Genomic DNA, 72,089 nt, shown 5'->3' on the forward strand with positions numbered 1-72,089 from the left:
GTACACCATAGCTCGCGCTCTTTCGTGGAATAATTTTTCTCTGCTTTAGACAGCTTCCTACTTGCGAACGCTATTGGGTGATCTAGTTCTCCATCTTCGGCTTGTGTCAGCATGGCCCCCAACACATACATGATGTGTCCATGTGCACATGAAATTCCTTCTTCCAGTTCGGGAAGAGTAGGATTTGTGTAGTGATCATTTTCTCTTTTAGCACACCCAAGCTCTTCTGACATTCATCATTCCAACATAACATAGCATCCTTTTTCAACAATTTCTCCATAGGTGCGGTGATCTAGGCATAGCTTTTGATGAACTTCCTATAGTATGTGGTATTCCCTAGAGTTGTGCATAACTGTTTCACATTCCTTGATGCCTCCAAGTTGATTATCACGTGAACTTCGTAGGGTCTACCATCAATCCTTATCTTCATACCACATGACCCAGCAGGATCCCAAAAGGGAGATAAAATAGACACTTCTTCAGATTGAGCATGATCTGTTATCTCCAACATGTATCTAGCATCAAGCGGAGACTTGCTACATGGTGCTTGACCAATCCAAACACCATCCAATCGTCAAAGTATACCTCCAAAAATTTATGAATGAAGTCTTTGAATGCCACAATGACTACATGCGAAAAGATTGTTGGCGCATTCTTTAGCCCAAAAGGCATTACGGTGTATTGAAAACATCCCCATTCAATCATGAAGGTCGTCTTGCTTCTATCCTTAGGCACGATTTTGATCTAATGGTACCCAGAGATCCCATTAGTGAAAGAGTATGCTTCTTGACCGCCTACATTATCCAAGACCTCGTCAATGAACAAGGTCGGGAAAGGATCATGCACATAAGCATCATTCAATTTCTGAAGCTCCACACATATCCTTATTTCTTCTTTCTATTTCTTTTCATGAACCACTATTAGGCTTACCCAATCAGATTCTTCCACTAGTTCAATAATTCCTGCGCGATCATATTATCTAACTCAGCGCAGACCCTTTCCTTATACTTTGGATTAAGGCGGTGAGGTATTTATTTTACAGGTTTCGCATCTGGTTTCAAGGTGATCTTCATGACACCCAAGTCTCCTATGATTCCCTTCAGATCAGAAAACATTGTGGGGAACAAATCCTGATAATCGTGGAGGAGCTCAACGACCTTATCTACTGTCGCATCATCCCAATAGTCCCCAATCTTTAAAAAATTTGGCTCCACCTCTATGCCAATGTTGACCTGCCTAGTTTTAAGTGGTGTGGTTATGTTTGGATCCCCTATTTGCAGACCTTCAACCTCACAGTGACCCTCGATTTCCATAATATTAATCTTTCTGGGATCCTCGTCTTCTTCTTGAGTGGTGACATTATATCATTTCAGTGCGTGGTTCAGCTGCGTAGTCCAATCAGGTTGAATTAGGTCCAAATGATATTGCGGTATCCTAAATATCACTGCTTTAAACTCCTGTAGTGCTGCGTCAATACGGTCAAACCCATCCTCAAAGCTGAACGTCATTATAAACCCTTGGCGCAAGATGTCCCATTCTTCAGTGCCATGGCAAAGCTCTATTTCCAAGTACCAATTCATTGGTATGACATCCAGGGTATGACAAAACAGATGCACCCATTCAAGCTGGGGCTCTGCTCCATAAGCCTTAGTCCATTTGGCCAGGTGATCACGTGGATCATCCCTTCCATCATACTTGTCTGTCATCCACACTTTCAACTGTCCAAAACATATTCTCATCATCCTCCTATAGTCGCGCCAATCACTAAAATTATCCTTGTGCGTACCCCACCATCTTGTAGGCGTAGCATGCAGTACCCATTCCAAGGCTTGGAAGCAATGCTGCTCTGACACTTCTCTTTCAAATGCATCCAAAAAGTAATCAACATCAATTATCCCATCATAGTGAGGTAGATTCTGTACTTTTGATGACACGCAATGAAATGACTTGGTCATCATATTATAATGCAGCGTAGATACTTCATGCAGTCAGTTCTCCTAGTGATCGAATTCTTCATTCGAATCTGGTGTATAGGAGCTGTTGGGCATGGAATCCCCCCCAAGGCATGTTTTGGGGCTTAAAGCCCAAGTTTTGACCAAGTCCTTTGTAAAGACTCTGCGATTTGTGGGTGTAGAGCGCAAAGTCATAATAGAGTGACAAGGTTGTCTACCTTTGTTTTTGTAATGTAATGTGGGTTTGAAAGATCTACCCATGGTCTGTGGACCATGGGATTGTATAAATAGAGCGAGGCTCTAAGTGTAGAAGGGAAGAAAAAGGAGAGTAAAAACATGATGAGTCTAAGAAAGCAATTGAGTCGAAGTGTAAAGTGCGTCTTTGGGTCATAGTGTAGAAGAAGGCTCTATAGTTGTATGTGCAAAGGCCTAGGAGTCCGCAGTTGATTGCGCAGACCCCTGCAACCTCTAATCCCAAAGGGAGGTGGTTATATAGAAATTGCCGAATCTAGAAAACTAGGAAAAAGCTAGTAAAAAACTGGAAAAGGCTAAGAAAAGCTAAAGGGAGGCCTCAAATAGAAACAATGACTCAAGACAACCTATGACAACTATCAGCCACGAGGAAAGCATGAGGAGGGGTGCATTTCCTAAGGAAGGCAACTTTAAAACATGCTAAAATGGTCTGAGGGACCAAATCCCTTTATTTAAGGGGAAATCTTCATGTGGGGCACCAATCCTCAAATAACTTAAATGGATGAGGTGTAGTTAGGTATGAACATGCACTTAGATTTCTGGTTTAGGAAAGTGGTTGGACCAATATTTCCATAATATTAAGCCTTTAAAGGAAAAAAACAAGGGAAATTTGGTCCACCGAGCTAGTTTACCAAAAACCAAGTGTGAACATGATTTTTATTGCATGTGGCTAAGTCAAGGATACTTAGGCTAAAAAATAAATGTAGTTGTTAGGATTATATTCCAACACTCCCCCTTCATCCTAACTCACTTATCTAAATTGAGTCCTGACCAAGATGCCATGTTAGGTACTCAAGTACAATAAATAAAAGATCCTCATAAAATGAAGAAAGATGGAAAACCTCGTGTGAACACACCCCCCGCCCCCCCCCCCCCCCCCCCCCCCCCCACAAAAAAAAGAGGAAAAAAGGGCTAAGTGGCCAGAAGGGCCTACTCAGTTGTCCCCACCAATCCAAGCATAGCTCTCAATTCTGAAAATTTCTTTTCAGTGAAAGACTAGGTGAAGATGTCTTCAACCTGCTGCTCAGTGGGGCAGTACTGTAGTGATATGACTCGATCATGGATCAGCTCGCAGATGTAATGCATGTGAATCTAGATGTGCTTGGTCCTCTTCCTCCAAACTCAATCAATCGATATCTGAATGGACCCCTTATTGTCACAAAATATGACAGTCGGAAGTGGATAGTGAATACCAAACTCAGTGAAAGTGGGCAATTTGCAACATAAAAGATACCAAAACTGGAAGTACCTTTCACATATCTAAGGATTCTCTTTGTAGCTTTATAGTGAAGCTCATGGGGCTCCTGCATATATGTGGAACAAACTCCTACTGCAAAAGATATATCAGGTTGGGTGTGAGTAAGATACAACAAACTCCTAACCAACTGTCGATACAGTGTACTGTCCACCAAAGTTGTAGTACCCATATCCTCAAATCTGATCCCCGAAAGAAAGGGAGATGTTGTTGGCTTTCATTTTGTCATCTAAAAGTGGAAAAGTAGATCTGATGCATACTTAGACTATGCCATCTTAATCTTTGAAGTATACTGAGAAACTTCAATACCAAGAAAGTAGTGCAACAGTCCCAAATCTGTCATGGAAAATCGATCGTGCAATGCTGATTTTTCTGAATCAATAGCTGAGGTAAGGTTCCCTGTAATTAGTAAATCATGTACGTAAAGTACTATTAGAAAAAGGGAATCATCATGTTGCAGCAAATAAACGTTCAAATCAGATTTGCATCGAATGAATCCAATGGAAAGAAGGAAAGAATCCACCTTTGCATACGAGGCTCTGGGAGCTTGTTTTAGGCCATACAAAGATATCTTTAATCTGCAAACAAGGGAAGAGTTCTAAATGTATCCCTATGGCTGCTCCATATATATCTCCTCCTTTAGATCTCCATGAAGAAAGGGACTCTTCACATCCATTTGATGAACTTCCCATCTGCGAGAAGCAGTAATGGCTAAAACTAGTCGAATGGAGTCCATTTTTGCAATAGGTGCAAATGTCTCTATGTAGTCTATGCCATGTACCTGTGAGTATCCTTTTGCAACAAGTCAAGCTTTGTACTTGCTAATATCACCATCTGTAGAAATATTTGTTCAATAGATCCATCGGCATCGAACAAGCTTTCTTTCTTTCAGAAGTGGAACCAAGTCCCATGTCTTATTTTCCATGAGAGCAGAGTACTCTTCATCCATGGAAGCCTCCCAAAGCGGGTTTCTAGCACCCTCAGAGTGTGACTGTGGATCTGGACCAAGTTTCATATAGCAATTTATGGGAAGAAATGGTTTGGTGGCAGCCAAGGCTTGAGGAGACCGAAAAAAATAGTGATCTAGTCCTTCTCGCATCCACAGGATCACCGACTAGTTCACCCACATCTAGCAGGGTTTTCTCTGCCCAAGTTGGCAACTGAGTTGGAGAAGCCATGACTTGCTCCTCATCCTATAAATCAAACCTAATAAGCTTCTCTAAGAGCTACTCTGAAGTGCCCGAAGAAGTTTCAGACTCCTCCTCATCAATGGCAACAAGCTGTTCTGATCCAGGTGGATGTTGGTGGCCACCCACCTATCCCATTTGGACCCCCACAACTGTCTCTTTCAGCTTTTTCAGTTTCCTAAATTGTAGCACAGTTTACTATTTTTAGCATTTTTTCGGGTCCTGAACTTCCAGAGCCGTTTTGAGGCCCTAAACAAAGTCTTTTGGGAAAGCTGGGGCAACATGGGTCCATGGACCCATGTTGCCTCCCAAAGTGGTAGTGCTCGGATAGATATTTCTAACGAGCTATTGTATGTGTCAAACGAAGATCGTATGCCAAAGTTACGACCCCAGGAAATTGATGTACCAATTTACCCAAACGGGGCCCACAATTTGGCGTTTCATCTTCTAGGGTTGGGTTTCGGGATGTGAAAGGTTTTCCATTGTTTCTCAACAATAAATAGGCCTTCGAGCATCATTGTGACACAGTTTAGAGGCATGTACCCACCACATCTCTTCTCAGAGATAAGCTACCATCGCCTTAGCTGGTTTATTTCCATTTCTGGTTGTAAGAATATTTCAATATTTTCCATTAATGAAATGAAGTATTATTTCTGCTGCATCTTTGTGTATATGGTTATCTCTATAATTTGTTGCGTTCCTATTTAAATCCAGATCAGTGGTATCAAAGCGGTCTGCTTTTTCTCTGTTTTTCTTTTCATGTCCCCAACGAGGTCGAGATATAAGGAGTTAGGGCTTGAACTGGTCAAACCTTTGCAAGACCAGCCTCACAAATCTCGACGGCCTCCCATGGCAGATGAGAAGAAAGACGAGGGAGTAGGAGATCCTATCAAAATCTTGCTCGAAGAAGCCCTCGAGTGACAACGGAACGCGATGATGGACAACTTTGCCCAGATCCTTCAGTGGCTACCCAAAAGTGATGCATCGGCTTCCAACAGCTACTCTAGAAATGCCACGCCCTTTAAGCTACAAGTTAATTTTGAAATCCCCATATTTGAATGTCGTAGATATATGGTTAAATCTGCTAGAGGGTTATTTTTCTGTTCATGAATTTTCGAGTCAGGAAAAGATTGTTTTCACTCTTCTCAAAGCAGCCCCCCACGTCAAGGACTGGTGGGAAACATACTGCTAGCAGAAGGATGAAAGTACAGGCTCACTGTTTTCAGCCGCACCCACAATGACTTCCGGGATGCCATCAAGGAGCAGTACTACCCTGTCAAAAGCTATGAGGACAAATACATCAAATGGACCACACTGCGGCAGGGACAAGACCAAGATGTGCCGGAGTTCACAAACATTTTTCATACCCTTCGCACACAGTTGGGTATCAAATATTCTGAGTTGCATCTGGTACTCAAATACCATGGCTGCCTACATAGATACATCCAGGAAGAGATGGAGTTCCTGAACATCTCCTCACTCGGCACGGCGTATCGATACGCTGTCAAAATCGAGCAAAAGTTCAAATAGAAGAAGCGAGACTTTGGATCTGCAAATCCGAAGCCCAAAGGACAAAGCCAAGGCAGGGTGACCCAAGACAACCCGTCGAAGCTGCAAGAAAAGAACAACACCATGAAGCCGAAGAAGGACACAGGAAAATGGTGTGAGTTCCACAAGAGTCCCACTCATAACACAAGTGAGTGTCAGACCAAGCAGTCGTTGGTGGCCGAGTTGAAGGCTTCAGAATCAGATGCATGTTCCGACCCTGAGTCAGAACCCGACAAGGGGAATGGAAAAGGGAAGTAGATTATTGATGCGGATCCCAGCGCCACTGTTGCCACTGCTAAGATCCAGAAAAATGAGCCCAAAAATCCAGAGGAAGGGGAGCGTCTTTTCCACTCACAGATGTGGGTGAAGGGTTCGCTGTTGCAATTCATTGTCGACAGTGGTAGCCAAAAGAACCTTATTTCAGTAGAGGTCGTGAAGCGGTTGGGCCTACCGACTACACCACACCCCCAGCTGTACAGTATCGGATGGCTTCATGAAGGACGAGATCTCAAAGTTCGCCAGCAGTGCCGCCTTCCCTACAGCATCAAGCCCTTCACAGACGAGGTATTATGTGATGTTACACCTCTAGATGTTTGTGATGTATTACTAGGCCAACCATACTTGTGGAGGCGACATGCTGTGTATGAGTCAAGGTCTCATGCTATCATTATTTCTTTGAATAATTCATTATACAGGATACCAGAGGTAGCCCCACCTACTGCCACATCTTTGATCACTGCTAAGAAAGGCAGCAAGCTCATCTCCCAGACCAGGAAATTCATCTGTCTGGTTCACTCCCAAAGTAAGGGGAAGATTGTCATCACATCCATGACCCCCGCGAAGGGTTCCTCCATGCAGCAGCAACAACAAAGGGATACAGTCATGACAAGACACAGGAACAACTTCTCCTCACCCACAGGGGTACCACACAAGTTTCAGGTGGGCGACAAAGTTTGGTTACATCTGCAGAGAGAACGCCTTACCAGAACCCATCAGAAACTCAGGCGACTCCGACATGGTCCTTACACCAGTACCAAGGCTACGGGCAACAATGCTTGGAAGCACAACATTCCTCCATTCCTTCGCTTGCACCGAGTGTTCAATGTGGACCATCGTCGACCATGCTTCCCACCATTTCTGGACACATCAGAGATTGCAAACAGCTCACTAGAGACCCAGCTCAGCAGAAGCTTCCTCATCTCAGGGAGGAACTCAATGCAATGGGGACCATTGCTTCCTAAGGGGGCAGGAATGATCCAGGTGGATGTTGGTGGCCACCCACCTATCCCATTTGGACCCCCACAACTGTCTCTTTTAGCTTTTTCAGTTTCCTAAATTGTAGCACAGTTTACTATTTTTTGCAGTTTTTCGGGTCCTGAACTTCCGGAGATGTTTTGAGGCCCTAAACAACGTTTTTTGGGAAATCTGGGGCAAACAAAGTGGTAGTGCTCGAATAGATCTTTCTAACGAGCTATTGTATGCGTCAAACGGAGATCGTATGCCAAAGTTACGACCCCGGGAAATTGATGTACCAATTTACCCAAACGAGGCCCACAATTTGGTGTTTCATCTTCTAGGGTTGGATTTCGGGATGTGAAAGGTTTTCCATTATTTCTCAACAATAAATAGGCCTTCGAGCCTCATTGTAACACAGTTCAGAGGCATGTAGCCACCACATCTCTTCTCAGAGATAAGCTACCATCGCCCTAGCTGGTTTATTTCCATTTCTGGTTGGAAGCATATTTCAGTATTTTCCATTAATGAAATGAAGTATTATTTCCACTGCATTTTTTTGTATATGGTTATCTCTGTAATTTGTTGCATTCCTATTTAAATCCGGATCAGGTTCCTCGACAAGGTCTGCTGAAAAATCATGCAGTAATTCTTCTTCAAACTTCACACTTCGAGCTACAAGGAACTTTTCAGTGTGAGAGTCCAGCAATATATATCCTTTGACACTGTCAAGATATCCAACAAAGATGCATTCAACACTTTGAGGCTCCAAAGCCTTCCTCTTATCTGTCGGAATGTGAGCCCATGCTCATGAACCAAAAATGCAAAAGTTCGATGCTCTCAGTTTCTTACCGGTCGAATATTCAAATGGAGTGGTGCCTTTGAGTGCTTTGTGAGGAATGTGGTTCTAAATGTATGTTTCACAATTAATAGATTCATCCCATAGCTTAGGAGCTAATGATTTGGACTGTAACATACAATTGGCCATCTCTTTTAACGACCGGTTTTTCCTCTCCGCGACACCATTCTCCTGTGGTGTATATGGCATTGCGTGTGTTAGCTATATACCTACATCAATACAAAGTTGCTGCACATTTTTTTTACATACTCCCCCCCATTATCAGTACAGAGTATCTTAATATTACACCCAGACTCATTCTAAGCAAGTGCTTTAAATTTTATAATGCATTCAAATACTTCCGATTTTAATTTCAGAAAAAATACCCAAGTAAAGCGAGAGAAATCATCTATGAAGGTGAATACATATCGAGCCTTACTAATTGAAGGCTGTGGGAATGGGCCCGTGAAGTCACTGTGAATCAGCCCAAGAGGTGAAGAAGCTCTCTGTGCCTTCCCTTTGTCAAACTTTTGCTCTAGATGCTTGCCAAGAATGCATCCTTGACATACACTGCTTGTGAATTTAATAGCGAGCAATCCTTATACCATGTTTTCCTTGCTGAGTTGATGCAACTACTTATAGCTTAGATGGAAAAATATTTCATGCCATAAGTTGTTGATATCATTAGATTGTGACATAAATATAGTGCTAATAGATTTAGGAACAAAGTGGGAGAAGAAATACAAACGAGATCCGTGATCAGCAATTCCATGTGCAAGTTGTGAGCCCGTGGAAATGTCGGTAATCACTGCGGAGTTCGGAGTGCACTCCACCTTCCTTCCAGAGCTGGAATGAGTGATCTGATATGTCAAGAGAATATTTGGAGACAGCGAGGTAACATGAAGCACATTTTTGAAGCATCCCCCTTCAAGGTCTACAATTCCTTCTTCGCACAACTTTGCGGGTGTGGCATCTCCCAAGTCAATTGGGGATCTGGTGCTTTCTTCGATGGAGGAAAATTCATCTTTTGATGTAGCCATATGGTTCTATGCACCTAAATCAAGGATCCAAGCTGATGGAGTGGATGTGATAGCCATTAAATCATGACCATCTCGTGCTCTCCCTCTCCCATCTCTCGTTCTGTTCTCATGCTTCTTCTTTGCATTCTTGGGCATGGTGAGATTATGCTGCTGCAATTGCTTAGCCATCTCATCGATTGTTTTCCTCATGCAATTTTCTTTGGGATGAAAACCTTTGGAATAGTAGCTGCAAAGTGTTCTTTCCTTCTTCTTCTTACCCTTAGGTAAAGAAGAGCTCTCTGAATATTGTATGGGTCTCTCCTTCTTTGACTCATTAAATTTACCCTTCCCTTTTTGCTTGTCTCTTCCACTGCTCTTTGGAGCATCAGTAGCCGCAAGTGCTTGGTTCTTTGAATGGTTGATGGAACCCATTTGGACTAACTTAGATTCCTCCTGAGGAAATGCTGCAATGAAGTCATTCAATGGAGGCATTTTCCATTTTTCCTAAGTCAATTTAGATGCTTGAAAAGACGATACAAATACGGAATATTTAGGGCCTAATTTCGAGAGAATTGAAAGGATGAGTTGATCTTCCTCTTTCTTGACTCCACATGCATCAAGTTCAATGAGGAGGGATTTGAACTTGGTGAAGTATTCTTGCAGGTTGCTGAAATGAGTTGGACTGAGGGATATGAGTTCATTCTCCAGTTGATGCACTCTCATTTCATCTTGCTTGCCAAATAGTCCTTCCAATGTGGTCCAGACCGCATCGGGAGTAGTGGCTCTGCTGACATGAAAGAGGAGTTCTATGGAAATTTATAGGCATATCATCCCAATTGCTTCATCTAATTTATTGAAATACTTGATCTTCGCAGTTGCAGAAGTCGGTTCAGTCTCTGTTTCCATTGTTACCCTGTAAAGCCCTTTGCTTCGGAGGAGCAGAGTAATCTCTATCTTCCATTCGAAGTAATTGAAAGGATTTAGAACGAGTTTTGTGGGTTGAGAGAGATGATCCATTGCAGCTTGATATTCCTCCTGATGATATATACCTACAAATAAAACCGTGTACAATCCACTAGATTCAAACTAGCTCTGATACCATGTAGAATTCCTGCAGAAACTTCAATAGATCTAGAATTCTAGTTAAATTAAACACAAGTAATTTGCTGATATTCAAGAGAGGAGAGAAATATTTTTCTCCATAAAATCAATGTATTAAATCAATGAACAATAGTAATACATGAGCAACCAAACCTATAATCCCAAAGGCAGGTGGTTATATAGAAATTGTCGAATCTAGAAAACTAGGAAAAAACTAGTAAAAAACTAGTAAAAAACTAGAAAAGGCTAAGAAAAGCTAAATGGAGACCTAAAATAGAAACAATGACTCAATACAACCTATGCCAACTATTAGCCATGAGGAAAGCATGAGAAGGGGCGCATTTCCCAAGGAAGGCAACTTTCAAAACATGCTAAAATGGTCCAAGGGACTAAATCCCTTGATTTAAGGGGGAATCTTCATGTGGGGCGTCAATCCTCAAATAAGTCAAGTGGATGAGGTGTGGTTAGGTATGAACATGCACTTAGATGTCTAAATGGTTTAGGAAAGTGGTTGGATCAATATTTCCATAATATTAAGCCTTTAAAGGCAAAAAACAAGGGAAAGTTGGTCCACCGAGCTAGTTTACCAAAACCCAAGTGTGAACATGATTTTCAGTGCATGTGGCTAAGTCAAGGATACCTAGGCTAAAAAATAAATGTAGATGTTAGGATTATATTCCAACACAGAGCAGGTCGAGTCTGTAATCATTGGAAGCATCAATAAAGAGAAGCTTTATCATATTTTTGTGTATCTTTTCCTGTTTTATGTATTATTCGATAGGAATTGCAAGTTTACTATTTATTTGCTGCACAAACTCATAGGAATGTGTTGTATAAATAAATATAACATAAGGAATCCATTTACACAAAGTTAATTAACCGGTGTAAGAAGATAAGTAAGATCTCGAGTGGGACTTCAGGAAATAGTGCAGAGCGTTACTCCAACAGTGCGAAAGCCCCACAACCCCTGGTTAGGGATGCGTGGAGGCGACAATATCAGGGCGTGAGGAGCAGGGAAGTGTGTGAAGTAACCTACACGAAGGGACTAATAGTTGGACCAAATTAACCCCTCAGACATCTCAAGGGTGCAGAAACCTAGTTCCAGTATCCCCCCCCATACTACTTTGGGTGAGACCTCAATTTGCGCTCCATGGACTATCACCGAAAGGGACAATAGTACATGGATTTGTTTGGCTAATTAACTTTGAACTTGGGTCATGCCCCAACAACTCAACAAATGGTTCTGTTGTCGGGACTAGGATCTGCATAGAGATTTCTGATTTCATATCACTGGAATCCAACTAGGAAAGGAATTGAAGATTGGTTGGATAGGAAGATTCACGAGTTCACGATGCAGGAAAACATGAATCTGTGACTATGAAAAGAAGAGTGGTTAGACTGCTACTTGTACACAGAGATCCACGAAATTTTCTTCGCATCAAAGGATAAGATCGCAAATTGGTGCACAAATTGGAAGCATCGAAGGATAATATCGCGCGATAAAATTATAGGAGGATTCATCACTGAGCTCGCGGTAGATACTTCAGTCAGCTATAGCGAGGCAGAGCGATGCTTCCTCAAAGGACCCTAAGGTAAGTACGTTAATTCTCTGAACAGTTCGATTAAAATGCTACTGTGTGAAAAGTGGATTATGTGAATAAATTGATGTTTGGGGCCATGCGAAGTGGGAGAATCTATAGAAACAAAGGTAGTGTAGAACTAGAAAATAGCCCCTTGATTTCACCTCTTCGAGGGGACAGGGAAGAGCTCATGAAGGTCTCACCAAGAAGTGTGATCAATTTGATAAAGCAGAGGATTCCGCACATACCACCCCCAACCACGTCACTGCCAGTTTCACCATCTTCACCCCCATCTTTGCCCCTACCACCTCTGCCACCACTGTGAGTCAATATGGCAAGTGCGATAAAGTTTCTAGTGTTCAAGGGAGTAGGAAATGAAGATCTGAAACAGTTTTGGTTTGTGATAAAATCTGTATGGGAAGCGCAGGGAGTTACGGATGATAATATAAAGAAAGCAATGTTGGTTAGTGCTCTACAGGATCGAGCGCTAACCTGATACATTAAGCATTCTAATGATAATCCGAATGTAGGGATCATGAATATCCAAACTGTGCTAAACAAAGAATTTAGCAGGCCAAACTCAGAGGCACAGTCGATCATTGGGTTCAAGGAAATCATAATGCTACCAGGCGAGATCCATTGGGAGTTTGATCAGAGACTGAAGTGCACAATTCGCAAAGCTAACATGACGTTGATAGATGGACAACACCGCAAATGGTTTGTAGCATCATTAACAATGCATCTGAGGAACATGTTGTCCCAACAGAGGCTGACGACTCAGGCCAAGGCCTTTGAGATTGTGATGAGACTGCATGAAACCCTGATACAAGATCCTAACCTGGGAGTCCAACAGATCCATGCGTAATTGAAAAAATTGTGCCTTGAGATGTAGAGTCTGAAACAAGACAATTATGAAACTAGCTGAAGAAAAGATAGAAAAGATAGATCAACGCCTTATAATTCAGCCTCTTCGAGGGGGAAACCTCCTTTACATTACATAAATGAACAATTCTTGGATGATACAAATGACAAAACCGCCTTTCTATATATAGGAGTCTAAGGAGTCACAATATAATCCAGCCGACCTAACAATAATAATATAAAGCCACAAAAATAATAATAGACGGATTCTATGGGCACATTAATAACAATATGGGGGTAATAGGGGCACAACAATATAAATAAGGGGTATAACTACAATAGTAATGGGGTAATCACTAGTATTATAGGGACCCAACATGCCCCTCTCCTTCAAAAAAGTGTTGTCCTCAACGCTTGAGTAGTTCTGGATACTTCTGCATAAAATTCTCATCCTCCCATGTGGAATCTTCAGCGGATAAGTTCTTCCACTTGATAAGATACTCTGAAATTGATCGATTTCGTAGCTGTCGAGTTCTTGTTTCTGTGACTGCTTCCGGTTCCAATATAATTTTTCCTTCCTCGTCAAGTTCTGGCAATATTGTTTGAACTGGGAGCTTGTCGCCTATAACCTTCTTTAAACATGAAACATGGAAAACTGGGTGCAATCGAGAAGCTGCAGGAAGCTCCAATTTGTATGCCATAGTACCAATCTTTTGCAACACCTTGTACGGACCATAATACTTTGGTGATAATTTATTATCCTTCTTAGCTTGCTTGAGGGACATTTGCTTATATGGTTGTAGCCGTAGGAATACCCAATCACCTACATCAAAACTTCTTTCACTGCGATGTTGATCTGCCTGTTGTTTCATTCTATTTTGTGCCAACACGAGGTTATCCTTTAAGAGTTGGAGGACTTGTTGTTGATGTTCGATGTGATGTTCCACTGCCTGAACCTTAGAATTTTCTCTTAAATATGATGTGATGGATGGTGGTTGATACCCATAAAGTGCCATAAATGGGGTCATTTTTGTTGCTGTATGGAAGGAAGTGTTATACCACCATTCAGCCAGAGGCAACCATTTGACCCATTGTGTCTGTTTATCAGATACAAAGCAACGAAGATATCCTTCCAAACATTTGTTTACTATCTCAGTTTGCCCATCAGATTGAGGATGATAAGATGAGCTATGAGCTAACTGAGTACCAAGACAAGAAAATAATTCTGTCCAAAAATTTCCAGTGAAAATGGGATCTCTGTCACTTACAATAATCTTTGGGTTTCCATGTAGCTTTTGAATTGTTTCCATAAATGCAGTAGAAACTGTACTGGCTTTAAATGGATGTGATAATGCACAAAAGTGTGCATACTTGGTAAGTCTGTCAACTACCACCATGATGACACTCTTTCCCTCAGACTTGGGTAAACCTGTGATAAAATCCATTGAAACCTCCTCCCAACGTTGGCTTGGAATGGATAAAGGTTGTAATAGACCCGGTGTCTTAATTGTTTCAACTTTATTTTGTTGGCAAACCAAACATTCCGCCACAAACTTTTGAATATCTGATTTAAGGCCATCCCAAAAAAATTCCTTCTTAACCCTGTGGTAAGTTTTTAAAAATCCTGAGTGCCCTCCTAAGGGAGAAGTGTGCAATTCCATAAGAATCTTTTGTTTTAGCTGGGAATTCTTACAGAGGTATAAGCGATCTTTGTACCATAACGAATCATTTTTCCAGCTAAATGTATCAGACGTACTGGAATCTTGTTGTAGCTTTCGAATAAGTGCCCACACTTCTTCGTCATTCTTCCATTCCTCCCTTGCTTCGTTTATCCAATCTGGTTGGATAATAGAAATGGCGCACAACAATGCTTCCACATCCTCATCCTTTCTTGAGAGTGCATCTGCCACCACATTTTGCTTCCCTTTTTTGTAGATGATTTCAAAGTCATAACCCAACATCTTTGTGACCCACTTTTGTTGCTCTTCAGAGGATAATCTTTGTTCTAAAAAGTATTTAAGGCTATCATGATCCGTTTTTACCTTGAAGTGTCTTCCCATTAGGTAGGGTCGCCATTTCTTAAGTGCATGGAGTATTGCCAACATTTCCTTCTCATAAATAGCTTTGCTTAAAAACTTTCCCTTGATTGGACGACTTTCAAAAGCAATGGGTCTTTCATCTTGCATTAGAACAGCACCAATTCCATTTCCTGAAGCATCACATTCCACAATAAAGGTTTTTGTGAAGTCCGGTGTAGCTAAGACCGGTGCTTGGCACATTGCCTCTTTAAGATGTTCAAAGGCCTTTGTTGCTTCCGGAGTCCATGAAAATGCATCTTTCTTCAATAATGTTGTTAGAGGTGCTGCTATTCTCCCATAATTCTTAACAAACTTGCGATAATACCCTGTCAACCCAAGAAATCCTCGCAGATGCTTTATGGATGTGGGGATTTTCCATTCCTTAATGGCTTTAATTTTGCTAGGGTCTACCTTAACTCCTTCATGAGATACAATATGACCCAAATATTCCACCTCCTGGACTCCAAAGAAACATTTGGATCTTTTTGCATATAATTGTTTCTCCTCCAATAGTTGTAGCACCCTGTCAACATGTTCAACATGATCCTTCCAAGACTTGCTGTAGATTAGTATATCATCAAAAAATACTAACACAAATTTTCTAAGGAATGGTTTGAAAATTGAATTCATCAAACCTTGAAATGTTGAAGGTGCATTGGTAAGGCCAAAAGGCATGACCAAAAATTCATAATGACCCTCATGAGTTCTAAATGCCGTTTTCGGAATGTCTTCAATCTTCATTCTGATTTGATGATATCCTGAACGAAGATCCAACTTGGTGAAGTAAATTGATCCATGCAATTCATCCAGTAATTCATCAATGACAGGAATGGGGAACTTATCTTTAATAGTGAGCTTGTTGAGCTCCCTATAATCCGGACACATGCGCCATGATCCATCCTTCTTGTGCACCAATACTACTGGAGCAGAGAAAGAACTTTGACTCGGTTGAATTATACCAGCCTCTAGCATTTCTGCAACCATACGTTCAATTTCACTTTTTTGGACATAGGGATATCTGTACGGCCTGATGTTTGGAGGAACACTTCCTGGAATCAGATGAATAGCATGATCATGATCACGCATAGGTGGGAGACCTTTGGGAGTCTCAAATACCTTGGAATGATTGTCCAGGACTTTTTGGAGATCTGGAGAAATAGATGATTCCAATGTGGAAACATCTAGCGAACATAATTGTGCAATTACACCTCTTTGCTCCTTTTTTAGAAGCTTTGTCATACCATTAGAGCTGATTATCTTTCCTGGTTTCCCTGCAATACCCCTTAATTCAACTTCCTTTCCTTCCGTAGAAAATTTGATGAAAAGTTCTTGAAAATTAAAAGCTATTGTACCCAAGGATTGTAGCCATTGGACTCCTAGTACAACATCAGCACCTCCCATTGGAATGGAAAGCATTGGGCTAGTCAATACATATTCTCCCATGGATAGCTTGATATTATGGCACTTTCCAGAGCAATTTATTGTTCCTCCATTTGCAATCATCACTTGACACTCTGGTGCTGGATATAGGAAGCAATTCAATTCTTTTGCTACCCTACAATGAATAAAATTGTGGGTGCTTCCTGAATCAATCAACACTATTACCTTTTTCTTCTTGATTTGTCCTTCTATCTTGATGGTTTGAGGAGTGGTAATTCCCGCCAATGCATTACAAGATATGGTCGGATTTATTTGTTCTTCATCTAGGCTTTGTTCCTGGAGTATATCCTCTTCTTTTGACCTTTCTTGCTCCTTTTCTTCTTCCTCTTCACAATCTATGTAGAATAATTTCTTCTCAGCACACTTATGACCTTTAGTGTATTTGCTATCACAATTGTAACAAAGCCCTTTTGCTCTTTTTTCTTCCAATTGTTGTGGTGTCAACCTTATAGGTTGTGGAAGACTAGGGGCAACAACACTTCCGTCTTTATAGTTGTGAGTGGTATGCTTCCTGGTTGCCATAATTTTGCTTTCCATTTTTCTTGCTAACCTGAATGCCTTCTCTAATGAATCAGGTTCCCAAAGGCGAACATCATGTTGGATATTATCCTTTAAAGACCCTATGAACACATCAATCCTATGCTCCTCTGGAATATCTTTTACCCTTATGTTCAATTTTTGGAACTCCTCAATGTGCTCCATTATTGAACCCTTTTGTTTGAGACTTATCAATTGGCTAAAAAAAGTGTTGCTTTTTGTATCCTCATAATGTGCTATCAATTCTTCCGTAAAAATTGCCCAAGTGATAAATTGTTTACGAGAGCAAAGCCATTGATACCATACAAACTGATTTGGTTCCAAATATAAAGTTGCCATACGTACCTTTTGTGTGTTTTGCACATTATTGAGATCGAAGAATTGCTCCATCTGTAATATCCATGTGGCGGGATCCTTGCCATCAAACTTCCTCATATCGATTTTTGGAATATGGTGGGTCTTCGATCCAACATTAGAGTCTATGGAATCATGATTAACATTTCTTTTGTTCTCATCATGAGTTTCCTTTACTACCTTTTCACCATTAGTAAGTATTTCTTGTAGAAAATTTGTCAAATCTGTCTTCAAATCTGCCATGTCTGTCTTCAAATCTGTCCTCAAATCTGTCTTCAGATCATCCATCTTAGCTTCCATGCCCTTTATCTTAGATTCCACGCCATTTATCTTAGCATCTGTTAGCTTTTGTGAGCGTGACATTTGTTGCACTTGTTCTTGTAATTTTGATATATCATGTAGCATTTCTTCCTCTTCTTCATGAGTCATGCTAGAGCTTTCAGGTTCCTTACTAGGTGTTTGCATTTTCTTTCCTCGGGGCATCAGTTACCGATAATAATGCTTTACTATGCCCTTTGAATTCCTTCAAACCAAGCTTATGCAAAAATTAAAAAAAAAAAAACTACACACCTTTTTTCACTTTGTAGAAGCCTGATATTGAATCTGATGTATCTCTGTAATTTCGAATCATCCAGTTCTGAAATTGTGACCTGTAGTAGCCTTCTATGTCCTCTTTCCAATGCCACTAGTCTGATCCAAATTGGATTCTCCAAGAAAGAGTTATGCACAATCTCCCACAGTGACTTGATTATAGACTAGTTCAGTAGAGCGAACTTGTATGAAGTGCCACGTGTCACTGTTTTGACCTTTGGCTCTGAAAAAGATATAACAGAAACTACAGTCCGTCCTCTTTCTGTACCTTCTTACGAAATTTCAATCCGATCCTCAGAGAGAAAGTTATGACGATTTTCCCCAGGTCACCTGTTTTGAATGTAATTCAGGAGTCTGCAAAAAGACCAACTTCCTCAGATCATATCTCCGAAAATATCGCGCGAAAAGCTCTGAAATTCGGACCCAAGGTTCAGCGCGATTTCTTCTCAAATGGGTTTTTTTTGCGACTTCTGAAACGTCACAAAAAAAAGTTATAGCGAAAATTCCACGATGACCTGTTTGGAGCAGCGAAACCCTAGAATCCAAAGCTCTGATACCAAATGTTATGAAACCAGCTCAAGAAAAGATAGAAAAGATAGATCAACGCCTTAGAATTCAGCCTCTTCGAGGGGGAAACCTCCTTTACATTACATAAATGAACAATTCTTGGATGATACAAATGACAAAACCTCCTTTCTATATATAGGAGTCTAAGGAGTCACAATATAATCCAGCCGACCTAACAATAATAATATAAAGCCACAAAAATAACAATAGAGGGATTCTATGGGCACATTAATAACAATATGGGGGCAATGGGGGCACAACAATATAAATAAGGGGTATAACTACAATAGTAATGGGGTAATCACTAGTATTATAGGGACCCAACAAAATAGCCCCTTGATTTCACCTCTTCGAGGGGACAGGGAAGAGCTCGTGAAGGTCTCACCAAGAAGTGTGATCAATTTGATAAAGCAGAGGATTCCGCACATACCACCCCCAACCACGTCACTGCCAGTTTCACCATATTCACCCCCATCTTTGCCCCTACCACCTCTGCCACCACTGTGAGTCAATATGGCAAGTGCGATAAAGTTTCCAGTGTTCAAGGGAGTAGGAAATGAAGATCTGAAACAGTTTTGGTTTGTGATAAAATCTGTATGGGAAGCGCAGGGAGTTACAGATGATAATATAAAGAAAGAAATGTTGGTTAGTGCTCTACAGGATCGAGCGCTAACCTGATACATTAAGCATTCTAATGATAATCCGAATGTAGGGATCGTGAATATCCAAACTGTGCTAAACAAAGAATTTAGCAGGCCAAACTCAGAGGCACAGTTGATCATTGGGTTCAAGGAAATCATAATGCTACCAGGCGAGACCCATTGGGAGTTTGATCAGAGACTGAAGTGCACAATTCGAAAAGCTAACATGACGTTGACAGATGGACAACACCGCAAATGGTTTGTAGCATCATTAACAACGCATCTGAGGAACATGTTGTCCCAACAGAGGCTAACGACTTAGGCCAAGGCCTTGGAGATTGTGATGAGACTGCATGAAACCCCGATACAAGATCCTAACCTGGGAGTCCAATAGATCCACGCGTAATTGAAAAAATTGTGCCTTGAGATGTAGAGTCTGAAACAAGACAAGATAGCTCGCCAAGAGGTGCGCGACGAGGTATGGTGTGTAAAGTGCAAGGGTCAAGGAGATGAAAAGGACCACTGCCTGACATTCACAAATTACCTTGTAGGAGGAGGACCATTGATGTTGAGACCAGAGGCACAAGCAGGACCTAGCACGACGCTTGCATTATGGTGGGCGATTTGTCAAATAGGGGGAAAACATGCTACAGACAACTGCCATCTGTTGCATAAGTACACGTAGAATTCACAACAGATGTTCTATAATTTTTGTAGATCAGTGGGACATGATGAGCGCACCTGTAGGAGTTATGAACTAATGATGGATAGGACTCCCACCTACACAGTTCAAGACGAAACGTGGCCCCTTGACCAGAATGAAGGGATGCCACGTACCAGATTTCAAGGGCACGGACGAGGCCGAGATGGAGGAGGACCTAGAAGAGGTCACAGACAACTGATATGTTACAATTATGGAGGACCAGTACATTATGCCCACGATTGTATGTATCCGACATGTCCATCATGCTTGTATTGTACATTGTTTGATCATGAGACGGAGGGTTGTCCCACACTAATAGCGTGGTTGCACGATAAAGGAGCACTCCCACCTCCATTGACTTAGAACCTGCAAATGATGAGGTCTGAGCCACGCGAGGAAGACCCTAATGTGAATATTGTGCTCCAAATTGGAATTACGATAGAGGATGACAAAGGAAAGCAGCCTAAAGATATTACTTGGGTTCGCAAGGCTCTAACGAAAGAACAAGAGTTTGATTTGGAGCGTGTTAAGGAAACCTTCATGGAAGCCAGGAAGAGCTTCATTGATGCCTCCACTTCGGGAAGCAAAGAAAGACCGGAGCTAGAAATGGACCCATCGATGCCCATGACATTCTTGGAAATATGCATGAAGCTGTTGTGTGACATCAAGGCGGTGAAGGGACTGCAGGAACTTATAAATAGATGCGATAGGGCCGCACTAGGAGATCCACGCATACTCCAGAAGATCAGAAAGCACACGATGAGGACACGAAGGGAGATAATATTGGCCGCACATATTGGAGAATATGAGATGGACCAAGTGATTCTGGACCTAGGATCAGACGCGAACATTCTGCCGAAGTAGACATGGGAGCACATGGGGAGGCCTACGCTGCAATGGTCTCCTATCCAACTACGAATGGCGAACCAGCAAAAGATCCTACCTATGGGAAGATTATAGGGATCATAGTGGATATTGAAGGAGCAAGCACACTAGCAGATTTCGAAGTGATAGAGATTGTTGATGACAACAATCCCTACCTTGCATTATTAGGAATAGATTGGGCCACTGACATGAATGGGGTGATAAATCTAAAGAAGCGCAAGATGATTTTTGAGAAAAAGTCTCTGTGCATAGTTGTACCTTTCGACGCAGAGCCAGTGCGCAACTATGAAAGCAATGACAACTTGGACTGCATCTACAAGACAACCATGCGAGAGCAAGACTAGGTAAATCCAACCGCGGATGGATGAATCTCATGGGAGCACGAAAGCTTCTACACCTCGGATTCTGACAAGGAGATAGAACAATGGCAAAACTGGTTACATGAGGTAACCATGTTGAACTGTAACATGATGACTAAATTGTTGTGCTGCATAACAAAGGAGGTAAGGGATCTATCTATGTATGATGGGTTAATTGAGGTAGATGACTTCTTGAACAGATTCGAAAGGGAGGTCCCGAAAGAACAACATTTTGTACCTTTGAAATGGGTACTGCACACTACGCCCACGAGGTGGTGGGGTACGTACCAAGGAATCTCTTAGGATTGGTGCGGATGCATGAGAATGATGTGTGTACAATTTGGGAAGCCTTATATGCAATTAACAGACAAGATTGTCGGACAAAACAGTCTGCGTACCCACCTGTCCATATTGATACAGGCATATGGTATGAAACCTGCGCAGATGCACATAACCTTCATGTTATGGGACATGGTCAGTAAGTAGGTGTGGTCAAGGAAATGGTGCGAACAACTCCTCTGGTTGGAACCACAGAGTATGGAAAGACCAAGTGCACAAAAGGTTATCTACGCAGAAGCCTTTAAGGAAGTATGTGAATTACTGAATAAAGTACACAATGTGTAGTAGACTAATTTGGACCTACGTGTACTAGTGGTTCTATGGTCTTATAGGACCACATGCAAGAAACTAATGGCGTAGGCGCCTCTGAGGCTGGAGTATGGAGCGAATGCTATAATCCCCATAGAGTATAAAATGCCTAGTCTACGCATATCAGCACCGATCGATACAATAGTTTGCAGAGCCCTGGAAGAGAGGCTCGCATAGTTGGAAGAACTAGAAGAGGAACAATTCCTAGCTAGCTTCTATCAACAGGTACAAAAATAAAATGAAAAGTCCTGGCACAATCGCCATATTAAGTTGTGCACCTTCAAGGTAAATGATTTAGTGTTACTGTATGATAGTAAGTTTGATAAACTCTCGGGAATGTTCAAAATGCATTGGCTGGGACCATACGTTGTTAAGGAGGTCACAGACAGAGGCGTGGTGCAACTGGTAAAGCTAAATGGTGAACCTTTCCCAGGCAAGGTGAATGGCAGTCAGTTGAAGCCCTACACGGGTGGCTCGGCTATCTGACTAATCGACAAAATCACAGTCTTCATGATCCAAGTAGTCGGGAGAAGGCGTGGGACTATAAACAAATGTAAAAGATGCAAGAACAGATCCAAGGAAGCAGTTCTGACACCATAGTCTTAGAACAATGTGTACACGAGATTCAGCAAGCAGTCGCTCAGTGCGTTGTCGACCTTGCAGCTATTCAAGCAACATTGGAGGGACTCTGCACGAAGATCTCTGCACCGATAGAGTGACTCGAGGGTGAGTCACGATGGTTGTATTACGAGCCTGTTGGGCGTGGAATCCCCCCAAGGCATGTTTTGGGGCTTCAAGCCCAATTTTTGACCAAGTCCATTGTAAAGACTCAATTTTTGGGCGTAGAGTGCAAAGTCATAATAGAGTCACAGAGTTGGCTACCCTTGTTTTTTTAATGTAATTTCGATTTGAAATATCTACCCATGGTTCGTGGACCATGGCATTGTATAAATAGAGCGAGGCTCTAAGTGTAGAAGGGAAGAAAAAGGAGAGTAAAAGCATCATGAGTCTAAGAAAGTAATTCAGTCAAAGTGTAAAGTGTGTCTTTGGGTCGTAGAGTAGGAGAAGGCTCTACATCTATCTGCGCAGAGGCCTAGTAGTCCGCAGCTGAGTGCACAGAGCCTTGTAGATAAGTGCACAGGGAAAGTAAGGTCTGTAACCATTGGAAGCATCAATAAAGAGAATTTTTATCATATTTATGTGTATCTTTTCTAGTTTTATGTATTATTGGGTAGGAATTGCATGTTTACTCTTTATTTGCTACACAAACTCATAGGAATGTGTTGTATAAATAAATATAACATAAGGCATCCATTCACGCAAAGGTAATTAACCGGTGTAAGAATATAAGTAAGATCTCAAGTGGGACTTAGGGAAATAGTGCATAGTGCTGCTCCAATAGCACAGAAGCCCCACAACCCCTGGTTATGGTTGTGCAAAGGTGAGTATATCATGACGCGAGGAATAGGGAAGTGCGTGAAGTAACCTATGCAAAGGGACTAACAGTTAGACCAAATCAACCCCTCAGACATCTCAAGCGTGTGAAAACCTGGTTCAAGAACCTCGCCATACTACTTCGGGTGAGACCCCAATCCACGCTTTGCGGACTATTGCCAAAACGGCCAGTAGTACTGGGATTTTTTTGGCTAATTAACTCCAAACAAGGGTCAGGCCCCAACAAGCCAACAGGAGCTCTTGCGGTCTCATGCGATACACACATCCACTGTCGGATTTACCCAATCCCGGTCTCGCATCATTATCTTGTAAATCTGGTCCAAATCGTCATCACTTTCATAATCACAGACTGGTTATGTATTGCGCAGTCCTTCTACAGAATCTAGCAGCACCACTACACAAAGAAAATTCTTTTCAAATATTGTCTTCTACTTCTTCAGGTTGATTACCCCATTCATGTTAGTGGCCCAACCGATTCCAAGGAGCGTAGGGTAGGAACTATTGTCATCCACAATCTCTATTACCGCAAAATCGACCAGTGCACTCGCACCTTTTATGTCAACTGTCACCCCTTGAAACCTCCCCATAGGGATAACTTTATGTTGATTCGCTATCCTTAACTGGATCGGAGACCACTGGAGTGCAGGTCTCCCCATTCTTTTCCATCTTTTTTTTGGTAAAACATTCGCATCAGACCCCAGATCTAAGATAACTTGGTCCATTTCGTATTCCCCTATCTACAAGATGAGTCTCATCTCACGCCCAGTCCTTGCCTTATGCTTTCCAAGCTTTACGACTACACGTGGTTCACCAGTAGTGCTATCCTTTCCAGTGCATCGATTGATCAGTTCATGCAGGCCCTTCATAGCCTTACTATCTCATAGCAGTTTCATGCAGGTCTCCAAGAACATGGTAATCATGGATGGGTCCATTTCTTCAACTGATTTCTCTTGACTTCTTGAGGTAGAGGCCTAAGTGAAGCTTTTCTTTGCTTCCATAAATGTTTCTTTTGCATGCTCCAAATCAAACCCAGTCTCTTTTTATGGTTCTTTGCGGACCCATTCACCTTCTGTAGGCTACTTCCATTTATCCTCCCTAGTTGTTGTTCCATTTCGCAGCATAAAGTTTACTGTAAGGTCTTCCTCGTGAGGCTTAGCCCTCATCATCCGGAGGTTCTGCATTGGCTACGGAGGTTTTGCCCCCTTTTCGTGAATCTTAGCCAACAACATAGGGCAATCATCAGTCACATGGTCAAACTAAGTATAGCAGCAGAATGATAGTCATGTCAGATTCAGGCAGTCCCTCGCGTAGTGTCCTGGTCCTCCACAATTATAAAAGATAAGCTACCCTCAGCCTCTACTAGGCCCCCCTCCACCTCGGCTTCGACCATGCCCCTGATACTCACCTTGCATTCCCCCAACGCCTTAGTCTGGAGGCTGCATTTCTGCCCGCACCCTATATGTAGGTGTCTTGTCCATCATTAATTCATAACTACAACAATTGCGCTCATTATGACCTACTGATTGATAGAAATTGTAGAAGAGTTATTGTGATGTCTGTATGAATTTCTGCTGCAAATGGAAATTGTCGGTCGCATGTTTCCCGGTCAGCTGGCATATAGTGCACCATAGCGCAGGCCCTGCACTTGGCCCTACCACAGCCTCCAGCCGTAGAGGCATTGGTCCCCCTGCTGCAGCATAGTTCGCAAATACTAGACAATGATCCTTATCATGCCCCTGACCTTTGCAATTTAGACACCAAATTTCTTTGCGTGCCTCTAACCAAGCTGCTCTGTCCTTCTTCATACTTTGCATTTCGAGGAAAAGTTTCTGCAACTGTGCATCAATCTGTTGAACCCCTAGATTAGCATCCTACATTGGTATCTCATGCAGTCTCATTGCGATTTCTAGAGCTTTTGCCTAGGTCCCAATATTTTGTTAAAGTAGCACAACCCTTAGGTGGGGCAAGAGTGAGGCCACAAACCATTTGCAGTGTTGCCCATTAGTTAGGTTGATGTTGGCTTCATGGGTCATACACTTCAATATTTGATCCAAATCCAAGGACGTCTCCCCAGGTTTCATCATGATCTCCTTGAATCCCACAATTGATTGTGCTTGAGACTTAGGTCTACTGAATTCTCTATTCAACACAGCATGGATATCTGCCAATACAGACGTTGGGTTATCAATACTGTACTTAATGTACCACATTAGTGCGTGGTCCTGCAAAGCACTAACCAGTGTGTATTTCTTCATTTGGTCATCCATGATACCCTAAGATTCCCATACATTCTTTGTGACGAACCAAAACTGGTATGGATCTTCATTTCATACACCCTTGAATACAGGTATCTTTACGGAGTTCACCATGTTGAATAGTGGTGGAGGTGGGGTTGGTGTGGGTGATGGGGTGAGTGGTGGGGGTGAGGATGGAGGCAGTGTGGATGGATGGGACGAGGATGGAGGTGGTGTAGGTATTCGTGGGAACCCTTGTCTTATCAGCTGAACAACACTCAGTGGAGGAGACTGCACGTCTCTTTCGTTGTCCCTGAAAGGAGGCTCGATCAGCGGGCTATACTCAAGACCTTTTCTTCCTCTGTTCCTGAAGGATTTTCCACTTCGCATAGCTCCAAACATCAAGTTAACCGCATAACCCGCTTTTCACACAACAACATCTTAATCCAAGTATTTAGTGACTTCAAATGCTTACTTTGTGGTACTTTAAAGTAGTGGCACTCTGCTTCGTTGTAACTGACAGAAGTATTGACTCTGAACTCTATCACAAATCCTCCTATGATGTGGTCGAGCCAATGATTCACAGTGCATTTGATCTTATCTTCAGAGGCTTCCAATCTCCATACTAACTCTAGTGTCCAAACAATCAAATTGTCAAACCTCCACCTTCCTTGCCCATCCGTGAATTTTGCATTCCACTCGTATAACTAATCCAGGAAGGAACAAAAGAATATTTCATGTATTTCTATGTATAGATGTTTGTCCAACCATTGTTCTTTCGTCAATCATGGATTCTTTTTCTCTTGCGCTACAAATTCATGGATCTTTCTATATAAGCAGTTTTCAATCTCTTTCTTAGTTGGATTCCAATGATATGACATCACACATCTTGTTATCGAGATCCCAGTCCTGGAAACAAAACCATTTTTTAGCTTGATGGGCGCTGACCTAGGTTTGGTGTTAAGCAGCCAAGCAAATCCCTACACTATTGGCCCTTTCGGCATTAATTTGTGGAGCATGGACTAAAGTCTCACCTGAAGCAGAATGGGGGGATGCAAGAACCAAGTTTCCATACCCTCAGATGGTCATGATGTTGATCTTATACCCTAACCCCTGTCTTCACATAGATTGATAAGCCCTTAGGGCTTATCAATGTTCCTTCTTCTCTAACCTTCAGAACCTTCACAAAGGTATACAACTGACCTTCGCGCAGCCCTAACCAGCGATGCAGGAACTTAGGCACCTCTGTAAGTACATATGGTTATAAGTTCACAAATTACCTTAAGGGTTCGCCAATTTTACCATGCAATTAAGGTTATCTTTCGCCTAAACATATATTCTTACTAGTGTTCAAATAATAGATAGAAACAGATACATTCGCACATCAAATTAGCATTATAATGTAAATCCAAAACTTAACATAACATAATCAGATGCAATACTCAGAGACAAAATACATAGAAATTTCAGAATACTTCTCTTTATTGATGATTCAAGTTCCCAATACAGACTTTATTTTCCTTGTGCACACAGCTGCAGGGGTCCGCGCACTCAACTACAGACTTCTACCCTAGGCCTCTACACACTCAGCGGTAGAGCCTCTACCTATGCTAAGACTCTCGTTCTTAGCTCTCTTATGGCCCAAAGCACTTAGAAATCTCCTTCCTTTTCTGCTACGTTCTTTAGAACTTACTTACTTAGCTTCCTTTTATAGCCAACATGACTCTTTACCAAAAAAGGGTGGAAAACCCTTAATGACTTTTGACATCTTCGTGCTCTGTGACCACAAAATGTGGAAACTTTACATTTCTTTATACAAACTTTGGGCCTTCTGCCCCAAAACATAGGTTTTTAACCCCAAAATTAACCCCAGGGGACCCATTTCCAATAAGCCCCCAACACAAACATGGTGACTCACCCTTGAGTCACTCGACTAGCACAAAAGTATTATCGTGAAGACCTCCTAGCCCAACTTGGACAATTGCTACCTCAGTGTCGCGCTGCACGACCACCTGTTTCATCTCCTCGACCAACTACTTGGTCCCTAGCCCTGCAGTATCAGCCTGGAGCTTCTGCTGAGTCTACTGTAGACTAGCCAGCTTGCCTTCAATGGAGGCCATGATCAAGTAGGTCTCCTCCAAACAAGTCTTCAATTGGGCCTTCAGCGCTACCTCCTTATGCTGAATTGTATCAACCAGTTCTTTTAATGCCTTGGCCTCTTACAGCTTTGTGAGTCTCTGCATGATGGCAACAATGCATGTTTTCACTTTAGCCTCATCATAGCACTGCTATAGTTCCCGTTCTTCTGTCTCCAGCCTCTGCACATTAGGGTCTTCTTGTAGGTTGGTGAGTACCTTGAGTGACTGCTCAAAAAGCATCGTGCAGTTCATCACTGCACTCGCTACTGCTACTATTGGATCTGCACACTGCTCCCTAACTTCCGGCGGAGTCGAAGGCTAGGCCTTTAATTGTAATTCTATAATTTTTGAGCTTAAGCTCTAGCTGAATTTTTTCCAACTCTGTGCATGCATCACTCACTCCCACAGTGAGTTTCTGAACCTGCACATCTACTGGCTCAGCCTTGGGAATGGCCAGCTCTAGGACAGTTCTGCATGCCTCATCCACAACCTTAATTATGCACTAATTTTTGTTGGTCAAGCTTGTCACAAGGTTAACAACGGAGTCTCTCTGCACAATCATCTAAGAATTGTTGACCTTTTGTTCGCTGATCACCTATAAAGTGCAGTGTTCACAGGCCCGAAGTTCCGCAATCACACCATCTTGTAGAAGGTGAAGCGCCTCGCTAGTAAGCATTGCCAAGTTAAGTCCCATTCCATTGAGGGCGTTGACAGCGGGCCTTTCAGCTTCTGTCTCTATTTTCAATGCTCTATTGGGCAGCACTATGGCTTCGGGGTCCCTTACGTGTAGCCTCCCTGTGGCTTCTGAGGTGCCAAGGGCCAAACTAGTGGATGTCGCGTTGGTCTAAATTTGTGATGCATGGATCTAAAGCTCACATAGAACCATCTAAATAGCATTCAACACATGTTGCTGGTGCTTTTCAAATTGTTGGAGCAGTTCCGCGATGACATCCTACACTGCATCCCCTATATCATTCAGATCCCCACCTATTAGGGTGGTCGGATCTAGAGACATCTTGCTAGCCTTGGACTTCTTCTGCAACCCTACCTTTTATAGTCCTTTGGTTCTATTGATATGGAATGGAGTCATCTCTAGGTCTGCTCTTCCCTACTCCATCTACTTGTCCTCTTCTTCCTTTGTTTCTGGTGAAGGTGACTTCTGAACTCTGTCAGAGCCGCGCTCCTCATCTCCTGCCTGCCCACCCGACTACTATGCGACAGCGCACTATGCCTTAGCCTTGTTGTCAGCCTCATTTGTCCTTTTCGCGGTGATCTCTTCCATCTTCAGCTTGGCCTCTTCCTTCTTGTGTTGTGCGATGAACTTGCTCGATCCCATAGCCAAGTTTGAGGCAGTGTGCCACTCTGCTGGCTAGCAGTCAAGGACTGCATTGATCATGTCATCTGTTGCCAAGTATGGAAATTTGTGCCACTTCTGCTCATGGTCCTTCCATGCTTGTATTGAGACATGGTGAAAGTCAACATTGAATTCCACGTATTCCTACAATCTGTCAAAATTGGTATGTGACAACCGCAGCTTACGGTTGATGGCCATATGCACATTCATCTCCATCAAGATCCAAAAGATCTTGTTGTCCTTTATCCACTGAGTATCCTTAGTCACCCACAACGATGCGTACTTCACTGCCTCTGGTAGGTTTGGCATGGCTAGAGGAAACTGATTGTCTTCAGGCAGCTCCCATGCTACCAACACTATGGACAGCAAGATCCATGCATAGTGGATGGCTTATTGAGATCCTGTGCCTCGCGGCAGTTTGCAAGGAACTCACCGCAGAGCTAGTGCACATAATTAAATTGAACTCCCTCTGCGCATTGGGCAACCAAAGCTATGACTGGTGTCGGCACTTCATCTACGTGACACTTCCGCATGACCTTCCCTACTAAGATTTGGGTTGCCACTTTAACTGTGGGGTCATAGATACTCATAATGGCATAGCCTCATAGTTTCTTTACTAACTTGAACTTTTCCTTCATGGCCTTCGCGAGAGCATGCTCACCAACCTTTTTGCCAAATGTCATGGCCGCATTTTCCCCTGTGTATAGTAGTCATGTGATCCTATGGATCATCATATCAGTGATCGGTATCTGCTCCTCCAGCCACATACATGCATCGTGTACCAAGCACAACAGCTGCTTGATTACCACCATTATGATGGGTGCACGGTTGTCATGCGGCACCTATAGAAGGTTGAGCAATCTTGCCTTATCCATGCCTTTTAGCCACTTCCTTGACTCCAATGCGATTACTCCAGTACTTTTGTGGAACACCAAGTGCATGAGTTGGTCCATTGCTAAATGAGGGAACTGCTCAGTGTCCACTAAATCCCAGTCTTCTAATTTCAAAAGGGGGACATGCCCCAAGAGCTATCCTTTGAACACAATTTGGTCTGGAAAGAGGGATGTGTTATGAAACCAACTCAAGAAAAGATAGAAAAGATAGTTCAACGCCTTAGAATTTAGCCTCTTCGACAGGGCAACCTCCTTTACATTACATAAATGAACAATTCTTGGATGATTCAAATGACAAAACCTCCTTTCTATATATAGGAGTCTAAGGAGTCACAATATAATCCAGCCGACCTAACAATAATAATATAAAGCCACAAAAATAACAATAGAGGGATTCTATGGGGCACAGTAATAACAATATGGGGGCAATAGGGGCACAACAATATTAATAAGGGGTATAACTACAATAGTAATGGGGTAATCACTAGTATTATAGGGACCCAACATGCCCCTCTCCTTCAAAAAAGTGTTGTCCTCAACGCTTGAGTAGTTCTGGATACTTCTACATAAAATTCTCATCCTCCCATGTGGAATCTTCAGCGGATAAGTTCTTCCACTTGATAAGATACTCTGAAATTGATCGATTTCGTAGCTGTCGAGTTCTTGTTTCTGTGACTGCTTCCGGTTCCAATATAATTTTTCCTTCCTCGTCAAGTTCTGGCAATATTGTTTGAACTGGGAGCTTGTCGCCTATAACCTTCTTTAAACATGAAACATGGAAAACTGGGTGCAATCGAGAAGCTGCAGGAAGCTCCAATTTGTATGCCATAGTACCAATCTTTTGCAACACCTTGTACGGACCATAATACTTTGGTGATAATTTATTATCCTTCTTAGCTTGCTTGAGGGACATTTTCTTATATGGTTGTAGCCGTAGGAATACCCAATCACCTACATCAAAACTTCTTTCACTGCGATGTTGATCTGCCTGTTGTTTCATTCTATTATGTGCCAACACGAGGTTATCCTTTAAGAGTTGGAGGACTTGTTGTTGATGTTCGATGTGATGTTCCACTGCCTGAACCTTAGAATTTTCTCTTAAATATGATGTGATGGATGGTGGTTGATACCCATAAAGTGCCATAAATGGGGTCATTTTTGTTGCTGTATGGAAGGAAGTGTTATACCACCATTCAGCCAGAGGCAACCATTTGACCCATTGTGTCTGTTTATCAGATACAAAGCAACGAAGATATCCTTCCAAACATTTGTTTACTATCTCAGTTTGCCCATCAGATTGAGGATGATAAGATGAGCTATGAGCTAACTGAGTACCAAGACAAGAAAATAATTCTGTCCAAAAATTTCCAGTGAAAATGGGATCTCTGTCACTTACAATAATCTTTGGGTTTCCATGTAGCTTTTGAATTGTTTCCATAAATGCAGTAGAAACTGTACTGGCTTTAAATGGATGTGATAATGCACAAAAGTGTGCATACTTGGTAAGTCTGTCAACTACCACCATGATGACACTCTTTCCCTCAGACTTGGGTAAACCTGTGATAAAATCCATTGAAACCTCCTCCCAACGTTGGCTTGGAATGGATAAAGGTTGTAATAGACCCGGTGTCTTAATTGTTTCAACTTTATTTTGTTGGCAAACCAAACATTTAGCCACAAACTTTTGAATATCTGATTTAAGGCCATCCCAAAAAAATTCCTTCTTAACCCTGTGGTAAGTTTTTAAAAATCCTGAGTGCCCTCCTAAGGGAGAAGTGTGCAATTCCATAAGAATCTTTTGTTTTAGCTGGGAATTCTTACAGAGGTATAAGCGATCTTTGTACCATAACGAATCATTTTTCCAGCTAAATGTATCAGACATACTGGAATCTTGTTGTAACTTTCGAATAAGTGCCCACACTTCTTCGTCATTCTTCCATTCCTCCCTTGCTTCGTTTATCCAATCTGGTTGGATAATAGAAATGGTGCACAACAATGCTTCCACATCCTCATCCTTTCTTGAGAGTGCATCTGCCACCACATTTTGCTTCCCTTTTTTGTAGATGATTTCAAAGTCATAACCCAACATCTTTGTGACCCACTTTTGTTGCTCTTCAGAGGATAATCTTTGTTCTAAAAAGTATTTAAGGCTATCATGATCCGTTTTTACCTTGAAGTGTCTTCCCATTAGGTAGGGTCGCCATTTCTTAAGTGCATGGAGTATTGCCAACATTTCCTTCTCATAAATAGCTTTGCTTAAAAACTTTCCCTTGATTGGACGACTTTCAAAAGCAATGGGTCTTTCATCTTGCATTAGAACAGCACCAATTCCATTTCCTGAAGCATCACATTCCACAATAAAGGTTTTTGTGAAGTCCGGTGTAGCTAAGACCGGTGCTTGGCACATTGCCTCTTTAAGATGTTCAAAGGCCTTTGTTGCTTCCAGAGTCCATGAAAATGCATCTTTCTTCAATAATGTTGTTAGAGGTGCTGCTATTCTCCCATAATTCTTAACAAACTTGCGATAATACCCTGTCAACCCGAGAAATCCTCGCAGATGCTTTATGGATGTGGGGATTTTCCATTCCTTAATGGCTTTAATTTTGCTAGGGTCTACCTTAACTCCTTCATGAGATACAATATGACCCAAATATTCCACCTCCTGGACTCCAAAGAAACATTTGGATCTTTTTGCATATAATTGTTTCTCCTCCAATAGTTGTAGCACCCTGTCAACATGTTCAACATGATCCTTCCAAGACTTGCTGTAGATTAGTATATCATCAAAAAATACTAACACAAATTTTCTAAGGAATGGTTTGAAAATTGAATTCATCAAACCTTGAAATGTTGAAGGTGCATTGGTAAGGCCAAAAGGCATGACCAAAAATTCATAATGACCCTCATGAGTTCTAAATGCTGTTTTCGGAATGTCTTCAATCTTCATTCTGATTTGATGATATCCTGAACGAAGATCCAACTTGGTGAAGTAAATTGATCCATGCAATTCATCCAGTAATTCATCAATGACAGGAATGGGGAACTTATCTTTAATAGTGAGCTTGTTGAGCTCCCTATAATCCGGACACATGCGCCATGATCCATCCTTCTTGTGCACCAATACTACTGGAGAGGAGAAAGAACTTTGACTCGGTTGAATTATACCAGCCTCTAGCATTTCTGCAACCATACGTTCAATTTCACTCTTTTGGACATAGGGATATCTGTACGGCCTGATGTTTGGAGGAACACTTCCTGGAATCAGATGAATAGCATGATCATGATCACGCATAGGTGGGAGACCTTTGGGAGTCTCAAATACCTTGGAATGATTGTCCAGGACTTTTTGGAGATCTGGAGAAATAGATGATTCCGATGTGGAAACATCTAGCGAACATAATTGTGCAATTACACCTCTTTGCTCCTTTTTTAGAAGCTTTGTCATACCATTAGAGCTGATTATCTTTCCTGGTTTCCCTGCAATACCCCTTAATTCAACTTCCTTTCCTTCCGTAGAAAATTTGATGAAAAGTTCTTGAAAATTAAAAGCTATTGTACCCAAGGATTGTAGCCATTGGACTCCTAGTACAACATCAGCACCTCCCATTGGAATGGAAAGCATTGGGCTAGTCAATACATATTCTCCCATGGATAGCTTGATATTATGGCACTTTCCAGAGAAATTTATTGTTCCTCCATTTGCAATCATCACTTGACACTCTGGTGCTGGATATAGAAAGCAATTCAATTCTTTTGCTACCCTACAATGAATAAAATTGTGGGTGCTTCCTGAATCAATCAACACTATTACCTTTTTCTTCTTGATTTGTCCTTCTATCTTGATGGTTTGAGGAGTGGTAATTCCCGCCAATGCATTACAAGATATGGTCAGATTTATTTGTTCTTCATCTAGGCTTTGTTCCTGGAGTATATCTTCTTCTTTTGACCTTTCTTGCTCCTTTTCTTCTTCCTCTTCACAATCTATGTAGAATAATTTCTTCTCAGCACACTTATGACCTTTAGTGTATTTGCTATCACAACTGTAACAAAGCCCTTTTGCTCTTTTTTCTTCCAATTGTTGTGGTGTCAACCTTATAGGTTGTGGAAGACTAGGGGCAACAACACTTCCGTCTTTATAGTTGTGAGTGGTATGCTTCCTAGTTGCCATAATTTTGCTTTCCATTTTTCTTGCTAACCTGAATGCCTTCTCTAATGAATCAGGTTCCCAAAGGCGAACATCATGTTGGATATTATCCTTTAAAGACCCTATGAACACATCAATCCTATGCTCCTCTGGAATATCTTTTACCCTTATGTTCAATTTTTGGAACTCCTCAATGTGCTCCATTATTGAACCCTTTTGTTTGAGACTTATCAATTGGCTAAAAAAAGTGTTGCTTTTTGTATCCTCATAATGTGCTATCAATTCTTCTGTAAAAATTGCCCAAGTGATAAATGGTTTACGAGAGCAAAGCCATTGATACCATACAAACTGATTTGGTTCCAAATATAAAGTTGCCATACGTACCTTTTTTGTGTTTTGCACATTATTGAGATCGAAGAATTGCTCCATCTGTAATATCCATGTGGCAGGATCCTTGCCATCAAACTTCCTCATATCGATTTTTGGAATATGGTGAGTCTTCGATCCAACATTAGCGTCTATGGAATCATGATTAACATTTCTTTTGTTCTCATCATGAGTTTCCTTTAGTACCCTTTCACCCTTAAGGACCATTTCTTGTAGCAACTTATTCATATTTATCTTCAATTCGTCCATATCTGTCTTCAAATCTATCTTCAAATCATCCATCTTAGCTTCTACGCCTTTCTTCAAACATTCCATCTTAGCTTCTACACCTTTCTTTAAACCATCCATCTTAGCTTCTACATCTTTCTTTAAACCAACCATCTTAGATTATGTTCCTTTTTGTGCAAGGGACAGTTGTTGCACTTGGTCTTGTAATTTTGATATATCATGTTGCATTTCTTCCTCTTCTTCATGAGTCATGCTAGAGCTTTCAGGTTCCTTACTAGGTGTTTGCATTTTCTTTCCTTGGGGCATCAGTTACCGATAATAATGCTCTACTATGCCCTTTGAATTCCTTCAAAATTAATTTTCAAACCAAGCTTAAGCAAAAATTTAAGAAAATCTACACATCTTTTTTCACTTTGTAGGAGCTCGATATTTCCTCTGATGTATCTCTGTACTTTCCAATCATCTAGTTCTGAATTTGTGAGCTGTAGTAGCCCTCCGTGTCCTCTTTCCAATGCCACAAGTCTGACCCAAATTGGATTCTCCAAGGAAGAGTTATGTGAAATCTCCCACAGTGACTTGCTTATAGACTAGTTCAGTAGAGAAAACTTGTACGACATGCCACGAGTCACTGTCTCCACCTTTGGATTTTAAACATGCATACAAGAAACTGCAATCCGTCCTCTTTCTGTAACTTCTTACAAAATTTCAATCTAATCCCCAGAGAGAAAGTTATAACGATTTTCCCCAGGTCACATGTTTTGAATGTAACTCAGGAGTCTGCAAAAAGACCAACTTCCTCAGATCATATATCCGCAAATATCACGCGAAAAGCTCTGAAATTCAGACCCAAGGTTCAGCGCGACTTCTTCTCAAATGGGTTATTTTTTTTACTTCTGAAACGTCATAAAAAAAAGTTATAGCGAAAATGCCATGATGACCTGTTTGGAGTAGCGAAACCCTAGAATCCAAAGCTCTGATACCAAATGTTATGAAACCAGCTCAAGAAAAGATAGAAAAGATAGATCAACGCCTTAGAATTCAGCCTCTTTGAGGGGGCAACCTCCTTTACATTACATAAATGAACAATTCTTGGACGATTCAAATGACAAAACCTCCTTTCCATATATAGGAGTCTAAGGAGTCACAATATAATCCAGCCGACCTAACAATAATAATATAAAGCCACAAAAATAACAATAGAGGGATTCTATGGGGCACAGTAATAACAATATGGGGGCAATAAGGGCACAACAATATTAATAAGGGGTATAACTACAATAGTAATGGGGTAATCACTAGTATTATAGGGACCCAACCGGATGTGTGTAGGATAGCCTTACTCTCATCAATGTCTTTGGGCACCTTGGTCATACCCCTACATGGAGGAATGTACTCAGGCAGCTTAGTGATGGGGTCAGACCCCTCAATTTCAACATCCTCCATTTTCACCCCAACATCGTCATCATCCATTGGGATATCCTCAATCTCTTCTTCTTTCAACTCTAGGTTAATCGTCTTGCCCTTTTCCTATGCGGTGGGCTTATCCTGTGGGGGGTGATTCACTAGTCGTATCATCATTCTTTTTTACCATTGAGTTACAATATTAATTTTTTTTTTACCATAAATATATTACCATGAGTTAGTGCAACTGTGTTTGTGCATTTCATCGTTTGAATATTACTATCCATCATTTCGTAATATTTGGTAATACTAATTGTAATAAACTCGTGGTATATGTTCTTCTATATCATGGATTAAAATTTTTAATATTAAGTATGTATTCTTTTCTTAATTTATATAATATGTAAATTATATAAATTTAATTAAGATAGATATATGTTAGTTTTGTAGATGTATGTGGTTGATTTTTAAACCTAGATTATAGGAAGATGTATTTTATTCATGGAGTGTAGGTAAAACAATAAATAACATAATAATTTTCCCTTCTTTAAAGTATATTACTAGTTCTCGCTTTCTCTTCTCATAAGTTGTCATGATGGGTGACTCAAAAATCCCAATCAAACCATCATTAAAGTGTTGAATTCAAAGACTGGATCAGAATTAGAATAGATGGATATAGCAAACAGGACATCGACTATATTGGAGATCAAGAAAGTATTACAAAAAAGGAACCTAATGACCCAATTGGAGACAAAAACTCTGACTATGGAAAATGTTATCTAGAGATTTCACACCAAGTTCAACCTATTGAACCAGAGAGGATTACGAGGATTAGTAGCACCATATGATAACTTAATCAACTTGGAGGATTACTGTTAGAAACTTTATATTCTTGGTAGAGATAAATCCAAATTTGAAGGTATCAAGCGACATATCACAAGGAAAGCTTTCTTAGAAGCTTTAGAGTTCTATTTAACTATCAAATATGAAATCAAACACATCTTCATCAACAAGCCAACATTTGAGAAGTATGTAGAAGTCGATGAAGTGTATAGAAAGTTACTCTACTTTCTATCCCTAGTGATGAAAGATGGGATGAATTGTGTGACATCATTGAGTGAAATATTTTCATCTCCAACAGAGAAAAAACAAGGCAACACATTTTGAGGACAAGTCATCAACAATTTTCCTCCAAGTTAGTACCAGTAGTTCCAGTAGTTACAAAATCCCCAGATTTTTGTACTACTTTTGTAACTAGTTGTTAGGATCCTATATCGATATTGTGAATCAAGATATTTTGTAAATTTTTCTGTAAGTATTTCATAATTCGAATTATGAAGGGTTGGGATTAGTTTGAAGAAACGATTTATATTGTAAAGAAGCTCACAGAGCTACCTTTGATGATTTTCCAACAATACAACTCAAGCATTATAGGACTTTTGTGTCAATTTCATTGGTGAAGTGCGTCTTTCTCTATTAAATGTATTCATTTTTTTTCACATATGTTTCTATAATCTAAATTATTCTAAGAAGAGTACGAAAAGAATTTGTTTAAAAGTACACTCTGTATCTGACTTATGCATAATTTCCATGTTTTCTTCTGAAAATTAAAAAACAAAATTCTTAATTCCTCTATTTATTAATAGGATTGTTTTATATTTTTTTGCTCTTTCACACCATAAATATTGAAGGATCCAGTAGAGTTGCCTAACCTGCCCTGTAAGTTTAGATTGTAAACTCTGTGTTTGATCAACCTAAATATGTGACTCATTTGCCAAATGGCCTAATTCAGTGTCTCAACCCAACTACACAAAAAATTTCCATAACTTGAACATGATAACTAGTCTAATATCATTAGTAAAACAAAGCTAAATCATATAAAGAGATACCTCTATGAAATTGGAAGGGTTGGATTCCCAATTTCCAAAGTGGCTGTAAGGTTACCTTTATGATTTACTCTGCAACCTCAAAATTATGGAGTGATAACAAGCTCAAAGAAATATTTGGTTCAACCTAGTCCACTATTGGGTGGTTCATGGAAGTCCCGTACCTGGTCAGCTTATGAAATCATCAATAAGAGTTTTCTTTATCCTTGGTATTTTATGGGTAAATATACTTGTTTATGTATGGCTTATATGGCTATTATATCCTTGACATTTATGTTGGTTTTGAATGAGTTTTATGACAGTGAAAATGTATGGCTCGCATCATGTTTTTGTTAATCATTGAATGTACAAAGAATATTTGGTTTAATAGATGGTAAGATAGCTATTATGATGAGGCAACAATGCTTCTTAGTGATTCTCAGATAAGCTTTAGACCCCTATGCTCAGATATGTTGTTTAAACCTATAGGATTCATATTTGTGACATGTTTGATGAAATTTTTATCATGGTTAGTAGGGGTCCAATCAAGTCCTTGTCTAAGTATTTTCATTTTATCATTGTTTCAGTGTTATTTTCATTTCTGTAAGTTTATAGAGTTTTGGATAGTGGCTTGAGTCTTGGCCCTGAAAAAGAGGCACCAAATTTGGAGTCGTTGGCACATAACTACCTGTAAATTTCCCTAGTCACACACATGCCTTACTATAGGAGTGACTAGAGGGCCCTAGTCGCATGCATGCCCATGTCAAGGGAGAGACTAAGGCTTTAATTTAGTAAAAATTCAGTTTTTCTTAGGGACTGGTCATGTGGATGGGTTGGATGGCTCATAAGGGTTATATTGTATGTGTAGAAGGTCATCTTGTCTATTTTCCGTTTGTTCCACTTCCTTAACTGCAACATAGGGAGTTGAATGATATCACAGTAACTCTTCATCAAATGTTTACCTCGGTTGGCTGATTACTTGTGTAGATGTCGGAGGAGGGTGTTACACTAAGAAATCAATTAAAGACTTCAATCTTGATGAAAGGATTAAGAAAAATCTCCTCCAAACCTCTCAGATAACACCTAGAATCTATGGTCTCCCCAATATTCATAACAATAGAGTTCCCTTAAGACATATTATTAATACCAATGGTTCTGCTATGTATGGATTAGCCAAATATGTGGTCGGAATATTAAGACCCCTTTTTGGGCACACTGACTCCTTCATCAAAAACTCATATGACTTTGTTAAAGTTATCAAGGAAAAAAAGTGGACAAGGATGACCTAATCACTAGCTTTTGTGTGCTTTCATTATTAAATAAGATTCTCTTAAATGATGTTATCCAAGTTCTCCACAAGGTAATAAACCCTCAAAAGGGCAAGCTTGCAAAAAATTTCCTATGCTCAACATTCTTTAAAACGTCCAATGAGAATACTAAGAGCAAGTCACTAGTGTTACAATGGGCTCACCCAATTCTCGTATTGTAGCAAATTTATACATGGAAAATTTTGAGCAGAAAGAAATAGACTCGTGCACATTGAAATTTAGAAGATGGACAAGGTACATTGATGATACTAATGTGAAATGGCAGCATAGTAAAAAAACTCAACAAATTCCTAGAACATCTAAATGGTATATCATATGACATGAAATAAACTATTAATCTGGAAGACAATAATTGTATTCCCTTCCTCGATGTATCAATTACTGGAAATGAGGATGGTACCTTAGGGCATCAAGTATTCAAAAAAATACACATACTAATAGTTACCGACATGTGGACTCCCACCATTACCTAACTTAGAAATTTCGAATCCTAAGTGCATTGACCTTCAAAGTTGTTAGGATATTTGATAAAGATCACTTGGATCAAGAGTTGGACCACCTTAGTAAGGTCTTCAAAGAAAGTGGATACAAGGATCATTACTAAGTCCATATAGAATGCAAAAGAGAAGATGAAGCCTTAACAAAAATCAACTAATACACAACCTTCCAATAGGAGAGTGCATGTTTTGTACATACATGTTATGATTGACATAATAGCTAAAATACTCAGAAAACGGAATATTTGTTCTGTATTCAAACCATTAGAAACTGTAAAGCAAAAAATAAAATTGATTAAGGACAAAATTGATTAGAATTAACTAAAAGGAGACTACAAAATCAATTTCTCCTGTGGAAAAATCTACATTGGTGAAACCAGGTCATAAAAAAAAAAGAATAAAAAGAATAAAAGAGCATTGTGCTAACGGTCTCACACCTCTGCTATTGCATAACATTCCCTTCACACTAAGCATCACATATGCCTATAAGAGATTACTATCATTACTAAGGAAGATCACTATTTTAAAATAATATTTGGAGATACTAAGAAATCCAAACAACCTCAATCAAGATATCAGTCTTAAATTTAATAGGAGTTGGCTCCTTATGCCCTCTCAACGCTAGGGTTTGTTCCCTCCTTTATAACATTAAATTTATAAAGTTATTATTAACATTATCACTCTCATGAGAGTCTTAATATTAATAATACTACTCTATTAGTATTAATATTTCACCTATTTTCTTATTTTTTAATCTATTATAGTTCTATAGTTCTTTATACATTTTACATTAATATATAATTAATTTTATTAACCTAATGCATGAAATCTAACCTATTAATTTACTAATATAATAAAATAAATTTATTAATATATGATATGTTATATAATATTATATTAATATATTACCCCAACGGAGGTGGATAACCTAAGGACTTCAGGGGAAGAGCCTGGGCCCCTCCCAGCTTCTCCATGTGAATGACATCTAAACATGGCAGGTTATGCCAAAGAAAACTCGTGTGGAACCTACCATCTACGCTCGAGTGCATATGTGGAGGCAGGTGGGAGACGGATGTTTTATGGAGCTCAATGGGCATTGCAATGATATTTTGGCGATGGAAGTTGTGGGTGTGTGGTTCAGAACGATGCCTTATCGTTCTCAGGATAAGGCAACTTATCGTTCTCGGGACTATGACAAGGGTGACTATGGATCCTTTGGGTCTTTGCTCCTGTATTTACTCATGTTCTCATTGTGGTGTCCTCCTAACTCAGCGAACCTTTGAAGCCCAATCTACCACCGACTTTCATTTGGTGACTTGAAGAAATTATGGTCTACTGCAGGTTTTAGTGCAGGGTCAGTTCTTCGATGCATTGGTAGAGTTAAGTAGAGTTTCAGAGGGGAATTAGGGAAGCTTTTACCCCAATTACCTATCGTTGCTTTTGGCCCCTGGCTCTTAGTGGTTCCTCAGCCTACAGGCGCAGAAGTGTGTGGTCTCATGCGGGTCTTTGTTTACGAAAGACTCAACTGGGGGTGGTGTACTTTGTGGGAGGTGAAACAGTAATGGCTGGTCCTAATTGAGTGTGAGAGGGACTCCGTAGTGTAAGGCATCAGGCTCGGGGGTAATTGTATGATACTGTTGTAATTTTATGATACTGTTGTGACACTGTTAATTCGGAGGACTTGGAGGGTGTTAAGAAAGTGTTGGAGGATTAAGAGAGCTGCAAAGTAAGCAGCAAAGTAATCAGGCGAGTATCGTGGAGGGGTGTCCGCATTGCACCACATCGGAGCTCCTTGTTGGAAGGACCTGGCAGCGGACCGGCTGCGGAACCCCGACCACGATGTCGATACTGGAAAAAGGTGAAGGCAGGGCCATGTACAGGTATAAATGATGGGTTGTTCGTGCCCCAACATGAACATCGGCGTGCACAATGGAAGAGAAACAATCAACATAATTAAAAATAAAATTGAGACATTGATTGATTGAGAGAAGACTATTAGAATCTGTCAGCAGAGGCTTATATTACAACTCCAAATATTAAAAATGGAAAACAATCTGCCTATTAGTAAAATAATCCGAAATATGAAAATTTTCAATGTCTAATGAAAATCGAATATTCTTAAATTCTGAACTCATCTACAAAGAATCAAAAACACTCTGCAGGAGATCAACATTATCAGGAGGGTTTCCCCCTACACCAGTAGGAAATGTAGGTTGTAGGTGATTTCCAAGATACCCGTCCTTCATTCTTCTCCGCATAAATACGTTGTGCATATTGGGATGTCCCTGAGCAGGATATGGCCTCTGAAAATGGCTTTCAGCACGAACATAGTGATCCAGATGGTTACTGTTCTATCCCAACACGGTGTTGTTGTTTGCCAAGTTTGGAGCCAGGCCTGATTGCTGCATCGGTACTTCTTGTTTCACCATCCAGTTGAAAAAGTTACTCTCCGCTGGGCGTTGGCCTCCTTGAGACCTCTACCGTTGGTCTGAAATGGATTCTGCTGCGGATTTTCTCGGAGCCACCTATGAGTGCCGTTTTGGAATTGCAATGGGTGACGTGGTTCTAAATTAATCATCAGAAAATGATCATGGCGTCCTTTTGTCTGACCTACATCAAATTGATTGCCACTAGCATTAAGGCTTGGCGGTATCATCTGATGAGCGACACCATGATTTCCAAATGATTGATGCATGAACCTCTGGGGTGGTTTCAAATCTGCAACATTTAAAGTGTGAGTGGCCGATCGATTATTATTGTGCATTGCTACACTAGGGTTTGAAGAGAGTCTGCCCTAATTGGTTCTGTAAAAACCGGGGAGGTATAAACAGGGAACGGGTAGTGGATGGCAAACTGGACAGATGGTAAGGCGGCAGTGGCAGCCCTAGGCAAATCTGAGGTATTAAGGTAGTTATTTAATATCCGTGTTACAACTATATTTATGAAATTCCTCAAAAATAACTGTCATGCTGCATGGTCTCGAATATTAAGGTAGTTATTTAATATCCGTTTTAGCTTTGAATTGCTTGGGTCCACTAATGTTAAAAACGTTCGGCCTCGCTGGAATTTTTGGGCTTTGTTTAAATGATTAAGGTTTTTTTAATTAAAAATATTTTTTAATAATAATTAAAATTATATTTTTAGTATGTAGAATTTAATTAGAGTTAGTTTTAATGTAAGATGAAAGAATAATTTGTTTATTAATGGGAAGTTATCTTTAAAATTGTGTAGAATACGATAAAATTTAGACACTTTTAAAATAATTTAATTTCCTAAAAATAATTCCCATACTTAACTCTTATTCATAAAATTTAAATATAAACTAAACCCACACAAAATAATTAATATTTTTTTATTATACTAATTGGTGCAACTATATTTATGAATTTCAGTGCTTCACTAGTCATATCCATCATTATCTTTACCATCGACTTCCAATATTAATCTTTTTATTACCATAAATATATTACCATGAGTTAGTGCAACTGTATTTATTCATTTTATGGTTTCAATATTATTGTCCATCATTTCGTAATATTTGGTAATACTAAAGGTAATAAACTCATGGTATAGGTTCTATATTATGGATTAATTTTTAGCATAGGAAGACGTGTTTTATTCAGAAGTCTAGGTAAAGTAACAAATAGTATAGTTATTTTCTCTTTTCTAAAGTATATTTTTGGTTTTAGCTTTCTCTTCTTGTAAGCTATCATGGTGGGTGACTCAAAAATCCCAATCAAACCTCTGAAATTTGGAACCTCTCCAACAAATCCTAAATTGAGTTGGGCAGGGTCTACATTCTTGGTCTATATTCTTTCGTGGACGTCTCTCATTTCCGTGTCTTAAGGCACAATAACTCGAGAGCAAATATGGCGGCTAATTTTGTGATCCATAAGGATAATCACTTCTCATTAATGATGGTTGGTGTTTCAAATAAACTCATAACATGGTTGTACGTATCATTTCTCTTGCATGGCAAATGGTGTGCACTTGGGTTAATTGAAGGAATGGATCACCATGAGCTAGTGAAACAGTGTTTAAGAATTTCATTATTTCAATAGTCTTATCAATCATTCCTCTCTGAATAATCTAATTCATGCATGCTTGGTATGATGCAAGCTCATTGTGGTAACTATGGGCTCAAGTGGATGAGATTAAAAACTTTAATTCCACATTATTTCCATATGTCACTTTCCTCAAGGTATTCAATGACACGTATGCCTGGAGTGATAGAGGCTCATCATGGTATTTTCCTACTCATGTTTGGAGATCATTATGGAACAAGGGTCATGATTTGTGGGAATGTATTCAAGATTTTTTCTACTAAAGGACAATTATATCTGGGCTCTAGTGAAAATGGAGAACCAATGGAAGAAGCCATCTTACACTTTTATCAATGACTCAGGGATCTCCACGAGAACATTCTTCAACTCCACCTTAAGATTTAGTAGCTATATATTTATGGAATATTTTCCAACTCTGCCTTAAGGTTTAGTAGCTCTCTATTTATGGAATTGAGTTATAATGAAGGTTATTATATAGTATAGGCAATATAGGGAGTAGCTTCTAAGGATAGATGAAATAGATAATATGCGGATAAATGAAGGAGTTGCATCTAGTTTGTGTGCTGGGTAAACAATCTCTTATCATCTCTGTCAATTATTACAAGTGTCTTTTATTTTTCCATCATTCTTTCATCTAGTTTGTGCCTCGTAAACAATCTCTCATCATATTTCCTAATTATCACCTTCAAGTGTCTTGCATTCTTCCATATTTGAATGTTGTGGTCTCATTGGTACTTATTGTCACAAGCAATATGGTTAAACTCCTCTTATTTAGTATTTAGTTATTCATGTAAAATTTTGTATTTTCCTAGGGCTTTTTTTTTCAAAATTTTCACTATAAGATGTTTAGCTTGTTTTCTTGGTGGATGGTTATGCATAGTTGTACCATTCTGATAACAATCCAATATGTAGTTGTAAGAAATTTTATTTATTTTTTTTAATTCTCTTCTTATGTAATGGTAATGATCCTAGATACATATTTTGATTATTAATGCATTCCCTAGTTGTTATTAAAATTGTAATAATAATTACACCAACTTTAATCCATATTATCTTGGATTTATTAGGTACTGATTAAATTTGTAATATGTTATTTAATTTAGTTTTATGTTATTATGTCATAAGGAATTTCTTTAAGGATAACACCCCTCCGATGCTGTTGGTGTCGTCTTGTGCCATTGATTTGGGCGTTAGCCAATATAAATATCGTCTGCCATCAGATTAATTCAATCAGTATTAGTGAGTTATAAAATCCTGCATTCATGGTGCGATAATGAAAAAAGCGGTTGAAGTTTTTGATAAGGTTAGAGTAGGGTTTGTGAATCGTTTGGCCTCCTGCAACAAGAAGAATTGTGATACAACAGTTGATCTTCTCAAGAGATGGCTCGAAGCCCAAACCTATGTTTCAGATCTCGACTTCAAGAAGATCTTGAAGATTCTCTTCTACTGCGTCTGGCATGCTGACCAGCACCAAGTACAGGCCCAAGTCATCTACAAGTTCGCTTCTCTAATTCAAACCCTCAACCTTGCCCTCACTTATCGCTACTTCCAGGTATTTTTCTTAACCATGGCATGCGGATAGAGTGTAATTGATCATTTGTGCCTAGACAAATTCAATCTCTTGCTCAACCGATTTCTTCATCATGTTTTTCTCCTTTCAAATGACCATAGGTGGCACTCTGAGTTGACAAAAGGGTTCATGGAAGATTTGAGCAATGGAACCTTTTTGGCCGAAGATAAGTACCCTGCAAAGGGCGTTAATCTTCACTTTGTGGATGTTTATCTCAATCAACTTGCTTAGTTTCTCTCGCTTGGGATAGAAACTTTTGATTTGGTATTTGAGTCCCTTTATTCTATTTTGGCTAAGACTTTCAAAGCTTCATAATGGAAATCTTGTATTAAGGAGAAAAAGAGTGCAACATGTGAACTAATGCTTGATCCTATAGGCAACACGGATGATGCTGTGAGTAATGACCAAAATGTGCCATCTTTAGATAACAATTCTCAATACTCTATAGGGTTTGGTGGTTCGATGATGAAGAATATGTTGCAATTGGTGCCCTTCTATGAAGTTATGAATTACTCATCTGTGAATTCAATATTTAGAGATGTGAATGGATTCTAAACCCACCTTGATATAAGGCCTAGAAAATCTAGAACAACTAATTTGTCCCCATAATTTCATGTCGATGGATTGACTTCAATAGAGTGTTTACCTGTTAAGGTCCCTGCACATCGAAATCATCCAATTAGTGTAGAAATCGTAGCATCCAGTGGGAAATATATGGCTTGATGAATATATGGATGAGAGCTCAAAACTTTAGGATGTGTGATATGTACCAAAATGTGCAATTACATGCCTAGATAAATACTAGAATGTAGTGGAGAACATTTCCATGGAACTGAATGCTAATTATGAAACAAAATGATGACGAGTATATCAAGGTGTTGGAGGCCATTAGCATGGAAGAAGAGAACAAGGTTTTGATAGAAAACAATATTGAAACATGTGGGAAATTGTTTTTGTAATTTGATGATAAGGCCTTCGAGGCCAATTTTCCAAAGTGGAATGGGTCCAATGGCCTTAGAGGGGTCATGTATGCAGTGAAAGGGATATGTATTTAATGAAGAATATAATATCATTGATTTTCATGTTTTTGTTTTGGAGGTTGGTGTATAGTTTCAATGAGAATTAATTTTTTGTGCATAATCTGTGTTTCAAGTCTTTCGATTTTGCCTCATCGTCATGCTTGCAATGTGGAGTGGATATTGAGATAGATCAGGTAAGGTCTTCTACTAAGACAAAGATGTATAGTAAGCCTGCATTTTTTTATATGAGATTGGAAAGACATAATCCTTGATGCAAAAGCACGAGAGCCAACTCGATTTTAGGTCCATGGGCTCCCAATGGAGCAACAATGACTATGCTAAAAACCAAGAGAATTTGATTAACAAAATTAAACAATTGGAGAAGTTTTTTTATAACGTGCTTGATGACTTCTTCATCAAGATTGTTGATAGCACGAAGATGCTCTTGGACATTTGCAGTCACCAGTAATATGGTTACTATCTATGGGTTGATAGTATTGGACTAGGATAATACCACTTGAATATTTATCCATGCCTCTCAATTTTTATCTGTTTTGTTATTGAAAGGGAAAGAATAATATCTCACAATCTTACTTTTACCATCTTACTCTTGTCATTTATATAGTTTGCATAAGCAAATATTTTGTAAGTAGTTCTTTAGAAAAAGCAAGTAAATCATGAAGTGGAGTTTCTGTTTGACACATGTTACATCAAATCCATATTAGTTGTCATGATTTTGATTTGAAATGCAATACACTTAATTACTTCTTTGGATGACTTTCTAAAACCCCATAAATCATACTAAGCACATTATAGGCATAGATTTCGATGTAATCCTAAAAATAATGGGGCTTAGAGGTGGGTATGATATGAACATTTATTAATTCATTTCCAGTGAATAATGAGATTGTCCTATCATGAAATTATTTTAGGCTATGATAATATTTTGAAAGTTTTTTTCTAGCCCTAATGTTTTTCTCTTGAAAGAATAAATTCATAGTGAGTTAATCCTTTCACGTCCCTCATGACCTTGATATTTTTGCAATGTGCGTAAGAGTAGCTTCTTTAATTTAGAAAAATATTCAGAAAGCTTAAGCAAGTAACTAGAAAGTACGAACTATGATGTTGATTCTTAAGTATAATGATATCCAAATTGTGTTCATGTCTACTCAATATTAGAAGGAAATTAATTCCTTTACTTATTCTAATATTGTTATATACTTTAGGGAATTGTTGGAATCTTTTTCAACCCATGCCTTGTTGAATACAATGTGTGTGTATTCATTTTTGAGGAAATATTGTGTGCCTTTGTAATGTTGAAATGTCCTGCAATATTTGCCTATGACAAGATGTAATAGCCCTAATTGAAAAACACTCAAACTTGCTCAATTTAGTGTTTAACTGCAATGACCAATTCCTTCATTTTTCCATAGAAACTATGCTACAATAGTCTCACATGGAGCGAGGGTTAACTTGCACATGGACATCTCTGTTTTGACAATGAAGGCAATGTGCTAGGCTCTCATCTAATATATGTTGCTAAGATATAATAAACTTATGGTGTATGAGTTATCATCATTCTTAGTCCTTAGTTATAGCATATGTGCTCCTTGTCTTTGTGCTCATGGCTTAAATAAATAATTCTCCATTGAATTTCTATTAGCATCATTTAGAAACTCTTTATTGATTGATGCTCTATGAAATGTATCAGCTCTAAGTTACTCATCATCCACTTTCTTAATGAGATAGAGATCAAATGCCATAGTTCTGGAGCTATTGCTTTTCCTCAAGGAGTTGCTAATTTGGTTTCTGTATGACTGTTAAGAATTTCTCTCTCCTTACATGGAGTGTTCTTAAGCGTTCTTGGGTGGATTTCTACTTACTAGAGTCGTTTCCCTCTCCCTTGAGCATTATTTTCATTTGTTGGGGTGATTTTTAGCTCGATCTTGGTTGTCTAAGAGGCCATAGGTACTAGACAATGCCATACATACTGTAGGATATAATTGGCTTTCCAATTTCCCTTCATTCCCATAAATCCATCAAATACATGGGTGCTGAAATCTACAAGGCAAAGCATTTTTTATGTGTATTTATGGTGGAAAGAATTTATATTATAATGTTGTTAAATTGAGATTCATTACTTGAGTGATTCAAATTATATGTTGTTCCATTGGTATTGGGAATCATTACATGAAAACCCATTAACTATAATTATTCACCAATAATATCTAGAGGTTGTTCTGTACTAGAATGATGATTGTCAAGTATGATGTATAATGAGGATAAGGTTGAAGAAATGAATGAGAAATCTCATTCACGGGGCAGTGTGGATGAAGGTTGTACTGTAGAAAAAGAAAATACATCAGTATGGACAAATATGGACAAATTTTGATGAAGAACATCCAACATCAGCCAACTTTGATGAAAACACAAAATGTGAACATTTTGAGCTGCCTGATTTCACAGATATTGCATATTCAACTGGTGGATATGTATCTTCTTGTATTAATAATATGGAAGATCAATATTACATACAACAATGTATACTCACTTTTACCTTAAGGAAAAGTGTTGCGCAAAAGACCCTCAAGGAAAAATCCCTTGAGACAAATATCAAGTCAGTGAGCAAAAACTATTGTAAAGATGCTTGCATTCAATTTTCCAAGGGAGATTTTTGGATGCCCTCACAAGAACTAAAGATTGTATCCCACTATCCAAAGGATATTCTCTCAACTACAAAGGGTATGCTAATAAATGCTTCTTGGAAAAAGGCACAACACATTTATCTTTGGTTGGGAGTTTACCCATATTGCCCATGATGTAAATAGTTATAATGTCATGTTGAGTAGATTTTTGGCTCACCTTTAAGAAGGTATCATTATCGAATGGGGGCTAGAAATCTAAAATGTTATCCATTTAATTGGATATAGGATTATATGTGTCTAGATGAGAAGGTTGATATAGTTTTAGCTTGTATGAATTAATTATTGCATAATACCCTATTGCAAAGGAAGCTTTGGGTTGAATGAAATTTCATGAACCTACTGTAGAATCTGTGAGCTAAATTTTTTATTTTTAATATATTTTTGCCTTATACTATTTCTTATGACGAATGGCATATGATATGTAGGAAGATTTTCAATCTATAGAAGATATTCATGGCCTTATGTATGGTCAAGAAGATTCCTAAACCTCAAATGATGACAATCTGCTATTCAAAGTTAACAAAGATATTTTGGATATTAGAAAGTCATTTGTATCATGCTTATGCATGGTACAAGCTCTATGCCCTCCAGAAAAGCTACAATAAATACTTAGCATAGAAGGATTTGTAGTTGATGACATCATCTAGATTGTTGGCTTCCATTTATATTATGCCCTATGATCACAGGCATGGGGCTCAATTTTGAGCTAGAGAATGAGAAGGAAAGAAGTTCAAGAATGGCTAGTCTTTTAAGTTTTGGGATTTAGTTTGGATTCTAAAATGGATACTAGAGAAGTGGTAAGATATTTCAATGAAAATGCTTAAGTTCATCTATCACTGTTTGAGATGTTTGCATTTGTATAGGTTTCTCTAGTATAAGTATTATATTTTATGCTTAGCTCAATGAGTTTTCTTCCAATATGTCTAATAATAATATGTTTTTTTGGCAGTTGTCATGCTCAACACTTCTATCTGAAGAGGTAAGTAATAGGTATGGAACTCATTAAAGCATTTATTTTTGAAATTACGTCTTTCCTTGATGTTGCTAAGAAGTCAGAGCACGCATATATTATTCTAACCACATTTTATGCTTGTACAGGTTTTTGTTTTAGCAGGCTACATGGTTTCAATTATAACAGATAGAATGTAGTGCAATCTTAGGACAAATTTTACTACATCTACTTATATTTATAGCTTATACTAAAGTTTCGTACTATATTAAAGCATCTTCACTTCAAACTATTTGGTTCTACATATCTCCATTATTATTTATAAAAATATGGTTTATGTTAACTCTTACCTTCAAATATAATTTAAAATTTGAGGATATGTGAATATAAGTTAAGTATACCAACTTTAAAGGCTCTTTGGGTTCATGAAAAGAAAGTGGCAACATCTACTTAGGTGGGTAACTTGTGTCTTTATTATGTCTTAGGTCTCCAAAGGTGTCATGACATGTGTTATGCAAGAAGTGAAAAATTTGTATCATCTATTGGAAAATGATTTCCACCCTTTAGGTATTGCTGATAGAGTTCAATCACTGCTAGGGAGGCTCTCTTTGATCCATCAAACATTGGGTGGTCTTATCAAACTTTGATCTATAATAACTTTTTTGGAGAGAATGGTAGTTCACATATAATCTGAAAAAACCTGCTACATTACATGGAACCATTTAACAATATAATCTATCATATGATGCAAGGGTGAACGTCAAGAAATCTCATTGACTTTCTCACTACTTTTGGTTTATATCTCTATTATGTTGTGGTAATTTTCTTCCACTCAGCAACTTTGGTACTTTTTGGGCCTTGGAATATCTAAGAGTTGCAGTAGAAGACTAGAGGAACATAAGGAATTGAGGAATTTCATTCTTGGAATTTCATGGGGAGGGATTTCAGAATTTGGAATAAGATTTTTGAACTTGAGTGCAAATTTCTATTTTTCTATCAATATCGTTTTTATGTCATTATGCCTCATATGCTATCATTAATTGGTTGCTTGTTATTATGTACTCTAATGACATGATAACTAAAACAACCGAGTCAAATTTCCTTCTGGGAAATAAAACAGTCTAGCACATACCAAAAAGAAGTATTTACTAGATGGTGCATAAGTTGAGCTTTATGTTGTTGGTAAGCAGGGTGAGGGTGTGAAATTTTGGCAAGTAAAAAAGAGAGAACTTTAGATCCCATTCGCAAAAAGTTACATTGGGAATTTCAATTATCACTTCTACTTATCAAGGTTGATAAGAAGGGGTGTTACAACATCAACTCTGTTGAAATATGCAAAAATGTTTTGTCTGAAATTCATCATGTAGGCGCAATTTCTTTTTTTTTTAAATCAATGACTATAAATGTAATTTTAAGGATTGTCATAACTCTTCACAGAATTCTTTAAAGTGTGCTAGCTCAATGGAAGAGCGTCTGCTTTACAAGTAGGAGGTTCATGGTCTGATTCCACTGTGTGCTAACATGAATTAATCAATGATTTTGTAGTTTATTTTTAATTAAATGTTTTTTATATCGATTTATTTCAATGGTGAGATATTTCTAGATTCGTTGTTTTATATTGTCTCTAAAGAGACAAAAGTGATCTTTAAATAAAAATTTTATCGTCTCTAGAGAGACAAAAAAGAAATTGTCTCCAGAGAGACAAAGATGAAATTGTCTCCTAAGAGACAATAATGCTTGTGTTATATATTGTCTTTATAGAGACTATTTTTTAAGGCAATAATATTTAAGACAATATTTTTTTAGACAACAATCCTTAAGACAATATTTTTTAAGATAATAATTTTTGAGACACCAGCTTAAAGACAATAAACAAGTTCTTTTTGTCTTAAGTTAAGACAATATACCAAAAAATTGTCTCAAATATTGTCTTAAAACCCTCCTTTATGTAGTAGTGTTGGTGCCCCAACATGAACATCGGCTTGAACAATGGAAGAGAAACAATTCCTCTCGTGCTACCATAATCCCACCAAGGCAATCAGTGAAAACACAGTAGAAGCCCACAAGGAAGTTCAATAGGAGGAACACAAGGCAGTCATGGTAGCTCTGACAGAAATTCAATATTTCCATTGTCAACTTCAAGAAAGAGTGGTGGTAGTTTAGCGCGAGCATATGTGCATTGTAGACAAGATGGAGCAAGCCACAAGTCTGGAACCTAGAGCAACATGTCAGTTTCTTGTTTCACCCTCCTCCCCCACTTGGGATAGGGCCAGACAACCTACCTTCTATCAACTCTGATGACTGAGTATGTGTTTTTGTGTTTTTCTCATTTTGTTAGTTTTTTGGCATATCTTTTTGTTCCAGTTATGGTCAGATAGCTTTCATCTATTTTGGAATGTTTATTTTGAACTGATGGCAACAGTCAACCTTGTAAATATTTACTCTTGCAATTAATAGAAAGTTCTAACTTACAAAAAAAATAAAATCTATTAATATATTTACTAATGGATCAAAGTATTATATTATTCATACATTAATACTTTTGTATTATTTCATTAATAAAATAAGTGCATTAATTTATTTCCCTATCAATTGTAGATTTTCTATAATATATACTATTTTATCATTATATTAATATTATACCAAAACTATTAATATTATTGTCCATGGGGTTTTGGATAGATAGTGATCAAGTGTTATGTTAAGGTACTCTATGATGTGAAGTCACTAATTCAATTCCTTCCCCCGATCAGTGTGATATATTGGACATGATGAAGATGTAGTCTTGCCAAGCTTACAAACATAACTTATTAATATTATTAACATTTTAATAATCCATTAATTATTCTTTCATTTATTTATTCTATCTATACATTTATTATAATATATTATTAACTATAATTAATAATAATAATACTAATTCTTATTTCAATACACCCACTTAAGCATGAATATTATTAACTTGTAAATAGGCTTTGTTACAATATTATGAGCCAATACCATGGCTTATCAATACCACATGCCCAAAAACCATTACTTGTTTAACGATCAAAATATTTTATAAATATTTTATTTTTATTTAATTTTATAACATTTTTAAAATTAAATATTAAAGAAAAAAAGTTATGATTATCCTTATGACTATTAAAAACATTTATAATATAAATATTATTATTAATAATATAAATAATATTATTAAGGACCAGCATTTATCTATCTTAACTAAGAATCCAAGTAATGAGAATAATCAAAGATAGAAGAAAGATGGTGCATGATTATTTTAAGTTCTTCATTATTGCATTTTCTTAGACATGATTGATCCAAAATATAGTTTTAATATTTTACAATCAATTGGGTCTTTTTAATTTAGATACTTTATTAAATACTATAAAGGAGGAAGATAATACATGAGAGAGGGAGGAAGATAGTAACAGTGCTAGAGGATGAAGAGAGAATTATGGGTGGGAGAGGGAGAGAGAGGGAGATATAGAAAGGAAGGAGAGGAGGGGAGAGAGAGAAGGAGAAAGAGAGGGAGGGAGTGATGGAGTTGGAGGGGGAGAGAAAGGGAGGGAAAAACAAAGACGTAGAGAGATAGGTGTGGAGAGAGAGAGGGAGTGACAAGAGAGAGATGGAGAGTGTGAGGAAGAGGAGAGGGGGGAAGAGAGAGAGGAGAGGAGAGAGATAGGGAGAGAAGGGGAAGAGAGAGAGGGGGGATACATAGAGATAGGGGAGGAGAGAGAGAAGGAGAAAGGGAGGGAGATATGAACAAAGTTGGAGGGAAAAGAGAGAGAAAGAGATGGGGGGGAGACAAAGGGAGGTTGGAGGGAAAGGAAGAGAGAGGACTTGAAACAAAGGAGAGAGGAAGGGAGAGATGTATTTGGAGGGAGAGAGAGGGGGAGTGGGGAAAAGACATAGAGAAGGAAAAATGGAGAGAGATAGATGGGGGAATGACAAGGGAGAGAGGGAGAGAGGGTGAGGAATAGAGGAGAGCGGGAGAGAAGAGAGAGAGAGAGAAAAGGGGAAGAGAGAGAGAGGGAGAGGAAGAGGGTGGGAGAGAGAGTGTGTGTGTGTATATTTGGGTGGTGACATAGAGAGGGCTAAGTAGAGATGAAGAGAGGTATACATATAGATAGAGAGAGGTATATATATAGATGACAGGGGAGGAAGAGAGTGAGAGATAGATATGGAGAGGGAAAGTGTTTGTGTGTTTGGGAGGGTAAAATAGAGAGAAAAAAGTAGAGATAGAGAGAAATATAGATACAGATGGGTGGGGAGAGAGGGAAGAAGAGATAGAGAGAAAGAAAGGCGGAGAAAGAGAGAGAGAGGAAGAGATAGACACATAAATAGAAATAAAAAAATAGAGAAGCCAACTTGATCAGCCGAATTGATCGCACTATCGAGTTGCATGGTCTCGAATATGAAGGCATTTATTTAATATCTGTTTTAGCTTTGAATTGATTGGGTCCATGAAGGTTAAAAAAACATTCGGTTTGGCTGGAATTTTTGGGCTTTATTTAAATTAAAATCATGTTTTTTACTTTTAAATTAAAATCATTTTTTTTAATAATAATTAAAATCATATTCTTATTATATAGAGTTTAATTCGAATTAGTTTTAATGTAAAATGGAAGAATTATTTGTTACAGTCCATCATTTCGTAATATTTGGTAATATTAATTGTAATAAACTCATGGTATATGTCCTTCTATATCATGGCTTAATTTTTTATTATTAATTATATATTATTTTTTATTTATTCATATAATAAGTAAATTATATAAATTTAATTAAGATAGATATACATTAGTTTTGTAGATATACGTGGTTGATTTTTAAACCTAGAGCATGGGAAGAAGTATTTTATTCATGGAGTCTAGATAAAGTAATAAATAGCATAATAATTTTCCCTTCTTTAAAGTATATTTCTAGTTTTAGTTTTCTCTTCTCATAAGTTATCATGGTGGGTGATTCAAAAATCTCAATCAAACCATCTTAAAGTGTTGAATTCAAAGACCGATCAAAATTAGAACATATGTAGATAGCAGACACGACAGAGACTATCTTAGAGATCAAGGAAGTATTGCAAAAAAGGAACTTGATGACTCAATTGGAGACCAAAACTCTGACTCTGGAAAATGTTGTCTAGAGATTTCACACCAAGTTCAACCTCTTGAACCAGAGAGGATTACCAGGATTAGTAGCACCAAATGATAGCTTGATCATCTTAGAGGATTACTGTTAGAAACTTTATATTCTTGCTATAGACAAATCCAAATTTAAAGGTATCAAGGGACAAATCACAAGGAAAGCTTTCTTAGAAGCTTTAGAGTTTTATTTAATTATCAAACATGAAATCAAACACATCTTCATCAACAAGCCAACCTTTGAGAAGTATGCAAAGGTTGATGAAGTGTATAGAAAGTTAATCAATCTTTCTATCCCCCGTGATGAAAGATGGAATCAATTATGTGACATCATTGAGTGATAGATTTCCATCTCCAATAGACAAATAGCAAGGTAGCACATTTTGAGGATAAGTCATCACCAATTTTCCTCCATGTTAGTACCAACAGTTCCAGCAGTTACAAGATCCCTAGATTTTTTTACTACTTTTGTAATTAGTTGTTAGGATCCTATCTTGATATTGTGAATCAAGATATTTTGTAAATTTTTCTATAAGTACTTCATAATTAGAATTATGAAGGGTTGGGATTAGTTTGAAGAAAGGATTTATATTGTAAAGAAGCTCATAGAGCTACCTTTGATAATTTTCCAGTAATACATCTCAAGCATTACAAGATTCTTGTGTCAATTTCATTGGTGAAGTGCATACTTATCCGTTAAATGTTTTCTTTGCTTCTCACATATGTTTCTATAATCTAAATTATTCTAAGAAGAGTACGAACATAATTTGTTTAAAAGTACACTCTCTATCTGACTTATGCATAATTTCAATGTTTTCTTCCGAAAATTAAAAAACAAAATTCTTAATTGCTTTGTTTATTAATTGGATTGTTTTATCTTTTCTTCTCTCTCACACCATAAATATTAAAGTATCCAATGAATTTACCTAACCTTCCTTGTAAGTTTAGATTGTAAACTTTGTGTTTGATCAACCTAAATTTGTGACTCCATTGCCAAATGGCCTAATTCCGCTATCCCAACCCAACTACAGAAAAAATCCATAACCTGAGCAACATAACTAGCCTAATAGCATTAGTTAAACAAATCTAAATCATATAGAGATATCCCTCTCTGAGACTGGAAGGGTTGGATTCCCAGTTTCCAAAGTGGTTCTAAGGTTACCTCTGTGATTTACTCTGCAACCTCAAAAATTACGGAGTGATAACAAGCTCAAAGAAAGATTTGGTTCAACCTAGTCCACTACTGGGTGGTTCGTGGATGTCTCATACATGGTCGGCTTATGCAATCATCAATAAGAGCTCTCTTTATCCTTGGTATTTTATGGGTAAATACATTTGTTTATATGTGGCTTATATGGCTATTATATCCTTGATATTTATGTTGGTTATGAATGAGTTTTATGACAGTGAAAATGTATGGCTCCCATCATGTTTTTGTTAATCACTGAATGTACAAAGAATATGTGGCTTAATAGACAGTAATACAGTTATTGTGATGAGGCAACAATTCTTCTTAGTGATTCTCAGATAAGCATGAGACCCCTATGCTCAAATATGTTGTTTAAACCTATAGGATTCATATTTGTGACATGTTTGATGAATTTTTTTATCATGGTTAGTAGGGGTCCAGTCAAGTCCTTCTTCAAGTATTTTCATTTGTATCATTGTTTCCGCATTATTTTTCATTTCTGGAAGTTCATAGAGTTTTCGGCAGTGGCATGATTCCTAGCCCTGAAAAAGAGGCACCGAATCTGGAGTTGCTAGCACATAACTACTTGTAAATTTCCCCAGCGAGACATGTCTTACTGTAGGAGTGACTAGAGGGTCCTAGTCGCATGCATGCCCATGTCAAGGGAGAGATGAAGGCTTTAATTTAGTAAAAGGCCAATTTGTCTTAGGGATTGGTCACGTGGATGGGTTGAATGGTTCATGGGAGTTCTTTTGTATGTGTAGAAGGTCATCCTTTCTATTTTATGTCTATTCCACTTCCTTAACTGCAACATAGGGAATTGAATGATATCATAGTAACTCTTCATCACAAGTTTACCGTGGTTGGTCAGTTACTTGTGTAGATGTCAGAGGAGGGTGTTACACTAAGAAAGTAATTAAAGACATCAATCTTGATGAAAGGATTAAGAAAAATCTCCTCCCAACCTCTGAGATAACACCTAGATTCTATTTTCTCCCTAAGATTCATAAAAATAGAGTTACATTAAGACTTATTGTTAATACCAATGGTTCCCCTACATACGGATTGGCCAAATATGAGGTTTGAAAATTAAGACCCCTTGTTGGCCACACTAACTCCATCAAAAACTCATATGACTTTGTTAAACTCATCAAGGACGGAAAAGTGGACAAGATGACCTAATCACTAGTTTTTGTGTGCTTTCATTATTAAATAAGATTCCCTTATGTGATGTTGTCCAAGTTCTCTACGAGATAACAAACGCTCAAATTGAAAAGTTTGCAAAAAATTTCTATGCTCAACATTCTTTAACTTCCAAGGAGAATACTAAGGGAAAGTCACTAGTGTTACATTGGGGTCTCCCTTTTCTCATATTGTAGAATTTTTATACATGGGAAATTTTGAGCAGAAAGCAATAGAATCATGCCCATTGAAATTTAGAAGATGGACAAGGTACATTGATGATACTAATGTGAAATGGAAACATGGTAGAAAAAACTCAACAAATTCCTGGAACATCTAAATGGTATATCATATGACATAAAATTCACTATTAAACTAGAAGACAATAATTGTATTCCCTTCCTCAATGTATCAATTACTATAAATGAGGATGGTACCTTATGAAATCAAGTATTCAAAAAAGGACACATACTAATAGTTACCGACATGTGGACTCCCACCATTACCCAACTTAGAAATTTGGAATCCTAAATGCTTTGACCTTCAGAGTTAGGATATTTGATAAAGATCACTTGGATCAAGAGTTGGACCACCTTAGTAAGGTATTCAAAGAAATTGGATACAAGGATCATTACTAAATCCATAAAGAATGCAAAAGAGAAGATAAATCCTTCACATAAATCAACTAATATACAACCTTCCATTAAGAGAGCACATGTTTTTCACATATATGCTATTATTTACAGAATAGCTAAAATACTCAGAAAAGGGAATATTTTTTTCTGTATTCAAAATATTAGACACTATAAAACAAAAAATAAAATTGATTAAGGAAAAAATTGATTAGAATCAACTAAAAGGAGACTACAAAATCAATTGTTCCATTGGAAAAATCTACATTGGTGAAACCAGGTCATTCAAAAAAGGAATAAAAGAGCATTGTGTTGACATTAGAAATGAACGGTCTTGTACCTTTTCTCTTACAAAACATTCCCTTCATATTAAGCATCACCTATGCCTTTAAGACATTACTATGCCATTAATACCCCTTGTTGGCCACACTAACTCCTTCATCAAAAACTCATATGACTTTGTTAAACTCATCAAGGACAGAAAAGTGGACAAGGATGACCTAATCACTAGTTTTTGTTTTCTTTGATTATTAAATAAGACTCCCTTAGATGTTTTTATCCATGTTCTCTACAAGGTAACCGACCCTCAAAATGGCAAGCTTGCAAAAAAATTCTTATGCTTAACATTCTTTAACTTCCATTGGGAATACTAAGAGAAAGTCACTAGTGTTACAATAGGCTCACCCATTTCTTGTATTGTAGAAAATTTAGACATGGAAAATTTGAGCAGAAAGCAACAGACTCATACCCATTGAAATTTAGAAAATGGACAAGGTACATTGATGATACTAATGTGAAATGGCAACATGGTAAAAAAAAAACTCAACGAATTCCTGGAACATCTAAATGGTATATCATATGACATATAATTAACTATTAAACTAGAAGACAATAATTGTATTCCCTTCCTCAATGTATCAAATACTAGAAATGAGGATGGTACCTTAGGGCATCAAGTATTCAAAAAAATACACATACTAATAGTTACCGACATGTGGACTCCCACCATTACCTAACTTAGAAATTTGGAATCCTAAATACGTTGACCTTCAGAGTTGTTAGGATATTTGATAAAGATCACTTGGATCAAGAATTGGACCACCTTAGTAGGTTCTTCAAAGAAATTGGATACAAGGATCATTACTAAGTCCATAAAGAAGGCAAAAGAGAAGATGAAGCCTTCACAAAAATAAACTAATATACAACCTTCCAGTAGGAGAGTGCACGTTTTGTACATACATGTCATGATTGACATAATAGCTAAAATACTTAGAACACGGAATATTAGTTTTGTATTCAAACAATTAGAAACTATAAGACAAAAAATAAAATCGATTAAGGACAAAATTGATTAGAATCAAATAAAAGGAGGCTACAAAATAAATTTCTCCTGTGGAAAAATCTACATTGGTGAAACCAGGTCATTCAAAAAATAATAAAAGAGCATTGTGTTGACATCAGAAATCAACAGGCTCGCACCTCTGCTCTTGCAGAACATTCCCTTCACACTAAGCATGACATATGCCTATAAGACATTACTATCATTGCTAAGGAAGATCACTATTTTAAAATAATATTTGGAGATACTAAGAGATCAAAACAACCTTAATCGAGATGTCGGTCTTAAATTTAGTAGGAGTTGGCTCCTTGTGCCCTCTCAACCCTAGGGCTTGTTCCCTCCCTTTCATTATTAAATTTATAAACTTATTATTAACATTATCACTCTCATGAGAGTCTTAATATTAATAATACTACTCTATTAGTATTAATACTTCACCTATTTTCTTATTTTTTAATCTATTATAGTTCCATAGTTCTTTATACTTTTTACATTAATATATAACTAATTTTATTAAGCTAATGCATGAAATCTAACATATTAATTTATTAACAAAATAGAATAAATTTATTAATATATGATATGTTATATAATATTATATTAATATATTACCCCAAAGGAGGTGGATAACCTGAGGACTTCAGGGGAAGAGCATGCCCCCCTCCCAGCTTCTCCATGTGAATGACATGTAAATGGGCTACCTGGCAGGTTATGCCAAAGAAAACTCGTGTGAAACTGACCATCTGCGCTCCAGTTCATTTATGTGGAGGCAAGTGGGAGATGGATGTTTTATGGAGCTCGATGGGCGTTCCAATTATATTTTGGCAATGGAAGTTTGGGGTGTGTGGTTCAGAATGGTGCCTTATCATTCCCAGGATAAGGTGACTTATCGTTCTCGGAACTATGACAGGGGTGACATTCAATTGCACTATGGATCCTTTGGCTATTTGATCTTGTATTTACGCATGTTCTCATTGTGTTGTCCTCCTAACTCAACAAACCTTTGAAGCCCAATCTGTCGACGAATTTCCTTAGGTGACTTGAAGAAATTGTGATCTAATACAGTTTTTGTTGCAGGGTCAATTCTTGGATGCATTGATAGAGTTAAGAAGAGTTTCGAAGGGGAATTAGGGAAGTTTTTACCCCAATTGCCTATCGTTGCTTTTGGCCCTTGGCTCTTAGTGTTTCCTCGTCCTATGGGCACAAAAGTGTGTGGTCTCATGTGAGTCTTTGTTTACGAAAGATTCAACTAGGGGTTGTGTACTTTGTGGGAGAAGAAACAATGATGGGTGGCCCTAATTGAGTGTAAGAGGGACTCCATAGTGTAAGGCATTGGGCTCGGGGGTAATTTTGTGATATTGTTGTGACATAGTGTTAATTTGGAGAAATTGGACGGTGTTAAGAAAGTGTTGGAGGATTAGGAGATAGACACAAACAACAAAGTAATCAGGTAGGTATTGTGGAGTGGTGTTCACATAACACCACATCGAAGCTCCCTATTGGATGGATGTGGCAGTAGCCCGGTTGCAGAACCCCAACCACAATGTCGATACTGGAAAAAGGTGAAGGGAGGGCCATGTACAAGTCTAAAGGATGGGTTTTTTGTGCCCCAACATGAACATCGATGTGCACAATGGAAGAGAAACAATTCCTCTCATGCTACCACAAGCCCACCAAAGCAGTCAGTGAAAATGCAGTGGAAGCCCACAAGAAAGTTTGATAGGAGGAACATGAGGTAGTCATGGCAGCTCTCACACAAATTCAATATTTCCAATGTAAACTTCAAGAAAGAGTGGTGGTGGTTTAATGCGAGAATATGTGCATTCTAGATAAGCTAGAGTAGCTAGAGGCCTGGAACCTATAGCAACATGTCAATTTCTCATTTCACCCTCCTCCCCCACTTAGGATAGGGCCAGAAAACCTAGCTTCCATCAACTCTAGTGACTAAGTATGTGTTTTGGTGTCTTTCTCGTTTTGTTAGTTTTTTGGCAAATATTTTTGTTCCAGTTATGGTTGGCTAGCCTTTATCTTTTTTGGAATGTTTATTTTGAACTGATGGCAATAGTCAACAAACTTGGTCAGGGTGAGACCAACAAACTTTTAAGTAATGGCCTTGGAAATATTTACTCTTGAAATTAATAGAAAGTTCTAAGTTACAATCATATATATATATACATATATATACACTAATGGATCAAAGTATTATATTATTAATACATTAATACTTTTGTATTATTTCGTTAATAAAATAAGTACATTAATTTATTTCCCTATCAATTATAGATTTTCTATAATATATACTATTTTATCATTATATTAATATTATTGTCCATGGGGTCTTGGATAGATAGTGATCAAGTGCTATGTTAAGGCACTCTTTGATGTGAAGTCACCGATTCAATTCATTGCCCCGGTAGGTGTGATATATTGGACATGATGAAGATGTAGTCTTGCCAAGCTTACAAAAAAAACTTATTAGTATTATTAACATTTTAATAATCCATTAGTTATTCTTTAATTTATATATTCTATCTATACATTTATTATAATATATTATTAACTATAATTAATAATAATAATACTAATTCTTATTTCAATACACCCACTTAAGCATGAATATTATTAACTTGTAAATAGGATTTGTTACAATATTATGAGCCAATACCATGGCTTATCAATACCACATGCCCAAAAACCATTACTTATTTAACAATCAAAATATTTTATAAATATATTTTTTTATTTTAATTTTATAGCATTTTTTAAATTAAATCTTAAAGAAAAAAGTTATGATTATCCTTATTACTATTAAAAACATTATAATATAAATAATATTATTAAGGACCAGCATATATCTATCTTAACTAAGAATCCAAGCAATGAGAGTAATCAAAGATAGAAGAAAGATGGTGCAAGATTATTTTAAGTTCTTCATTATTGTATTTTCTTAAACATGATTGATCCAAAATATAGTTTTAATATTTTACAATCAATTGAGCCTTTTTAATTTAGATACTTTCTTAAATACTATACAATAATACAGGAGAGAGGGAGGAAGATAGTAACAGTCCTAGAGGACGAAGAGAGAGAACTATGGGGGGGAGGGAGAGATAGAAAGGAAGGAGGGGAGAGAGAGAAGGAGAAAGAGAGGGAGGGAGAGATGGAGTTGGAGGGGGAGAGAAAGGGAGGGAAAAACAAAGACGTAGAGAGATAGAGGTGGGGAGAGAGAGGGAGTGACAAGAGAGAGATGGAGAGTGTGAGGAAGAGGAGAGGGGGGAAGAGAGAGAGGAGAGGAGAGAGATAGGGAGAGAAGGGGAAGAGAGAAAGGGGGCAAACATAGAGATAGAGGAGGAGAGAGAGAAGGAGAAAGGGAGGGAGATATGAGCAAAGTTGGAGGGAAAAGAGAGAGAAAGAGATGGGGGTGGGAGACAAAGGGAGGTTGGAGGGAAAGGGAGAGAGAGAACTTGAGACAGAGGAGAGAGGAAGGGAGAGATGTATTTGGAGGGGGAGAGAGGGGGAGTGGGGTAAAAAGACATAGAGAAGGAAAAATGGAGAGAGAGAGAGAATGACAAGAGAGATGGAGAGAGGGTGAGGGATAGAGGAGGGTGGGAGAGAAGTGAGAGAGGGAGAGAAGGGGAAGAGAGAGAGAGGGAGAGGAAAAGGGAGGGAGAGATGGATAGATAGATATGGAGAGAGAGAGGGAGAGAGTATATATTTGGGTGGTGACATAGAAAGAACAAAGTAGAGATGGAAAGAGGTATACATATAGATGGAGAGAGGTATATATATAGATGATAGGGGAGGGAAAGAGTGAGAGATAGTTATGGAGAGGGAAAGTGTGTGTGTGTTTGGGAGGGTAAGATAGAGAGAACAAAGTAGAGATAGAGAGAAGTATAGATATAGATGGGTGGGGAGAGAGGGAAGAAGAGATAGAGAGAAAGAGAGGTGGAGAAAGAGAGATGGAGAAAGAGAGAGAGGAAGAGATAGACACAGAAATAGAAATAAAAGATGGAAAAAAAGTAAACAAAAAACATAGAAGCCTAAAAACGAATTATGTGAACTTGAAATGCTCCATGTTGCTTCCCTACCATTTCAATTATTTTTTAAATACACACTTTTTAACATGTAACAAACATAAGGTAATGTAAAGCACACATGTTATAAGTTGCAACAAGTTTCAAAAAAAAAATCTCTAATCCTTATACTTGGGGATAAGTAACTATTAACTATAACCAATTAGTATAGTAAATTTTTAATAATATTTTTTTAAAAAAAGTTAATGATATTTTATAAAAAGATTATTTAAAAATGAAATAATCATTAGATTTTAGAATGCAAAAAATTACTGTGTGAGAACATTCTTTCTCACTCATTGATTGGATGAAACCATTAGACTATGTGAGTATCTTTCATTTTCAACCTTAGATTTCCTAATTAACAAAATTAATCTACCCAATTCCCATAGGTTAGAAGCCTATTGGCATAATTAAAAATAAAATTGGGACATTGATTGATGGAGAAGACTATTAAAATATGTTAGCAGAGATTTATACTACAAGTGCAAATATTAAAATATTAAAAGTGGAAAACCAACATCCAATAGGCTAGAAGCCTATGAACATAATTAAAAATAAAATTGGAGTATTGATTGATTGAAAGAAGACTATTAGAATATGTCAGCAGAGGCTTATATTAAAAGTGGAAAACAAACTTCCAATAGGCTAGAAGCCTATCAACATAATTAAAAATAAAATTGGGGCATTGATTGATTGAGAGAAGACTATTAGAATATCTCACCAGAGGCTTCTTTTACAACCGCAAATATTAAAAGTGGAAAACAAACCATCTGCGTATTAGTAAAATAATCTAAAATCTGAAATTTTTCAATGTCTAATGACAGTCGAATATTCTTAAATTCTGAGCTCATCTACAAAGAATCAAAGACACTCTGCACGAGATCAACATTATCAGGAGTGCTTCCTCCTACCCCGGTAGGAAATGTAGGTTGTACCTGATTTCCGAGATACCCTTTCTCCATTCTTCTCCGCATAAATACGTTGGGCATATTGGGATGTCCCTGAGCAGGATATGGCCTCTGAAAATGGCTTTCAGCACGAACACAGTGATCCACATGGCTACTGTTCGATCCCAACACCATGTTGTTGTTTGCCAAGTTTGGAGCCAGGCCTGATTGCTGCATCGGTACTTCTTGTTTCATCATCCAGTTGGAAAAGTTACTCTCTGCACGGCGTTGGCCTCCTTGGAGACTTCTACCGTTGGTCTGAAATGGATTCTGCTGCGGATTTCCTCGGAGCCAGCTATTGGTGCTGTTTTGGAATTGCAATGGGTGACGTGGTTCTGAATTATTCATCCGAAATTGATCATGACGTCCTTGTGTCTGACCTACATCAAATTGATTGCCACTAGCATTAAGGCTTGGCGGTATCATCTGATGAGCGACACCATGATTTCCAAATGATTGATGCATCAACCTCTTGGGTGGTTTCAAATCTGCAACATTTAAAGTGTGAGTGACCGGTCGATTATTATTGTGCATTGCTACACTAGGGTTTGAAGAGACTCTATGCCCTAATTGGTTCTGTAAAAACAGGGGAAGTATGTTAAAAGGGGACTGGTAGCGGGTGGCAAACTGGGCAGGTGGTAAGGGGGCAGTGGCAGCCCTAGCCAAATCTGCAGCTCCAGGAGATCTGAAGTTCAAATATTTATTGAGCTCACATAACCGTTGCTTGTCGATGTCGTTCAACGTCGCTCGCTTTCCCCTTTTCTTTTCCGCCGACTGTTTTTCCAATGATTTGTTTTCATTGATGAGGCTTTCTACTTCTTGTTGCTTCTGCGGATCAATCGCACACCTTCGCCGTTTCTTCTGCTGCATATCTTTTGGACACCCTTTCTGTTCGCCCTCGGATTTTACAGCCTGATTGTTTCTTTTCCCAGAGAGACGCGCAGAACTTCTCTCAGGAGTTTTAGCCTGATTGTTTCTTTTCGCAGAGAGACGTGCAGAACTTCTCTCAGGTCTTTTAGCCTGACTGTTTCTATTCGCAGAGAGACGTGCAGAACTTCTCTGAGGAGTTTTAGCCTGATTGTTTCTTTTCGCAGAGAGACGTGCAGAACTTCTCTTAGGAGTTTTAGCCTGATCATTTCTTTTCGCAGAGGAACCTGCAGAACTTCCCTCAGGAGTTTTAGCCTCATTGTTTCTTTTCGCAGAGAGACGTGCAGAACTTCTCTCAGGGGTTTTTCCTTTTTGTTTGCCCATGACGAGGGAGTTTCTCTGAAATCAGACTGCAACTTTGATAGAAAAATCGGCTGCCGCGAAATGGACTCTATCTTGTGGTTTGAAAATGATTGCATAAACAAAGCGATGTGTAGTATGATATGTAGTAAGTCTGCTCGTTATTTGCGGTATTCTTCATCGTTAGTTTCGCTTGATGGTAATGACATCTGGATTCGATGTGGGTCGGTGGACCCTCCTGGATTCAGTCAACCAAATGGGTTGCTTGATCTCAAATCGGAATTACCCGAGTTTTTCTGTGATTTTAGCCCTTAATTCATTGAAGATAGTTTCGATGCGATTTTGTGTTTGAATTTATTCAGAATAGCTATTATGCGATTTTATGGGCAACCATTAACGCTCCAATTTTGCTTACTTGGAACGACATTTGATCTCGCCGGGAATTTGTTTTAAGAAATGTAGGCTTGCCGACCCTTTCCTATTGGAGAAGCCAACTTCATTAGCCGAATTGATCGCACTATCCGGTTGCATGGTCTCGAATACTAAGGTATTTATTTAATATCCGTTTTAGCTTTGAATTGATTGATTCCACGAAGGTAAAATACGTTCGGCCTGGCTGGAATTTTTGGTCTTTGTTTAAATTAGAATCATGTTTTTTACTTTTATTCATGGAGTGTAGGTAAAGTAATAAATAGCATAATAATTTCCTTTTTGAAAGTATATTTCTAGTTTTAGTTTTCACTTCTTATAAGTTATTATGGTGGGTGATTCAAAAATCTCAATCAAACCATCTTTAAATTGTTGAATTTAAAGAACGATCAAAATTAGAACATATGTAGATAGCATACACGACATAGTTTTCTCTTCTTATAAGTTATTATGGTGGGTGATTCAAAAATCTCAATCAAACCATCTTTAAATTGTTGAATTTAAAGAACGATCAAAATTAGAACATATGTAGATAGCATACACGACAGAGACTATCTTAGAGATCAAGGAAGTATTGCAAAAAAGGAACTTGATGACTCAATTGGAGACCAAAACTCTAACTCTGGAAAATGTTGTCCAGAGAATTCACACCAAGTTCAACCTGTTGAACCAGAGAGGATTACGAGGATTAGTAGTACCAGATGATAGCTTGATCATCTTGGAGGATTACTGTTAGAAGCTTTATATTTTTGCTACAGGTAAATCCAAATTTGAAGGTATCAAGGGACATATCACAAGGAAAGCTTTCTTAGAAGCTTTAGAGTTTTATTTAACTATCAAACATGAAATAAAACACATGTTCGTCAACAAGTCAACCTTTGAGAGCAGCACATTTTGAGGACAAGTCATCAAGAATTTTCCTCCAAGCTAGTACCAGTAGTTCCAGTAGTTACAAGATCCCTAGATTTTTATACTACTTTTGTAATTAGTTGTTAAGATCCTATCTTGATATTGTGAATCAAGATATTTTGTAAATTTTTCTATAAGTACTTCATAATTCGAATTATGAAGGGTTGGGATTAGTTTGAAGAAAGGATTTATACGGCAAAGAAGCTCATAGAGCTACCTTTGATAATTTTCCATTAATACATCTCAAGCATTACAGGATTCTTGTGTCAATTTCATTGGTGGAGTGCATCTTTCTCAGTTAAATGTTTTCATTGTTTTTCACATATGTTTCTGTAATCTAAATTATTCTAAGAAGAGTACGAACATAATTTGTTTAAAATTACACTTTGTATGTGACTTATGCATAATTTCCATGTTTTCTTCTGAAAATTAAAAAACAGAATTCTTAATTGATTTGTTTATTAATTGGATTGTTTTATTTTTTCTTCTCTTTCACACCATAAATATTAAAGGATCAAGTGAAGTTTCCTAAACTTCCCTATAAGTTTAGATTGTAAACTCTATGTTTGATCAACCTAAATCTGTGACTCCATTGCCAAATGGCTTGATTCCACTATCTCAACTCAACTACGCAAAAAAATCAATAACCTAAACATGCTAACTAGCCTAATAGCATTAGTAAAACAAATCTAAATCATATAGAGATATCCCTCTCTGAAACTGGAAGGGTTGGATTCCCAATTTCCAAAGTGGTTCTAAGGTTACCTCTGTGCTTTTCTCTGCACTCACAAAAATTACGGAGTGATAACAATCTCAAAGAAAGATTTGGCTTAGCCTAGTCCACTACTGGGTGGTTCGTGGAAGTCCCATACCTAGTCAGCTTATGCAATCATCAATAAGAGCTCTCTTTATCCTTAGTATTTTATGGGTAAATATACGTGTTTATACGTGGCTTATATGGCTATTATATCCTTGATATTTATGTTGGTTATGAATGATTTTTATGATAGTGAAAATGTATGGCTCTCATCATGTTTTTGTTAATTACTGAATATACAAAGAATATGTGGCTTAATAGATGGTAATATAGTTATTGTGATGAGGCAACAATGCTTCTTAGTGATTCTCATATAAGCTTGAGACCACTATGCTCAGATATGTTATTTAAAGCTATAGGTTTCATATTTGTGACATGTTTTATGAATTTTTTATCATGGATAGTAGAGGTCAAATCAAGTCCTTGTTCATATATTTTCATTTGTATCATTGTTTCAATGTTATTTTTCATTTTTGGAAGTTCATATAGTTTTGGGCAGTGGCCTAAGTCCTGAACCTAAAAAAGAGGCATCGAATCTAGACTCAATGGCACATAACTACCTGTAAATTTCCCCAACCACACACATGCCTCACTGTAGGAGTGACTAGAGGGTCCTAGCCGTATGCATGCCCATGTCAATTTGTCTTAGGGACTGGTCACGTGGATGGGTTGGATGGCTCATGGGGGTTCTGTTGTATGTGTAGAAGGTCATCTTGTTTATTTTATGTCTATTCCACTTCCTTAACTGCAACATAGGGAATTGAATGATATCATAGTAACTCTTCGTCACATGTTTACCACGGTTGTTCAAGTACTTGTGTAGATGTCAAAGGAGGGTGTTACACTAAGAAAGTAATTAAAGACTTCAATCCTGATGAAAGGATTAAGAAAAATCTCCTCCCAACCTCTGAGATAACACCTAGAAAATATGGTCTCCCTAAGATTCATAAATGTAGAGTTCCCTTAAGACCTATTGTTAATACTAATGGTTCCCCTACATACGGATTAGCCAAATATGTGGTTGGAAAAATAAGACCCCTTGTTGGCCACACTGACTCCTTCATAAAAAAACTCATATGACTTTGTTAAACTCATCAAGGACAAAAAGGTGGACAAGGATGACCTAATCACTAGTTTTTGTGTGCTTTCATTATTAAATAAGATTCCCTTATATGATGTTATCCAAGTTCTCTACAAGGTGGAAAACCCTCAAAAGGAAACGTTTGCAAAATTTCTCCTATGCTCAACATTATTTAACTTCCAAGGAGAATACTAAGGGCAAGTCACTAGTGTTACAATGGGCTCTCCCCTTTCTCGTATTGTAGAAATTTTTTACATGGAAAATTTTGAGTAGAAAGCAATAGACTCGTGCCCATTGAAATTTAGAAGATGGACAAGGTACATTGATGATACTAATGTGAAATGGAAGCATGGAAAAAAAACTCAAGAAATTCCTGAAACATCTAAATGGTATATCATATGACATAAAATTCACTATTAAACTGGAACACAATAATTGTATTCCCTTCTTGGATGTATCAATTACTAGAAATGACAATGGTACCTTACACAATAAAGTATTCAAAAAAGGACACATACTAATAGTTACCGACATGTGGACTCCCACCATTACCCAACTTATAAATTTGGAATCCTAAATGCATTAACTTTTAGAGTTGTTAGGATATTTGATAAAGATCACTTGGATCAAGAGTTGGACCACCTTAGTAAGGTCTTCAAAGAAATTGGATACAAGGATCATTACTAAGTCCATAAACAATTCAAAAGAGAAGACAAATCCTTCACGAAAATAAACTAATATACAACCTTCCAGTAAGAGAGCACATGTTTTTCACATACATGTTATGATTGACAGAATAGCTAAAATACTCAGAAAATGGAATATTTGTTATGTATTCAACATATTAGACAATGTAAAACAAAAAATAAAATTGATTAAGGAAAAAATTGATTAGAATCAACTAAGAGGAGACTACAAAATCAATTGTTCCTATGGAAAAATATACATTGGTGAAACTAGGTCATTCAAAAAAAGAATAAAAGAGCATGATGTTGACATCAAAAATCAACGGTCCCGCACCTTTGCTCCTGCAGAACATTCCCTTCACAGTAAGCATCACATATGCCTATAAGACATTACTATCATTGCTACGGAAGATCACTATTTTAAGAAAATATTTGAAGATACTAAGAAATCCAAACAACCTCAATTGAGATGGTGGTCTTAAATTTAGTGGGAATTGGCTCCTTGTGACCTCTCAACCCTAGGGTTTGTTCCCTCCATTTCAATATTAAATTTACAAAGTTATTATTAACATTATCACTCTCATCAAAGTCTTAATATTAATAATACTACTCTATTAGTATTAATATTTCACATATTTTCTTATTTTTTTATTTATTATAGTTCCATAGCTCTTTATACATTTTACATTAATATATAACTAATTTTCTTAGCCTAATGCATGAAATCTAACATATTAATTTATTAACCTAATAGAATAAATTTATTAATATATGATATGTTATATCATATTATATTAATATATTAACCCAAAGGGGGTGGATAACCTGAGGACTTCAGGGGTAGACCCTGGCCCTCTCCGAGCTTCTCCATGTGAATGACATGTAAATGGGCTACATGGCAGGTTATGCCAAAGAAAACTTGTGTCAAATCTACCATTTGTGCTCGAGTGCATTTATGTGGAGGCAGGTGGGAGATGGATGTTTTATGCAGCTCAATGGGCATTGCAATGATATTATGGTGATGGTAGTTTAGGGTGTGTGGTTCAAAACGGTGCCTTATCATTCTCAAGATAATGCGACTTCTCGTTGCCAAGACTATGATAGGGGTGACATTTAGTTGCAGTATGGATCCTTTGGGTCTTTTCTCTTGTATTTACTCATGTTCTCATTATGGTTTCCTCCTGACTCAGTGAACCTTCAAAGCCCAATCTTTCGATGACTTTCATTAGGAGACTTGAAGAAATTGTGGTCTACTATAGGTTTTAGTGCAGGGTCAATTCTTGGATGCATTGGTAAACTTAAGTAGAGTTTGAGAGGGAAATTGGGGAAGATTTTAACCCAATTACCTATCGTTTTTTCTTTCCCCTGGCTCTTAGTGGTTCCTCAGCCTACAGGCGTAGAAGTGTGTGGTCTCTGGTGGGTCTTTGTTTACTAAAGACTCAACTGGGGGTGGTGTACTTTGTGGGAGGTGAAACAATGATGGGTTGATCCGAATTTAAATAGGAACACAACATATTACAGATATAACCATACATATAGATATGCAGTAGAAATAATACTTCATTTCATTACTGTAAAATACTAAAATATGCTTACAAATAGAAATGGAAATAGACTAGCTAGGGCGATGGTAACTTATCTCCGAGAAGAAATGTGGTGGCTACATGCCTCTCAACTATCTTACAATGAGGCTTGAAGGCCTATTTATTGTTGAGAAACAATGGAAACCCTAAACATCCAAAAACCTAACCCTAGGAGATGAAGCGCCAAACTATGGGCCCCTTTTTGGGTAAATCGGTACATTAACTTATCAGGGTCGTAACTTTTGAATATGATCTTCGTTTGACGTGCACAATACCTCGTTAGAAAGATCTATTCGAGGAATACAACTTTGGGAGTTCAGGACCCAAAAAACTACTGAAAATAGTAAATTTTGCTACAATTAAGGAAACTGAAAAATTGAAAGAAATAATGGTGGGGGTCCAAGTGGAATTGGTGGGTGGCCACCAATATCCACCTGGATCATTCCACACCCCTTAGGAATAAATGGTCCCCATTGCGTTGAGTTCCTCCATGAGATGAGAAAACTTCTGCTAAACTTGGTCCTTGGTGAGCCACTTGCCCTGGTGAAGGAGTTGGCTTGCTTTGACAACTCGATACAATTGGATCTTCTCCTGGCAATTGTTCTTAATCTGTGTGTCCATGATCTGATTAGTTGTAGCTTGTTCCATGCAATTTGGATTCAAATTTGTGGGTGTGAGTTGTTTTGCAATGTCGGATGTGTCTAGTAATTGTGGAAAGTATGGCCGAAGGCAGTCCACATTGAACACTGGGTGCAGGCCAAGGAATGGGGGAATGTTGAGCTCAAATGCATTGTCTCCCACAACCTTGGTAATGGTGTAAGGACAATATCGGAGTGGTTTGAGTTTTTGATAGGCTCCAGTAATGTGTTCCTTTTGCAAATGCAACCAGACTTTGTTGCCCACCTGAAACTTGTGTGGCACCTGATGTTCATCATGTCATTACTTGTACTTGGCATTTGATTTCACCAAAATGTCGTGGACCTGCTGG

This window comes from Pinus tabuliformis, chromosome 1_1, assembly GCF_031772625.1.
Source record: "Pinus tabuliformis cultivar Carrire ecotype Pingquan chromosome 1_1, CPIR1, whole genome shotgun sequence".
NCBI lineage: Eukaryota > Viridiplantae > Streptophyta > Pinopsida > Pinales > Pinaceae > Pinus > Pinus tabuliformis.